The sequence below is a fragment of the Spea bombifrons genome, chromosome 1, assembly GCF_027358695.1.
Source record: "Spea bombifrons isolate aSpeBom1 chromosome 1, aSpeBom1.2.pri, whole genome shotgun sequence".
NCBI lineage: Eukaryota > Metazoa > Chordata > Amphibia > Anura > Pelobatidae > Spea > Spea bombifrons.
This window is the reverse complement of record NC_071087.1, coordinates 81,024,753-81,096,841: the sequence shown is the minus strand read 5'-3', so window position 1 is coordinate 81,096,841 and position 72,089 is coordinate 81,024,753. Positions and strand designations below refer to the sequence as shown.

The window sequence follows — 72,089 nt, the reverse complement described above, 5'->3', positions numbered from 1 at the left end:
GAGGATGTTCGGCACTATTGCCTGGTGGTAAAGATAGTGATGATTCCAATGCATATGTACTTCCTTATCAAGATTTTATCTATAGATGTTTTTGATTGCTTCATTTAACAAGGCAGTAGGCACGGAGCTCGACCAAGAGATAACAGAGAGTAGCCTCTGTTGCCTTCTTGTCAGCGGAGTGCTGGCAATATTTAGCCCATGTGGCAAGTCCAGCTGAGTGGCCTAACGACTAAGCAGCCCAAAACACATTTGGTAGACATCAAAGCACAAGGCACACTATCCAGTCCTGTCCAACACACATTTATTGCTTAACATCCTAGATTCCTTAACTTAAAAAATGAATAATTTTTATCTCATTCTTTTAAGTGCAGTGGTTATCTATATTCTGCTCCAACTTTAATTTTAGACAAACCATGCATTTCAAAAAACTGCAACTTGTAACGATCCCCATAGGGGAAATAATGGTAAAACAAATATGGAGGCTCCCTGTAGGGATTGACACTTTTTCCTCCACCTTTTTATGTGGTCGATGGTAGAAAGTGCCACCAACCGATGGATCATTGAATCAAGGCCAATCTGTTCATATATTATCTTGTGTATTTAAAGAGATTTGCTTTCTAAATGTCTTACTCTGTAACATAAATAAGTAGGTCAAAAAGTTGTGGTCTAGCTCTACCCCCTAGTTATTTCTATAACCACACCCCTCTTCAATAACTGATTTCTCTGATAACTGTCCTCCAAATGTTTTTTTAGGTGCCACTACATTACTAGACTGGGCTTGTCATATGGACCAAAAGTTACCAATTTTCAGAAACATTATTACATTTTCTGTTTTAAAACAGCTCTAGTTTTTAGATAATATATTTTCAGACAGTTGCCTATTACCCATGTGCCCTGGTTTAGTTATGTTAGCACAATATACTAAACAAACCCTCTGATTCTCTATCATACTATATTGTGGCAAACGATAATCACTAATCAGCTCAGTGTAGTATTTGAGCAGTGAAAGTCCCCCCAAAATATCACATGATGCCCTACAAAAGTAGCCACCGGGTATGTAGATAAAGGAAGTTTATTGAAACACAATGAAATCATACCAAGCTTTCTTTAATGTACTATTGTATACAGTATTGTATTTAAGACTCAAAATTCCCTTGACTGTTCCCCTTTAAGAACAACACTTATTCAGCTTTGTGTGACGTATCTACAGGGTGCAGGTAGGGTTGCCACCTTTCTTGCCAAAAAATACCGGCCATGTTAATTTGCATAATTATATATGCGTGACATCACAGAAACATAATGTGCACCTACCTTGCCTCCCCGCCAATATTTCCTGTCACAGAAACATGATGTGTACCTACCTTAGCTTACTTTTATCAGTACAGACAGGACATAAGGCTTTTTCCTCCGAGTCCACAGGCAGCGAGCTTGCACAGGCCAGCCGGTCTGCAGATGCTGCCATGAAATTAAACATCACTTCCCCCCAGCGCTCAGCCTCCGCCAATCACGCCACCGCGGCACGTAGAGCTGCGCTAAAGACAGAGCAGCAGGAGGGGGGAGCACTCTAATAATACCGTCAGGGTGCTCTAAATACCGGCTGTGCCGGTGAAATACCAGCCAGGTGCCAACCCTGTGTGCAGGTTTGTCCTCTTTGTACGTTTTCTTGCGCTGACTGGCCTGAAATTTATCACATTTTTCTTTGTGTGTGTGTATTTATATATGCAAAGAAGAAAGTACACCTTCTTTGAATTCTACATACCAGGACATAACAATCACCTGTTCCTTACCAGGTCTAAAGATTAGGTGAATAAAGCCTCAGATGAACAACAACACATTACATATACCATGTTATGATTTAATCAAGAAAAAGAAAGTCAAAATGGAGAAGCCATGTGTGAAAAACTAAGTACACCTTATGATTTAATCATTTTCTGTATGACTTTTTCAGTCTCTCACATCGCTGTGGAGAATTTGGTCCCACTCTTCTTTACAACCTTGCTTCAGTTCATTGATACGTAAAACCATAGAATGCATTGAATACAGTTTTGACACAACTGTACATACATACATACACATATTCTGGGCCAATGTGCTACATTAGATAACCATAGAAACCAAGTGACAGAGCCAAGTGTGTTGTTATGAATCCTATGATGGTCTCAAGTTCTGTATCTTAAGAGTACATCAGCTTAGCTACCTAAATAGGTGCTTCTAATGCCCATTTAAAATGAAATGCATCGCCTCTATAGGCCTACAGGATAAAATATTTTGGAATATAGACCTATGTCTATATTTATCTAAAATTTCAGTTTCATAAACTGAGGTGACAAATATATGAAGCATTTAGGATCCAGGAGCAAACATTTTAAACTGAGATTATTGGGAGCCAAAAAAGGGTGTATCCGTGTGCACCAGGAATAAAGTTTTAAGAGCCATGGTTACGTGGATCGTATGATTTGCCCAGCCCTAACCGCAAGCTTCATCGATTGTGTCTATTCTTATCACGACACAGTCTATACTGTACTGATTCAGATATCTAAGGTCAGAAGCAAAACTCACCATAAGTTTTAAGTAAGTGGTATAAAATCAGAGAATCTTGCAGTGACAACAAAGTAGAAAAAGTGAAAGGAAGTATATTATATCTTCCTTTGATGCACACAGTGATGCAATAAAGAAGTAGATTTAATGCACTGAATATTAGTATTGATTATATTATTGATCTTTTCCATATTTTTCAAATGGAAATAAACCCACAAAAGCATAAGGATGTTGAAGATTTGACATTGTCTAAGAGTCTTAAATTGTAACCAAGCTTAAGAAACCCTTTAAACTTGATTACAGTAGACTCAAATCAGCTATAGCATTTTTTACTTAATTAATTAAAACAACCGTGCCTGTCTCCATCCTTTATGTTATCTCTCATATCTACCTTCATTCTTCACTCTCCACTTATGCAGTTTCCTCTCCCATTTCAGTTCACACTCTTGCATCCTCCGTTACAGCCCCCAACACCCTACCACACAGCCTTCTTACCGTGCAACCTATTTTTAGTGTTATGGTTCTCACTTCTGCATTTTTACTGATGTTTTGGAGCTGCCATTTTAGTTCCATTCAGAGCTGGTACAAGGATTTTTGCCACCTTAAGCAAAACCTTCGCCCTTTGTATCCTGCCCCTAAGTGTCCAGACCTCCTCTGTTATAAAATGGAGGAGCTGGAGCCACGAGCCTGGAGGACTTATATATATATATATATATATATATATATATATATATATATATATATATATATATATATATATATATATATATATATATATATAAAGCAGCCACACTAGCCGAGCCCTGCTTCTCTCTTTCATGGTGACAGAAGGCTTTCTAGGCACTCGTTGATTCAAAGAGGCACCTTTCTCTCCGTTTTTTAAAACAGCAGCCGTCAGGGTGCGGCTGTAGCCGAGAGCAACATGTATCACTAAGGTGACGACATTTCCTAACTGCCATTCAGGGACACTTACTTTCATGAGTGCATTGTAACAGTCGGTGGTACAGCATGACTCCTATCATCATGTAGACAGCGGTACAGTATAACTCTTATCATTATATAGTGATCTAGATACAGACGATGGTGCAGCTTGACTCATATCATTATATAGTAATCCAGACCCAAATGGTTGTACAGCATGACTCCTATCACTATATACTGAGCCAGACATTGAAAGTGATCCAGCAACACTCCCGTCACCATATTACAATCCAGACATTAGGATGTTCAATACCCAGGTCTTGAAGGGGTTAAAAATGTTGTATGACACAGATGTTTGATATGGTTTAAATGTTAACTAAAATTTAAAAAAATAGTATAAAAATCATTCAAATTCAGTAATAAAAACTGTAAAACTTTTTTTTAAAATAAAATAGTCCTAAATAAGTGAACATAAGAAGACACAGGCTTCACATCATTCCTGTAAATGCTATCTTTAATTTTACTATTTTTTACTAAGTAATGCCTGTATCCACCTTAACTGTTAACTTTATTTTTGTGTTCTTTTACTATGATTCAATACCAACGCAAAAATAAAAACATATTTCTCACACTCTCTCACACTTTCTCACTCTCTGTCTCTCTCTCTTTCAATGTCAGCAGGGGGTGTTGTTGTAAAAGATCTACTAAAACATTTAATGTAGGCAAAAGGCACACTCTCACCTAGTATCTGTTCAATTGTGGATCTGACAGTCAATGTTATTCCACAGGTGAAATTAGAGGTCTGTGCAGTTATATCATTTAGAAAATAAAACCGATCTGCCAATACAATAGCAGTGGAAGGCATAAGTGCCAGCATCAAAGGATCTACTTGTCCATTAAGAAAAAAAGGGGGTTCTTAGAAGAGGCCTACATCCCTTCCTTGGATCTAGGAACGGTCTAAGATCCAGATACTCTGCAGCGCTGCAGGGGACCTGGATCCTCCTCCCTGGCAGCCGGTGGACCTCTGTTCGATGCACACAGACAACCTCCGCTGCTGCCGGCACTTCTATGACAGAGTCATCGGTCATTAAGGGGTTAAAAAAAATGATGTGCACTTTTTTCTGTCTTGTCTGTCTCCTTCTTTCTAATATCTCCCTCTCTTCCCTTCTTTCTTCTGTCTTTTGTCTCCCTGTCTATATCCTCTCTCACTCTTTTGCCCCTTTCCTTTCTTCTCTCCATCCCACTCTTTCTTTTCTCTAGAGATCACATAGCTCATAAGGCTGTCACTGGAGATGTAGAAATCACCAAGGACGAGAGAGGGCTATTAGTGTCAGAAAGTGGTAAAGCCATGCTGAGCATGTAACAGCAATGAGTAACAGTAAGGGATTTATTAGCCAGATAGAATTAGCCTCAAATGGAAAGGAAAGTGAAGGAGTAAGGAATACATGGAAATGAGTATGTTGTGGAAAGTATTAACCCCATGGGTCTCAGGGTTTTTTGGTCCCTGAGCAATTTTGCCATGTCGGCAACTGTGAATAGTGTACCCAAATAAACGATATGGCAGTGTTGGACATGGCAATCTGGGTGAGGTAAATGGCCCTCTTTTTTGTTCCACATCTGCAGACACTTATACCCCCTATTTGCCACTCTGCCTCCTTGATATGGCACTGCCACCCAGATATGCCTTATACCCCATATATGCCACTCTGCCCCTTGATATACCACTCTGCCCCCCCAGACTTACCAATGCATCCCCAGACTTAGTGCCTTTCTCTCTCCTCCGCATCAATCACGGCTGCACAAAAAAAGACAGCGTTTCAATTGGGGGGACACAGCATGATGTAGGGGGGCACGGCCCCCTCTGCCCCCCCCTGCTTAAACCACTGAACCCACATGGCCCCCTCTGCCTCACACCCATATTGGTACCTAGAACCACGGAAGAAAATCACAAGCAATGGCAAAACCGAAAGAAAAACAAGAACAGCAGCCTACAAAAGCCACATCCACAGAAGTGCAGAATCCAATGACAAAGCCTTGAGGCACACTTGGCCACTGTTTGATGCCAGGTTATTGGAGATTCAGGAAACTATGGAAACACTGTGCCTCAGATAGCAACCAATTTCCCACGGATTACAGAATTAGAAGATCAACTGAAAGATACTGTTTCTATTCTAAAATATGATCTTACTAAACAATCTACAACAGTGCAGGTGCTCCTGGACAAATTGTAAGACCAGGAAAACAAGAGTTGTCGAAATGATTTAAAAATCTTGAACTTTCTGGAAAATGTTAAATCACACCAACTTTTAAAAACGCACCGAAATTGGATGCTATCAGCCCCAAATCTGCTTTATACAGACGAGAACCCACTTACATGTTAGACATGCCAGAAGAAGCTCAACCCAAGCTAAACAAACTCAGCGTTTGCGATGGGTAGAGGCCATCTTAGAGGCCTAAATTTTTAAGAATAATATGTTATTTCTTCTCAAAATGTTGTGTTATGTTCTAAGGGTGTTAGCCATACCTGAGTGTGTCAGTTATGATATGTCCTCACCCTCATCTAAAATACTGGAGGGCCCTTGGAGCTGGTACAGTGGACCCTCAATAAAATAAAAATATTATCTGTGATATTGCCTGGTGAAGCGATAAATATGTTGGCCACTTTGGGTAATACCAATAGAAACAACATAACTCCCTCAGGTAAACTTAAACTTTTGTTGGGATGTGAAAGGCTTGTATACCACAGTCAAGAGATGCAAAATTCTAAACAGTTTACAACTGTTAAATCCACCTATAGTTCTTCTACAGGAGAAGCACTGGTTGGCTTATGACATGGGTACCTAGAAAGACAGGTGGATATATAAATGTATATCCGTCTCTTATAAATCAAATTCAAAGTGAGTGTCAAACATATTTAATTTCTCTACAATATGAGAGTAAATACTCAGTAACAGATCCAGACGGACATTATATTTTATTGGAGGTAATAATGGGAGGCAAACTATATAATTGTTATATTTACACCTAATATTCTATTGTAAAATGTTGGAGTTAATGTCTGATTTTTTATCTTGTAGAGTGATATTGGGAGGTGACTTCAATACAATACAGGACTCAACTTTGGACAGACAGGGACAGCAGATGCTAACACAGGTCAGACCACATGAAGGCATCACACACATGTTGTTTCTCCATTCGCCTCCAGAGAGATTTGGGAGATAGTTTTTTCCCAATGTACTAAGCAAACAATCCAGACTCTAAATTGTTTCTGGAAACTCAGGGGGGGAAATTCATGGATATCATAAGATAGTGATCAGGAGACATAATATTGCATATGTGTTGCAAAAACGGAGAATTGCTCAACAAATTCAACTTCCTTAATGAGCAGGTATCAAAGGTGTTTCTGAGGCACAGATCAAAATAGGAACGTACTTTCCCAGAGTAAACAATTACTATAGTCCTTATTACTAGAACGAGCCCAACACTAATTGGAACATACTAAAAATAAAGCATGTAAGCTTCTGAGTATCATAGCAAGAAGACTCGACAAGACACGTCAGTCATGTTAGGGCCTTGGAGTGTATGCTTGTGAGTCGTCCCTCGGAACTTGTAAATTGTTTAATACTTATAATCAACAGCTGTGTAAAACTGATCCTGATGATAAAACATAAGGTATAGAGCTATTACAGCTGACCAAGCTTACAAATGAGCAGAGGGAAATCTTAAATGCTTCAATACAGCGAAAAGAAGTGGCATAGGACATTAAAAAATGTAAACATGGCAAATCCCCGGGCCCTAATGGATACACAAGTGATTTCTACAAAATCTGACACCCACACTTGATAGGTACTAGCACATTTGATTAGCTAACTGAGAATTATACTACTTCTCAAACCCAACAAACCAGCAGACAGTGTAACTGCTTTTCAACCAGTCATATTAAAAATCAAGACGTTAAATTAATGGCGAAAATATTGGCACACAGATTACACTAAATTCTTCCTCAGTTTTTTCACAGATTTGTGAGGTATTGATTGTAGGAATATAAAACGCAATAGCCGCCGTTTCAATGGCTTCAAACCATAAATATAAATATTGCTCAGCCTTGGTAAGCCATGGGACATTTTGTGGAGCTTTTAAAAAAACAAAAGAGGGAAAATTACCACTTTACCATTTTATACATTACACAATTTTTAAACTACAAGCTGTTTCTAAGGTTGTCAGCTCCAAAATTTAAAGGGTGCACTCAGCTTTCATACACATTACAGTGTCATGATGGTTTGAGTGTCCCTTTAAGAATTGTTATGTCGATATGGACAGTTTTGACTCCTAAAGGGTCATCTCTTCCTCTGTTCTTGTTATCTATTACTATTTCCTGGCTACATTAACCGATAATATTCATGTCTTGCAATTTATCTATAAACCAAATTTCTACACATGCACAGCTAATCTTGAGTACATTCTGTGGTACAGATAAGTGAAAAATTTCTTTCTTTCTTAACCCTTCACTGAGAAATCTGTACTACATTTTTTGCATACTTCATCTTCAAAACCATTACATTAAAGTGTTTCATGTTTTGTAAACTCTACCATTGTTTAATGCGGTTATAACACTCTCCAAATACTATATCTTTCTCATTAAATTTGCAATAAATGTTACTCAATGTAATTATTACTTTATTCCCTACAAATTAAAAAAATATATATTTATGTAACAAAGCTTTGGAAGATCTAACAAAAAGATCTTCTATACGTCTCCTAAACATGTCTTCCTAGACGATATTATCAAGCATTGGTTAACCATGAAGGTAATTTTAGTGCCCTCCCTGAAACAGCTTACCTGTGCCACCTCCCTCCCTGAAATAGCCTACCTATGCCACTTCTGCCCCTAAAAAGTTATACAGTCATTCACTCACTTACTTATTCATTCACCCATTCTCACTCCCGCATTCTTTTACCTCATCTGCAGATTTCACTGGTCAGGGTGCCGGCCGTTGATGTCTTTGCAGTGTTAGGGGAAGCAGGAACCTATGCAGGACCTCATTAGGCTGCCGTCGGGCCACATAGACATCTGTGTGGGCCCGGTGCGCTGACCCACCAGGAAATCTCCCGGTATCCCGGTAGGCAAGTCCGGCCCTAAGCTGCATCTGCAGAGAACAGAGATACCCTAAATGCATGGGTTTTGCATGTTACATTTTCAGATTGTTCTTCTGGGCCCATGTCCCATTTTGGGGAGTTTAGCACCCCCATTCCAATGACCCACATAGTAGCATCTGTTTAGGAATAGTAGATGAGCCAGGGTAATCAACTAAAGTAATACTTTTCATGCATATTTTATTTATTTATTTCCCAAAATTTGTGGCAGTATTTTCTAAGAAGCAGTCAAATCAGTGTATTTTTTCAGATATTTTTAAGGTGACTGGGGAGTGTTTTAAAAGGGTGGGAAGGGGATTTTAAAAAAAATATGGGGTACTACAAAAAATTTTTTGGTATTTTGGGGACTCACCTGACGGATGTTTTCAATTCCATCCTGGAGGGGGATTCTTTCCACCCTCATACCCTGGCCACCACGATTTTGGTTATTCCCAAGAAGGGGAGGGACGCGGAGCTTTGTGGTAGTTATAGGCCTATTTCACTACTAAACGTGGACTTAAAGTTGTTTTCAAAGATTCTTGCATTACGTATAGGTAGTTTCCTTCTGAATCTGGTCCATCAGGAGCAATTGGGTTTTGTACCGGGTCAGGAATGTAGGGATGGGACTATCCGGGCAGTCAATTTCATTCACTTGATTAAGCACTCTGGATCTAGGGCCGTCTTCCTCTGACGCTGAGAAGGCATTTGACCTGGACATTTACGCTCGCGGTACTTTGGAGTCTGGGATTTGGCCCTCATTTGCACTAGTCAGGGATGCCCCTTGTCTCCCATGCTTTTTGTTCTCTCGTTGGAGCCCTTTTTAGAAGCTGAATCCATATATTACGGGTTTGATGAGTGGAGATGTCCATCATAAAACGGTGGCATTTGCAGACGACATGTTGTTCACGCTTACGAATCCCTGAGTGTTGTTACCAGTGCTGTTACACGAATTTCAGAGGTATGGTCATTTGTCGAACTTAAAGATGAATTTGTCGAAGTCCGAGATATTGAATATCTCTCCCCCAGGTAGAAGTGGAATCTTTGGCTTCCTCGTTCCAGGTGGTGTACAAAGAGGTTGAGGCATCTTGGTGTATGGTTTACTGCTGATGTCACACTCATCCCTGTATGTTTCGTGGTTTGGTAGGGTTAATGCTATCTAAATTAATGTGCTTCCTCGGGTCCTATACCCGCTCCAAGCCTTACCTATCCTCATACCACATACTTTTTTTCCCCTCGCTACGAGCAATGTTTCTTTCGTTCATCTGGACACGGAGGCCTCCAAGACGGGCGATCTCTTTGTTACAAAAGCCTAAGGCTGCGGGGGGCCTTGGTTTGCCGTGTATGCGTACCTACTATCTGGCCTGCCACCTGTTGAGGAAGCTAGAGTGGAGCTGCTGCCCGCCCCATAAATTGGGGGTTGCCTTGGAGGCAGACGCAGCCTCTGTTCCGATACAGGTCCTCCCCTGGCTAGATCCAAGTGTTGCTCGGAGGGAGGCCGGAGGTAACCCTTTTGTTTTGGCTACCCTTCTTTGCATAATGCGTATCACAGGCATCGCCTGACGACATACCCCTCGCCCCTAACTCCCCTTCAGAACGACCCCGGGCATGAACAGGGGGGGCTTTACTATTGCCAGGGTCTGGGGATTTCCCAACGTTGCGGTCTTACATGCTTGGCCCTAAGATCCGACCTTTTGCTAATCTTTTTCGAGATATAGTCCTAACCACTTTACACGCCCTTCAGTATTTACACCTGAGGAATTACATTGTGTCTATCCCAGAAAAGCGTAATCTTCTATGAGAGCTTAAGCCTTTGAATTGTTACATACGAGGGATACTTCCCCATCACACGACATTTCTGTTTTATATAAGGTACTTATTCAGGTGGAGGATGATCCCTTCCCACTTTTGTGGGGCAGTGGGAACAAGAGCTTGACATATCGTTGTCTAAGTCAGAGTGGGAATTTTTTTTTCGGTTGTCACATGGGTGTTCCATCAGCACTAAAGATGAGGAGCTTTCATACAAACTTCTCACGCGGTGGTATCGTACGCTGTTGTTCCCCAATCATCCTGATGTGTGTTGGAGGTGTGGGTTGCCGGTGGGTTCTGCATATTTGGTGGGAATTTCCCCTTATTGTTCCATTCTGGAGAGAGATTCATGGTACCCTTCATTACTTTACTGACTCACTGCCTCCTTTCCACCCGCTCAACTGTTTGCTACATCATACCTCCTTACCGGTGGCTGTGTATAAAAGATCAGTGGTCAGGCATTTATTAACTGTGGCTAGGGCCCTAATCCCCCTACATTTGGGCAAGCCCTCACCGCCTTCCTTTAGGGAATGGGTTGCGAGGGTAGAGAACGTGTAGGTTCTTGAAGAACTAGCGGCTAGAGCCACGGGACATGAGGCAAGACATGGGAGAACATGGTTTTATTGGTCCCGTTATGTGGCTGATCTCTCGACATGGGTCCTTTTAGCTTAACTTCATCAGTAATTTGGTTATGTCAAGACTTCATATTTATTATCATTATTTTTATTTTATCTTTTATTTATATAGCGCCAACAGTTTACGCAGCGCTTAATAATATACATAAATTCAAGGGGTATGACAAGACAAGAATTGACAGACTAAAAAAAACGATACATTAGGTGGAGAGAGCCCTGCTCGCAAGCTTACAATCTTGAGGGAATGGGGATTATGCTTCACCATGATGTAATTATATGTGTTTTCTTTTCTTTTGATTGATTTTTCTGTACTTTGCATTGTCCTGCTGTGTTAGGGCCTTGATGTGTGCTATTTTTTTTTTCTTATGTGGTAACTGTTACGGCCCCCCCCCACCTTTTATTTGTGTATTTCTTCCTTTTCTCCCCTTCATTTATCCCAATAAAATCAATAACATTTTGATTTACAAAAAAAAAAAAAATATATATATATATATATATATTTCATCCCATCCTCTCTGGTAACAACAGAGGGCTGGAGAGCAAACCAATAATAGAAAACAATCAAATGCAAAAATGGATGGTGGATGTGTTCCCTGCTAAAGAAACCTCAACCGTCAATTATAATTATTAAAATACACTGTGCGCACACATACTATTTAATAATTCTGAAAATGCTATGATTCGGCCCATGAAGGGGCTTCCCATAGGGCAGAGCAAGAAAAAAAATTACCTTCTACCTTCTGTGGGACGTTTATACTGGTTGTGGTCTAAATAGTGTAAATTATAGCACATTAGAAAAAAATGGTGTGGTTACGTTCGCCCCTGTAAATAAAAAGAAAAAACTAAAACCAACTAGAAAAGTGAACAACCAAGGCCTCACAAGCGTCATTTACCATTTTTCATGCAGTCTAAGCTCATCCAAAATATGCCGAATAAATAAAGCTGTATATGGTCAGATTTATCTAATTTTGCAGCACCAGTATATTAAGTTCAGTGGTACTCTCTGTTTCATAATTAACATAGAATGCTGAGTTCTACAGGATGGACATTACGCATTACTGTTTTGTATTGTTCTGAGTACCAGTTTGCATAGATCAGATGTAATCTGCTTGTCTTGCTTTCCATTTACTTTATGACACTGTGTAACTTTCCTTTGTTAAACTAAAGATTACAAAAAATTCTGAGTTTTGTTCTTTGAACACTTTCCTCTTTGGTTTTAATTACAAAAATGTGCACCAATAAAAAGTGGTGTTTTTTGTCTTTTTGTTTCCGAAATCAGCATTTTACATAAAATAACAGTCAAGAAATATCTTTTACAAACAGAATACAGCTTGATATGAGGTATTGACAGTTAGTTATTCATGTCACTGGGTGTTAGTAAAAGGACCACTAAGCTTTTTACAGGCAGTAGCGAAGAACCAATCCTTTAAATTAGAACACTTTAGGCCTAGGGTTACCTTCATTCTATTAAAGTCTATTCAAGTTTTGTTGAGTTAACATTTGAGTTGCTCAGGCCTACTCAACTGAACTATCTGATAATGAGGAACAGTTTCCCAATAAAGTCAGTTCTATTGCCAAATTGACTATAAACCATAGCAAGTTACTATGAAAAGCACCTATTGACAGAAATCAAAGCTGGCAGTTGAATTTTGAGTCAAATTGAAAAAGAGCTTTGTCTCTATAAAATGAGTTCCTCTGGAATTGATACAGAAAATTAAACTCAAAAAGATCTGTCCAACTCAGCACTCTACTTGACCATGCTTATAACTGACTGATTTGATTCAATTGATTGACAGGACAGCAACTGGATCCAAGAATTGCAATTCAACTTGCCATTTTGTTGGATATGTTGTTTTTTTCAGATGTTGCAATCAATCAAGTGCTGTCTAGTGGTTTTTAATTAAGTCAGTTTAGTTATCTCAATAACTTAACTGACAACTGAAACATTTGAGAAACAACCCATAATCAACATTCTTTTGTGTGGAAATTTCACTTTTTAAGATTTAAAGATAAAAGATAAATTTATCGTTTTGTTCAGACGTAAGTACAGTTTATCTATCAAGCTCCATCATTCATATAAGAAGGGATGTGAGAAAAAGGAATATTTTACACATTAATAACTCATGACTTGCGATTAAGCTCTATATTGGTATAAGGGGAAAATAGACATTCAAGTGTTCCAAAAAACAATGGTTTTATGACAGCAGGGGAGGGGTTAAGTAAGAGAAGTAACATTGCAATGGCAATTCAAAATGGATCCTAATGTGCATATATTGGTGAAATGGAGCTGAGTAGTTTTCGAAATTAGCATCACGCATTAGGAAGATTTAACTAATTAAAGGCAGTTTTCTCAGAATGTCTTAACACATCCACAGGGACACACATCCAGTGACTCCCTAAATGCTGAAAAACCCTATCTGCCATTCATATGTTCATATTTTTTAATGTAAGGATGTGAGTATTATTTCACCAGCTTGCAGCATTTACCGTATTTGCTCGATTATAAGACAACCCTGATTATAAGATGACCCCCCCAAAATCTGAATATTAATTTAGGAAAAAAAGAAAAACCCTGATTATAAGACGACCCGATAGGAAAAAAAGTATTACTTGTAAATATTAATTCATTTAAACATTTTTTTTTATTTCCCTTTATATGCCAACCTGCCCCCAGTTATGCACATCTGCCCCCAGGCTTGCCACTCTGCACCAGAAATGCCTTATATCCCCTATATGCTACTCTGCCTCCCTGATATGCCTTTTACCCTCTTGTATGCCACTCTGCCACATGTTATGCCTTTTAACCCCCTATATGCCACTCTGCCTCCAGAAATGCCTTATACCGCTAAATGCCACTCTGGCATATAGGGAGTTCAAAGGTATATCATGGGACAGAGTGGCATATAGGGGGGCACTAACATACCCAGACACTAACATACCCACTCTGACACTTACCTACCCACTCAGACCTCCCACGAGATTACGCAATGATACTGCGTGACCCCGCCTCCTCCAGAAAATTAAAGAGGTAAGTCTACCAGATCCACTTTGGGACGGCACAGTGCCGCCGGGGTCCCAGTCTTGCTTCTGGAGAGCCACCTGTCACAGAGAGCTCAGTGATCTCCCCAACCGGCTCTGCTTCCTTGGCAGTGGGCGGGCTATCCCTGCAGTGGGAAGGTACACGCATATGCAACCTCAGCTGCTGCCCGCACTTTCGCCGACTCTCCGTGAAAGACGCCCGGTGGAAGTGCCGGCAGCAGCTGAGGTTACTAGACAGGAAGATCCAGGTCCCCTGCAGACAGGAAGATCTTAGTCTCATAGTCAGACCTCTATTTGAGGTCTGATTGGAAGACAACCTTGATTATAAGATGAGGGCTATTTGCTCTGTAAAAAACCTTGTCTTATAATCAAGCAAATATGGTAATTAATTATGGGGCACATTTATCTACTATCAGTTTCCAATCATACACTCACTGGCCACTTTATTAGGTACACCTTGGTAGTATCAGGTTTGACCCCCTTTTGTCTTCAGAACTGCCTTAATTTTTCATGGCATACTTTCTACAAGGTGCTGGAAACATTCATCAGAAATTTTGGTCCATATGGACATGATGGCATCACGCAGTTGCTGCAGATTTGTCGGTTGCACATCCCATTCCACCTCATCCCAAAGGTGCTCTGTTGGATTGAGATTTGGTGACTGTGCAGGCCATTGGAGTACAGTGAACTCATTTTCATGTTCAAGAAACTAGCTTAAGATGATGTGTGCTTTGTGGCATGGAGCATTACCCTGCTGGAAGTAGCCATCAGAAGATGGGTACACTGTGGTCATAAGGGATGGACATGGTCAGCAACAATACTCACATAGGTTGTCACATTTTAATGATGCTCAATTGGTACTAAGGGGCCCAAAGTTTGCCACAAAAATGACCCCCACACCATTACACCACTAGCCTGAACCGTTGATACAAGGCAGGATGGATTCATGATTTCATGTGGTTTATGCCAAAGTCTGACCCTGCCATCTGAATGTCGTAGCTGGAATGTCGCAGCTGGAATGTCGCAGCTGGAAGCGAGACTCATCAGACCTGGCAACGTTCGTCCAGTCTTCCATTGTCCAATTTTGGTGAGCCTGTGCGAATTGTAGCCTCAGTTTCCTGTTCTTAGCTCACAGGTGTAGCACCCGGTGTGGTCTTCTGCTACTGTAGCCCATCTGCTTTAATGTTCGACGTGTTGTGCGTTCAGAGATGGTATTTTGCATACCTTGGTTGTAACAAGTGGTTATTTGAGTTACTGTTGCCTTTCTGTCATCTCAAACCACTCTGCCCATTCTCCTCTGACATAAATGAGGCATTTTCATCCGCACACCTGCCACTCACAGGATATTTTCTCTTTTTCGGACCATTCTCTGTAAGCCCTAGAGATGGCTGTGCATGAAAATCCCAGTAGATCAGCAGTTTCTGAAATATTCAGACCAGCCCATCTGGGACCAACAACCCATTCATCATTCAAAGTCACTTAAATCCCCTTCCTTATCCATTCTGATGCTTGGTTTGAACTTCAGCAAGTTGTCTTGACCTAAATGCATTGAGTTGCTGCCATGCGATTGGCTGATTAGCTATTTGTGTTAACAAGCAGTTGAACAGGTGTAAATAATAAAGTGGCCAGTGAGTGTAGCTTCACACAATTATTCAGTAGCAATGTTCATTGGTTTTCATTGTGGGGAAAACATAAATAATAATAGCAAAGTCTCAGACTTGTAAGGTTTGCCTTTATGCTAATTAAGAACATTATGTCCCAATAATCACATGCTTTAGATAACATCTGCCTATTCAACCAAGAGAGAGGCTACATGGGAAGTGGCTAGAGGAAAGGCAAGGACTTTGAAGAGAGATACAAAGAAATATAAGTAGGTTGGGGAACGGTCATTGGAGATAGTACATTATGAAGCAACATCATTTTTTTGTCCTGCTCCTCCTGCCACAATTTACATATGCAGGTTAGTAAGGTTTATTACATTAGTGTTCATTTATATCTATGTTTGTTGAATATTCATACTGTATGTAAACAAGGAAAATAGCCATATTGATTCCAGAGTTTATTTCCTTAGGTGAAACCTTTTTTTTGTGGTCTATATAAGATAAATATGAAAATTTTAAATAAGCTTTCAGGAGACAGAGGTCTTCTCCTTTTTGTCCAAGATGTACTTACTTTTGTATCTCATGCAATGTGTGGAATACATTTTGTTAAGTGACTTGTTTAGTCATTTCACTGCATATTGACTTATTGTGCCCTCTGTACTATGTATGTATGTATGTATGTATGTATGCGGTATACACCTGTTGATTCAAACTATTTTTTTAAGTAAAAGAAAGCATGGTTCCTTGAACAATCACAGTGTGTTACCCTGATCATGCCTCTTTCAAGTTTCTCTTTTCTCCTCTTTGTTTTTGGCCATGTTTTCTCCAGTCAGTTTAGCCACGCTTCTTTTCCCTAATAACCTACAGCCTATAACAAAAAAAATTATAATTTTAATCTCACTCATCCTCTATAATTCCCCAGAGCCCCGGAGTATCGTTTATTTCATGTCTTTGCCCCATTGTCATTTCCATTCAAACCCAAAGGTAAAAATGAAGGTTGAAAAGGACAGAGGGAAGGCTGTATGTTTGCCTGGAATGGCTAGAAAAATGACTGTGGTGAACTGGAAACAAAGGGATAGGAGACAAAAAGGTACAGAGGGGTCTGCAATCACAATAAGAAGCTCACCACATCTCAATCTGGGCCATCTGTCAACACTGTATAAGTGCAGTGCTAGCCATAACATTTCTAGTGCCATAGGTAAACTATGTCACCAGCACCACCTCCTACATGCACCACCACCAGCTACGAATCTTGGAGATTTTTTTAGCAATGCATTATACAGGGCCAGCCAAGCTCTTACAACAGCAGAAGCTCACTGTGGTAAACTCTTATAATCTGATAATAATTAGTAAAGTGAAAGTTAGAACTACAATGCTCTCTTTAGAGAATAGACCCCAGAGTATTAATATCTGGGTGGGGAAATGGCATTTGGTCACACTTAGTTTGCTGTCCAGGTTATACCCAGCCACTGGTCCTTTTATGGCATTGAACACCATTCTGATGTTTGGCTAACCATGCCTCTTGCTATATCTCATAAGGAGCAGGAGAGAGAGAGCTGCTGGGGCCAATATATGGAGGTTTCCAAGAGTCCTTTGTGGCTCACATCACTGTCTTACTATAATAGTTCTATGTATGCTGTATCTGTATGTTGCTATTGTTAATATTGGTATGTGTAGGTGACATTTATTTATTAAATATGTGTATTTTGTTGACTGAGCCTCACAATCTTCTTATATGCACATAAAAGATCAGTCCAGTGATGTAAAAAACTTAATTCCTACTTCCCATGGCCAGCTTGGACCTTTTTGCTGGACAAACTTGCTTCTGATGGCCCTTCAGAATGAATAACAAAGGGAGAAAGTCAACTATCCTGACAATTGTGCTTGTGAGGGGTACACAACTGTGCTTCCTTCTGCCGAGACACCAGCGGTTAACCTCTTCAGCGCCAATGCATTGGGGGTTCTGCTGCACCAGAGCTACATTGGTGCTGTAGATAGCCGTAGCTTAGCGTATTCAGCCGATGTACTGTCCTGAAAAGGACAGTGAGTTATTATAGTAACCTACCCCAAACATCAGGGTATTAGACACACATACAGGTATTTATACACAGCAAATGCAATTAACATACAATGGAAGAAAAAAACACACAAAGTCCTGCTTCAGGTCCACCAACGGCAATACATGAACAAACAATACATTGGGATCATAGGATTATCGCCCTGGCTCCCGACTCTGGGATCACCTGTGGAGACATAGTCTGGGGAACATAGAACATGCCACTCAGGGTCCAAGGGAGATCGCTCAAAACCAGGGTGTTGTTTGACAGCTCAGGGTCTCCACTATCTCTAGTCCAAACATGTCTTTAAACCCCTTGATGACCATTGACGGTCCGGGCACATCATGCACTAACATCCAGTTTGCGACAATTGACGTGCCAGGACCGTCATGGCTTTAAACAGGTGCAGAAAGTGATCTATGTTCACTTTCTGCAATAAAACCGTGTTGCTGTAATGTGTCGATGTCAAGGCATTCAGCAACACCAAGATCGTCATCTTGTCTGGCCCCTCCCTGGCCTGTTTTAAAAAAGTTTAAGAGGCGATCGTTGGTGTCGCTGAAATGCCTCGATAGCGAGGCATTCAGTGACACTGAACACCCACCGCAGGAGAGTGGTCACAACCACCACTGAGGGATTTTGTCACTCACAAGATGGCAGAGCCTCCTTTCAAAAAATAAAGGCGTTGAAAACATTTCCAAGAGGGTCTCTCCAGACCTTCCTGAGAACTCTGGCTCCCCTTGCAGGTTGAATACAGATACTGCATTCAACCATGCAAGTCAATGGAGCACAGCTTTCGAATCACAATGTGATTAGTAAAATACATGTAAAAAATAATAATAAAAATAGTAACATGTAAAAATCATTTCCCACTGATGTCACCATCAAGGGAACCTTCCAGTTCCAGAAAAAGACCAATATATATATATATATATATATATATATATATATATATATGTATATATATATATATATATATATATATATATATATGTATATATATATATACCGTATTTATCGGCGTATAACACGCACTGGTGTATAACACGCACCCCCATTTTAACAAGGAAATTTGAGTAAGAAAAAATATTTTTTTTTTTTTTTTTTTTTTTTTTTCTTTTGGGAAGCCCGAGGTGCGTGCTCCTTGGTGCTGCATTCTGTGCACAAGGCAGCAGAAGCCAGACTACGATACCGAGTTCCCTCACGGAGAACTCGGACAAATTCCAACCCCCCCCATGGGAGGGTCGGATCTTGAGTCTCACCCCGAAGAGTGAGACTCCTTGCTGGCCTTCTTGAAGAGAGGAAAGGGCCAGAAGGCTCCAATCCTCCTCCAGCAAAGTCCAGGCTTCACTGCCTCTTAAAAAGAAAACAGTGTCCAAAAACGCAGTGACAAAATCGTGTGCCAAAGAATAGTGATGGCCAAGCCGTGAATTTCAAAAGCCGTGAATTCAAAGGGGGGCAAATTAATAGGCACTCGTGATAAACGATGTGATTAAATAAATAAGGAAAAATAATTTAAGGACAGGCCATTTCTGGCCTGCCAGATTCAAAAATAAATCTCATCCCCAAGACCTGATGGTACATGGGGGCGAGTAGTGCTGGAAGGCCGCCAGTGAGAACGTGCGCTCACCATGTGTAGTGGCGTGCAATACCACACACGGTGACTCCGACAATTTAAACTTGGAAGCTATGAACTTAATGTTGGAATAATGTTTATAACATTATAACATTTATTATAATGTAATAAAAGAAATAAAGAATAAAGAAAAAGCACAAAAAAAACTTCATCAGAATCACTGCTATCTGGGAAACCACACACACTGAGACACACACACACTGAGACACACACACACTAAGACACACACACACACACACACTAAGACACACACACACTCAGACACACACACACTAAGCCACACACACTCAGACACACATGCAGCCAGACACACACTTAGACACACACACAAACACACTCAGAGACACACACTCAGAGACACACAAACACACTCAGACACACACACACTCAGACACACACACATTAAACTTATATATTACTCCCTACCGTTTGGGAGATCTGGTATGGGTCCTCTTTATCTTCCAGCATTTTACTTTTTGTGCTGATGCCGGGGCCGGAGTGACGTCATCACCCGGCTCCCGGCATCAGAGAGGGCGCGCGAGAGAGCTGTGCAGGGGAAGATTGTGCAGCTCTAGGATTTATCGGCGTATAACACGCAGGTAGGGTTTCAACTTCATATTTTAGTTTAAAAAAGTGCGTGTTATACGCCGATAAATAAGGTATATAAATATTTTTATGGGAAAGTCCTAAAATTAGCTCTTTATCTTTATTCTTGCATGGAAAGAGTTTAAATAGTGGTATGTTAAATGCCCATGGGGTGTCTACTGTTAAAAAATTGTATGATTTGATGGGGTAAAATGAATTGGCCGAGTTCAACAATGTCCCAATTAACACAGGGGGAAGGATGACCACGTGTCTAATTTCCAATTTGAAAAATGCACACGTCCCAAATTTTAGCCCCCAAACAACCCGACAAACCCATGCATGTGGGGTTTCACTGTACTCACGAGATGCAGAACACATATTGGGGTGTTGTTTGACAGTGACATATACCAGAAGTACAATGTGTGTGGAAAAATACACACAAAAACACAAACTTTGACAAAGGCTGGTGATAAAATGTGTGCATGGAAAGAGCTAAAATACCAGCATTTGAAATACCCTGGGGTTGTCTAGTTTAAAAAAATATATGGTTTCATAGGGAACATTGAATTAGCCAGGCTCAAAGATGCACTAAATAGTAGACTTGTGCATTGGTCTTCAGGCGAACATGAAAACGAACACGAAGAGTGCTTTTTTTGTGTTCGTTCCGAAGACATGGAGAAGATAGCGGCGGTAAAACATAGATCTTCATGATCGTCTTCGTCTACTAATCTCCCTGGTCCCTTCCCCATCTAGCCTACCTTATCTTCGCGGCATCGCAGGAGGTGACGGAAGCGGAAATCCGTTGGTTCGCCATCAGGGGTTACAGGGCAGTGCGAGTGAGCCTATTGGTCGCCTGCAGGGACCAATAGGCTCACTCGCACTGCCTTTTTAACTCCTGACAGCGAACCTACGGATTTCCGCTCCGTAGAAATCCGTAGATTAAAGGGTCGTGCAACGACCAATAGGCTCACTCGCACGGCCCCTTAACTTCTTAAGGCGCAACCTGACCACTGGCTTCCCTGCTGCAACAGTTAAAAGTCCATATGAACGACCAATAAAGTCGCTTGTACGGGCATTTAACTGATAGAGCAGGGAGACGAGTGGTCTCTGCCGGACAAGTTGCTGCATTAGAATTTTAAAAGTCTGTACGAGCGACTCTATTGGTCTAAAGGGTGCAACCTATAATCGGGTGGGGCCTATAATCGAGCCTATACAGTATATACTCTATTTAGTCTGCAGAGACAGGAAGCATCCCTCTCCCTTCGATTGGAGGAAAAGGGGAAATGATGGCTTGTCCAAATTGTTTGCGAAAAAAGTATTTAATGTATTTTATTAAAAAATATACCTTTTAAATGTAATATTTCATTTTATTGTTATGATTATTATGTAATTGCTAAAGTCCACTAAATTAAATGTTGTTGAGGGTTACTTTCTCTTAGCTTATAAGTCACAAAAAAACAGGTCATTTGGCAGGTATACTCAAAGTATAATTTGATCCCAAAGACAGGCAATATTTGTCAAATAGCTTCTCAGTACCATATTTGTCCGCAAACACATTGTCATTTGCCAGTGCCATTGTTGTATACAAACAGCTTATCAGTGCCATATTTACATCCACACAGGTAAACAGTGCCATCTTTATATCCAAACGGTTTTGGTCCAGAATTTTCATTTCGGTGCATCCCTAGTGTCGGTGTGGCAGAGCCTGTCCTGGTGTGTGTGTGTTTGGGTGTCGGTGTGGCAGAGTCTGTCCTGGTGTGTGTGTGTTTGGGTGTTAGTGTGGCAGAGCCTGTCCTGGTATGTGGCTGTCAGTGTGCCAGAGCCTCTCCTGGTGTGTGTGTTTGGATGTCGATGTAGCAGAGCCTGTCCTGGTGTGTGTGTTTGTGTGGCAGAGCCTGTCCTGGTATGTGTGTGTGGATGTTGGTGTGGCAGAGCCTGTCCTGCTGTGTGTGTGTGTGTGTGTGTGTGTGTTTGGGTGTCGGTGTGGCAGAGCCTGTCCTGGTGTGTGTGTTTGGGTGTCAGTGTGGCAGAGCCCATCCCGGTGTGCGTGTGTGTTTGGGTGTTGGTGTGGCAGAGCCTGTCCTGGTTTGTGTTTTTGGTCATCTGTTTTCTGGCACTTTACTTACTGTAGGAATAAATTGAACTACCGTATTTGCTCAATTATAAGACAAAGTTTTTTCAGAGCAAATGCTCTCAGAATACCCCTCATCTTATAATCGGAGTCGTCTTCTAATCAGACCTCAAACAGAGACTAAGATCCAGATCCCCTGCACCGCTGCAGGGGACCTGGATCCTCCTGTATGATAACCTCGGATACTGCCGGCACTTCCACCGGTGTCTATCACCAAGCGCCGGCGAAAGTGTGGACAGCAGCGGAGGTTGCATATGTGCGTACCTTCTCACTGCCGGGATAGCCCGCCCACTGCCGGGGAAGCAGAGACGGTCGGAGAGATCAGAAGAAAGACCGGGACCCCGGCGGCACTGTATCGTCCCAAAGTCATCGGCGGATCCGGTAATTTTCTGGAGGAGGTGGGGCCTAGCGGGGTCACACAGCGTCAGAGAGGCATATAGGGGTATAAGGCATTTCTGGAGGCAGAGTGGCAGCAATTTCACTTGCCCTGTAACACAGAGTGACAGCAATTTCACTTGCCCTGTAACACACACAAAGTACCTGTGTTCAGGTTTTTTTCTTCATGGATACACCTTCCAGCATCCCCAGGCTTCTGCACTCACTGAATCCTCAACCAAATCAACTTCCATAGCTGATTGCCTATCTTTCATTATATAGGCACCACCAGTGGCGACTCTAGGAACAATATATAGAGGGGGCACATAAGATACCACAGTCAAAACAGTGGGGCACTAATAAGTTCCACCACTAAAACATGCCACTGAAAAAAAAACTAAATAAATAAATCTAAATAAGATGTCAAAATACCTGAGTATTGCAGGATGCAATTATACCTTTTCTATTGGATTAACATAATGCTTAAAAGACAAGCTTTCAAAAGTTTTCCTATCTCCCTCAGGTATTGAAATATACGTGCAGAGACAGAACGACAGGCTCTCGGTCTGCCTGGTTGTTGTGAGCAGAAAATTCTGCCCCCCCCCATTTTTTTACAGTGGTTATTTTATTTACACTGCCCTTACACGCACCTGCCTATAAACACACATATACTCATACACTGCTCTTACACACACCTGCCCATACACACTGCCTTAACACATATTTGCCCAAAAACACACATGTACACATACACTGCCCTTACACACACCTGCCCATACACACCGCCTTAACACATATTTGCCCATAAACACACATGTACACATACACTGCCCTTACACGCTGCCTTTACACATACCTGCACATAAACACACATATAGAAATATACTGCCCTTACCACGACTGCCCCATCCCTAACCTTTCTCATCTTCCATTCTGTGATGGGAGCCCAAGGTCTGTCATTTCACACCTCTGCTTTAGTGCTCCCTAATAATTACGCGGCGGCTATTGAGTGCAGGAATAAGACGTCATATCCCAGTGCTCAGCATCAATCGCCGTCACGTAGTGTTTAGGGAGCACGGAAGCCAAGGTCTGAAGTGACAGACCTTGCACTCCCTAATGTTGGGCCGGTTAGAGGATGCGTGTGATCTCCCCAAACAGCCCTGCTCATCAGGCGCCTCCTACCCAGACCAGCGCTCAGCGCTAAATACCTCTCTTTTAGGACCTTACCTCTTCCCAGTTCACCATATATGTATTCTACATGAAATTTGGCTTTCATTTAATAATGGCATCTATTTCAGGGAACATCCATCACGGAATTATTGGGGGTCGAGAGGCAAAACCCCATTCCAGACCCTATATGGTGTATCTAAAAGTTGGAAAGGTGAATTGTGGAGGTTCCCTTATTACTCCCAGTTGGGTGTTAACTGCCGCCCACTGTTATGGGTAAGCACATGTCAGAAATATGTATTGTATGACAATTAATTCTAGTAAGCAGACAGAGGTTTGATTGTATGTAAAGATTAGTATTTTACAAAGTACCAGAGACCACATGAGGCATCAACTACAGATAATTTTTGAATAATTATAAAATGATAATAGTAGGTACATAATTGACCGTGATAATCAACATCTTGTGAGGAGGGTAAACAGTAATGACATACAGTGAAGGAAAAAATTATTTGATCGCCTGCTGATTTTGTACGTTTGCCCACTGACAAAGACATGATCAGTCTATAATTTTAATGGTAGGTTTATTTGAACAGTGAACAACAGCATAACAACAAAAAATCCAGAATTGCGCATTTCAAATAAGTTATAAATTTATTTGCATTTTACTGAGGCTGATGTTTGGAAACTCGAACCTTCAGCTACCTCCACAGATTTTCTATGGTATTAAGGTCTGGTCGGGATTATACAAGTTTAATGCAATATTTGCACTTTTAACTCATAGCCACAGATATGTTCAATCTAACAAATAAACATAAAATGGTAACAGGTTGGCAAGGTAAAGTGGACAATAGTATCATGTGAAAGGAGAAATTCGGCATTGGTGAGAAAAACCTTGCCTTTTTTATTATTGGTGGATTGATCATGTATGAAAAAATAAGTTTCAATTAACTTAATAAATGCCTGCCCAGGGATATCACCGCCATACTTGGAGCCCATAATGTGAGTGATCAAGAAGTCTCTCAGCAGGCCATTGGAATCAAAAGCTATCACGTGCACCCTGAGTATTATGATAAACAGCACATACCATTTAATGATATCATGCTTTTGAAGGTAAGTACATTTTGGGGAGAATGCAAACGAGTCCTGGAAGCTCTAGAAGGGATACTTTTTGATTATTAAATGTTGTCCTTCTTTGGGACCAAACCCTCTTTCGACCCCAAACATCTCTTTTTCAAGAGGGGACCAAGTCACAATCAATGCTGCAGATTGTGTCCTGCCCCAGCAGGTCCCTTCCCCTTCTGGTCAGTGAGTGTCAGAGAGAGAGAGGGGTCATCCAAGTCATATTGGAAAAAACACACACATTATTAATATTTTTTAATGTTTTATAATTATTTTTACATTGATATTACATAACTGATTACTATCTGATTAGTTACATTTTAGGTCACTGAATATTAATTGGATTCACAGATCCACGTCAATTGCCTAAGCTTCTTAGTTTTATTTTACAATATTTATTTTCTTTTTTACATTTTTTAACCTAGTAAATAGTTATCTGATCAATGACTTTAGGTCTCACTCATCATTAGCCATTGACCTAATCGTATTATACACAGGTGTGTAAAGTTATTCCTGCCATAGGTAAACAAGATTTATTAAGGGCTAACCTTTTTTAATCCATTCATTCTTTCGCAAATGTTAGCGCCTTTTTTTCCAGAGTTCTATAGAAAAAACAATGGAATGTTAGCATTTTGCGTACAAATATTGTCCATTATCTCATAATTTATAAGTATGTTGTGAGCTCAGTAGTGTGTTTGCAAACTATAAATAAAATTCAACAATTTTTCATGTTCTATCCTCACTAGCTTTCAACCAAAGCTACCATAAACCGTGTAGTGCAGACAATTCGCCTCCCACGCAGAAGGATGGATGTTCCCACAAATACCCGTTGCAATGTAGCAGGATGGGGGTTTATTGAAAATGGAATGACCACTGACAACTTATTTGAGACCAATGTCACTGTTGTGAGTCGCAAGAGTTGTCGACATTACGTTCCCCAGCTTGATGATGGAATGATTTGTGCAGGAAATGTCAGTGAGGAAAGTGATGCCAGTCAGGTACAGTATATGTTGGCTGCACATTTCCACCAATAAGCAGTTCCTCTCATTAAGATCACTCCCTCATGCACATATGAATACCAACAATTTAAATAAGCATAAGCACAATGGGATGCACAAGCACAAGGAGATGAGTATTGCAATACAATTCACTTACCTACTATTAGGACGCAGAGGGGGGTCTAGGGATATAAGTGGGAGTCCAGTATACAGATGGGTGGCAATGGTAGGCAAAAATCCTATCACACTCCTATCATGCCAAGTCAGCCAGTACATGCTGGAATCTGGGTATGCCTGGGCATGATGGGAGTGTTATTGCTGTTAACAATCATAAATATATATATATTGTTATTGACTTTTTGTCCAATTTTAGTGTGTTACTTATTTTTAATAAAAGTGTGGGGGGGGGTTGGGGGGGTCATTTTCGGTTTCGGCAAAGTGAATGCTAAATTTTTGGTTTCGGTCCAGAATTTTCATTTCAGTGCTGTATACGTTTGCTTTCTGGCTTATCAGAAAGTATTTTTATCTTTGGCATGTTTTAATATATATATATTGGGTGTATATCTAAAATATACAGTCTTTTGAAAAATAAAGTACCCCCCTTTGACTTCTATGGTTTCTTAGCAGATCTAAAAATTGTGTAAATACATCCTCAGATGAACAACATTCGTGTCATGATATATTCAACAATAGTAAAGCCAAGGTAGAGAAGCCATGTGTGAAAAACTAAGTACACGTTATGATTCAATAGCTTGTGAAATCTATGTAGATCTTGTAAAATTTAGCAGCAATAACATGAATTAATCATGTTTTGTATGCTTCAGTCTCTCATATTTTTATGAAGGAATTTTAGCCCACTCTTCTTTACAACGTTGCTTCAGCTCATTGAGGTTTGTGGGCATTTGCTTATGTACAGCTATCTTAAGGTCCTGCCACAGCATTTCAATTGGCTGTGCCACGTTTCCACATCTCCACTTTGGTTTCATCTGTCCAAAAGGACCTTGTTCCAGAAGTCTTGTGGTTTGTTCAGATGCACTTTGTAAACCTAAGCCGTGCTGCTGTGTTCTTCTTAGACAAAAGAGGCTTTCTCCTGGCAACCCTTCCAAAGACACCATACTTGTTCAGTCTTTTTTTTAATTCTACTGTCATATACTTTAACATGCTGGCTGAGGTCTGTAGAGTCTGAGACTCTTGATTTATTCTGCAGTTTCTCCGAGCATTGCACAGTCTGACCTTGGGGTGAATTTGCTGGGACGTCCACGCCTGGAAAGATTGGCAACTGGCTTGAATATTTTCCACTTTTGAATAATCCTTCTCACTGTAGAATGATAGACTTTAAGTTGTTTGGAAATGGCCTTATAAATCTTCCCAGATTGCTGATGTCTTTCCTCCTTGGCAGTGTGTTAACACACACACCTGAATGCTCCAGGCCATCAAAATGCTAAAACTTAAGCTTTTATGGCTTCCTCATCTTGGCTTTTATTTTTGTTCAATAAGTCATGACACAGTGTAACATGTCATGTGTTGTTGTTCATCGGAGGTTGCATTTATCTAATTTTTAGACCTGCTAAGGAACAGATGATGTTATTATGTCCTGTTATATAAAACCATAGAATTCAAAGAGGGTATACTTTCTTTTTCACACGACTGTATGTACGTATGTATATATACTAGACTTGTGCATTCATATTCGGGCTAACATGAAAATGAACACGAAGGGTGCGTTTTCGTTGTTCAGCCGAATACTGAACATACGAACATGGCGGTGACAAAACGTAGACAAAGACACACAACACGAAGACTCTTCGTGTTTTTTTTCGTCTACTAATCTCCCTGGTCCCTTCCCCATCTAGCTTATCTACTCAGCATCGCAGGGGTTAACGGAAGCAGAATTCCGTAGGTTCGCCATCAGGAGTTAAAGGGCCGTGGGAACGACTCTATTGGTCGACTGCAGGGGGCTCCTCTGGCATCAACCTGCAGGCGACCAACAGGCTCACTCGTACGGCCCCTTTAACTCCTGACAGCGAACCTACGGATTTACGCTTCCGTTAACCCCTGCGATGCTGCGTAGATAAGGTAGGCTAGATGGGGAAGGGAGATTAGTATATGAAAAAACACAAAGATTCTTGGTGTTGTGTGTCTTTGTCTACGTTTTGCAACCGCCATGTTCGTAGCGGAAATCTTTAGGTTCACCGTCAGGAGTTTAACTTGGAGCAGGCCACGTTCCCCGTCAGGAGTTAATGGGCTGTGCAAGCGACTCTATTGGTCCAATAGGCTCATTCGCACAGCCCTTTAACTCCTGACGGCGCAACTTGCTCCAAGAGTTAAAAGTCCGTACAAGCGACTTTATTGGTCATTCATAACTCTTGGAGCGGGGAGACCAGTGGTCTCTCCCAGCCAAGTTGCGTCACCAGGATTTTAAAAGTCTGTACGAGCGACTCTATTGGTCATCAGCAGGAGGCTCATCTGGCATAAAACCATTGGTTGATGTCAGAGGAGGCCCCTGCAGGCGACCAATAGGCTCCTGATGGCGCAAATTGGCCTGGGGCCTGCTCCAAGAGTTAAAGGTCCGTACAAGCGACTTTATTGGTATAGGTGGCGTCCAAGATGGCTGTCTCACCATTCACTGCTCCTAATCTTCCCCAAAACATTCTAACTTTCCTTTCACCCTGGCTTCAAAATCTCTGCACTATCCATGGACTCTTCATCTTCTGGACTGGCTGCACCTATGGACACCCTCACTTTTAACAGATTGCAATGTAACTCAGAGATACAAAGTGGATTGAATTTGCATCCCTGAGTCCCAAAAGCCCCTCATAGAAGCTGAACAGACAAGCTACAAGCAAGGAACTGTGAAATCCTGACAATCTTCATAAAAACCCAACTTTTAATCGTCCAGAGATTCCATCCTGTTTACCTATTAACAGAGCCCCAGTATTACCTATGAATTTAATTCAAACATTCCACTATACACAGGGGATATACATTGGATTTATACAGATTCCTCAGAGAATTACAACATCCTACAGAAGGCATGTTATATTGGTAAACTTTTAGTTTCAGTTCTACAGCCACCATTTGTCTGCTATCTGCATTTGCATTAAAATCTTCAAAGCCCTTTCACAACTCCTGCTGCTTTGATTTAACATATATCCTGGATTCCAATGCATGCAACTAACAACCCCCCAAAGACTGATCTCTAGAACATTAACCCCCTCGTTGCCATGATATCCTACTCACCAAACCTTCTGCATTCACTCTGCCCTTCACAACCTGCAAAGATCCATTGTATCCTACATACCTGGCTTAAATCACTTGGCATCCTTTGGAAAACTATCAGGGGTTGTTGTGGAGGTGCTAAATTTCACAGACTTTAATATTCCCCCACAAATGGCCCATCAACCAAGGACCTGCCTTTACACAGGGAGACCTACCCAATTGTAGTGGTCCAGAGTAGGAAACAGCAGGTGCAAAAAAAAAGGTGGCTGGGCGAAAATGCATGCCCCATCTTGGAAGCAGCAGTCCCAAGCAATTATTCAGTGCATCACTGTGCTAGACTGTAGGGTGGAGGAGTGGCAAGCTGCATCAAATCCTCTTTAAATCCTAGGCCACTCTCAGTTAATACAACAAAGCATTTAGAATGCATAGCTGCCAGCATCTCTACTGTGAAAGGGTTCATAGAGGAATCTTGTGACAGGGCTATTCATGGAACACCCAAGATGGCTAATCTTGGGGGACTTCAATGCCTGGATTGGTGACACAGGATCTCCTAAACATGATGAGTAGTCTTGGCTTCACACAAACTGTCACGTCTGCCACTCATAAAAGAGACCACGTACTCGACCTGGTGTTCCAACTTGAACTTAAAATCCCTGCTGTAAAAGTAAACCCAGTATTATGTACAGATCATCACTGCCTAAACTTCTCCATCTCCTCAGAGCTAACCAAACTTCCCCCTCCAAGGCTAGCCAAACATCGCTCATTAAAGGGTTTGACTTCACCAATCTTTTTATCAAACCTCAACCTAACAAAATAACTGGGCACCTACAAAGACCCAGATTTATTAGTTAACAGTATAATAAGAGGGTGAGCGATACATTGAACAGCCTTGCTCCGCATTGAACCTATAAAAACTATCCGCCATGCTCCATGGTTTGACAACACCATTAGAAGGCTAAAGAAAAAAGGCCGTAAGCCTGAAAGAAGGTGGCGTAAAAAAACACAACCAGGATGATAAGCGTTCCTTAACCAAGCACATTACCGACTACCAACTCACAATAACTAAGAAAAATTCTACATTCCTTTCTCGTGAAATCAGCCTTGCACACAACAGACCGGCCCAGCTCTTCCACACCGTAGAAAGGCTCTGCAAGCCATCTTGCCTGCATTCCTCCACATATCTCACACAGTCCAAATATGAAGATTTTGCAGCCTACTTTTCAGATACCTTCTATCCGGACCTGTACTGCAGAAGGACAGCCAAAGGCATTACAGAGGTACAGAAACGGGGGTTCAAATTCCCCCACCCTGTGGACAAGTTTTAACATTCATTTAGATCCTGCACCTACATATCTCCTCCCTGCATGCTCAGAAACAGTAGGCTCAGTTTTTACAAAAATAGTCCAATGTTCTCTGGACTCCAGAGTTTTTTCCAGACCTACTGAAAGAAGCAATCGTGAAACCTCTTCTAAAAAAAAGGCTTCCTTAGACCCAGAATGCTTAACGAACTATAGGCCCTCTCCAACCTCCTTTTTCTGGGGAAAAATGTGTGTTAATGCAACTAGAGGCCCATCTGTCAAGTAATAATATCTTTGATTCTTTCCAATCAGGCTTCAGAAAACGTCATAGCACTAAACTGCCCTGCTTCGCGTTCTTAATGACCTCCTGATGGCAAGAGACAAGGGTGATCATTTAATCGTAATTCTTCTAGATCTGTCAGCAGCATTTGACACTGCTGGCTCGCCTGCTATCAACCAATGAAGTACAGGTGTACTTCATTGGTTGATGGCAGAGGAGGCCCCTGCAGGTGACCAATAGAGTTGCTTGTACGGACATTTAAAATCCTGGTGCCAAAGCTGCTGCGTAGTTCGTACCACGTTAACCCTGTATTAACCCCTTCTACAAAAAACGAAGAAAAAAAACAAACAAGAAGAATGTACATGAATATTCGCAGTATACAAAGATCCCCCCACGAAGACGAACACGAAGATTTGGCTGGCGCCCAAGTCTAATATATACAACATATTGGCCTGAATAAAGGCCTCACTTTTTCTCCCACATTAGGTCTTTAAAGTGGGGGTGCGGCCTATATTCGGGGTTTAGCGCAGGGATGCTCAGTTCATATCGCCTCCACAGCCCTCCACAACACCGAGAGGCTCTTTCAACATCTCTGTCGAATTCTGTGAGACATTTGCTGCCCCATCTTGTGAGACACTAAATCATTTTTGTGTACTCTTATGTACTTTATTCATATCTACCTCTCTTCACAGGGTGATTCTGGGGGTCCGTTGGTCTGTAATGGTTATGTGGAAGGTATTGTATCTTTTGGATTAGACCATCCACCGGGAATCTATGTGAGGGTCAGCAAGTACTTGAACTGGATTGAAAATACCATCTATAGCAATGAAGACTAGACATACAGAGAGCAGCTGCGTGGGGTTACTCTTATTATGCATGCACAGACATAACATACTTCTTCTCTGTACCCATATCTCTATAATAATGTGTACAGATATTTGTCTAACAGGGAAATAATTATAATATTTTTATGAATGCATCATGGTAAGAATTTGACCCCAATTTCAAAATGTTCAATGGATGAAAATAAAGGATAAATTGGATTCTGTGTGCATGTGTAGCTTCCTTCACCGTACTATGGGCTCTGTTTAATTCCTTATCTAAAATCCATACTTTCACTGAAAATTAAAATCTCATTCTAGATAATTACTAGTATAATGTGCTTTGATTATGGGATGTGTTCACTAAACACATTTCACATTTATTCTGTCAATCACAGCACATATCTTGTATTGATTCCATGTGTAAACCACTTGACACCTGACAGTATCAAAGGAGAATATCTAACTATTGTTTATGCTTGTTGTTGCCATAGCGGAAGCTCATTACAGACAAATTGGAACAATCACTAGTGTGGGTACTTGCTTTTATGCTTAGTGATCATAACTGAAGCTCTTGGAAGGTCAAGCTAAGAAAAAAAAAAGAACACAGAAGTACCTATTAAACCCTTGATGACAATTGACGTGCCTGGCACGTCATGACTTTAAATGGGTGTAGAAAGCGATCTGTGATTTTGATCTGTGTTCAATAGGAAACTTCAAGCATCCATCCACAGCTGCCCCTTTAACAGGTGATTGTCTTTAAATGACCTGGCAGATCCCCATATGCATACCAGGGAATTCTCTGCATTTGGAGAGGATTCCCTGGTATTCTCTGCATTTGGAGTCTCCCAGCCAAGCACTGATTAATTGGATTAAGGACACTTAAAGCTGTACTAAGACATTTTTTAAAGACATTACTATTAGTGCAGTAAGTTATATGTCTTATTTTAATTTTAAACAAAAATGTTGCAATTAAATATTTATTTATTAAATTATTATAAGGACACATAAATATACTGTATGTATATATATATATATATATATATATATATATATATATATATTATCTTTGCATTTAGGTATCTGTAATATAATTCAATGACATTTGGATGTAATGCCTGTTCATGATGAATTGGGCATGGGTTTGTATAGACTGTCCAATTGTATGAAATATGAATTCAGCACACAAAGCTAAAGCTAAATCCAAAAAAAAAACATTTTAATTTACTGGAATTAGTTAAATGAGAGTCATTTCATGTGTAAGTAGTTAAGATATGAATCTGGGAAAACTTCAGTTAAATTTTTGTTTGTTTTAAATTAACCTATAATGATGTTTTAGAAATAAATGGATAACTGGTGTCCCATACAGTCCCTTTAGGTGAACCAGTGTCAAGATACAATTGACTGCATAACAATGTGAATGTGCCTAGCACAGTACAGACTTCTACACTAGGCCAAGATCTTCTAGATATGTCCTGAGAACATGCTCCTTGATATCGTTGAACACTGTGCGTATATTGTTGGTGTCAGTGGCACAGGTTAAGTGATGATAAAGTCTGGTCTTTGCCTCCTTCTTATGCTTTTTTACATATGGCGGTTGTGCTTCATTGAAAATGTTTTTGTAGGTTTCAAGAATAAACTCTTTAGCAGCCTCAGCATCATTCCTGGGACCTAAATCAAGAAAAATACAATTTTTAAAATCAGTGAGCTTTGTTCCCAAAAATGTTGGGTGGTCTAGGGTACAAGTAACTATCATTGTAAGCATAAAAGGTATTGGTAATATAATCACAACCTATGCATTTATGTCATGAAACAGCTGCCAAATGCCACAGTTCAAAGCTTTGATGTAAAATGTGGGTTTTGGTTTTATTTTGAATGCAACCCTGAACAATAAGCCAAAGCGGGAACCATTAAAGGTGCTTTTCCACCGACATTGTTATTATTATTATTTATTGTTTTATATAGCGCCATCAAATTCCGTAGCGCTGTACAATGGGTAGACAGGACATAACAAGTAGTATGTAACATAACAAATTGACTTACAGAGACAACAGGTAAGGAGGGCCCTGCTCAAACGAGTTCACAGTCTACAGGGATTTAGGGTGTATTTACACAATAGGTAAAAGGTAAAAGTGCCATTGTAAGGGATGGACCAGCCACACTAGTGTAAGTATTGCATTAGAGCGACTAGGAGAGGTGAGCTAAGGGAATATGGGGTATTAATCTGCAATATTATAAGCGTCCTTATTTTTTTTGAAGGGGAAGAGATGGATAGACTGGATGAGGGCATTCCAGAGGATAGGGGCAGCCCTGGAGTAATCTTGTAAGCATACATGAGAGCTGGAAATCAGAGGAGAGGATAGAAGGAGATCATTGGATGAGCGGAGAGTGTATTTAGAGATGAGTGAGGAGATGTAGGGAGGGGAACCGCTGTGAAGGGCTTTGAAAGTAAGAGTGAGGATTTTTAAATGAATCCTGAAGCACAAAGGCAGCCAGTGAAGACTGACAAAGGGGAGAGACGTTAGTAAAGTGTTGGGAGAGGAAGATAAGTCTGGCAGCAGCATTCATGGTGGATCGTAGAGGTGAGACGGTTGAGAGGGAGACCAACTAAAACAGAGTTACAGTAATCAAGACGGGAGATAATCAGGGCATGGACAAAAGCCTTAGTGGCATGCTGTGTTAGGAAGGGACGGATGCGTGCAATGTTTTTAAGATGGAGATGACAGTTTTTAGAGACAGACGGAATGTAGGGGGTGAACGAAAGGTCGGAATCAAGAGTGACACCAAGACAGCGTGCATGAGTAGACGGGGAGATGATGACACCATTAACAATGAGGGAAATTGATGGGGGAATCTTAACGTTGGGGGGAGGGAAGATGAGAAGTTTTGGAGAGGTTAAGTTTCAAGAAACATGCAGACATCCAGGTAGAGACAGAAGCAAGGCAGTTAGTTACACGATCTAAGACAGAGGGAGATAGATCAGGGGAGGATAGATAGTCGAATTTAGTTTTACTTTTAGTTTACTTTTGATAAAGTAAGCACATAATTAAAAGCATAATTTCCTAGTAGTATTAAATTTCCTAAGAAATAATTCTTTAATTCACAATTTTACGATTATAATATAATATGGTGTTTGAAAATCTGCTTTCCTGTCTTTACTGACCTTTGTATTCTGGGAAATATGTGGTCAGATCAGACATGCCAATTTTCTCAGCCAGCAGATCAGTCTTGTTGAGGAAAAGAATAATTGGTGTTTCCATAAACCAAGGTAACTTTAGGATAGTATGAAATAAGGCCATGCTTTCTACCATGCGGTTCTGTGTAAGACAGGGAGAAGCAAAAGTGAACCAGTGTATTCATGCAATCAGTAAACTGAATTTTACTTATGATTTCCTACAAAGGGTAGGTCCCACTGATAAAAAGACACAAATTGTGTTCAGTAAGTCAGCATTATCTCCCAAGCAAAGGTTTATCTCACTCAGGGCCGGCCTTTGGGGTGTGCGACCTGTGCGACAGCACAGGGCGCCACACTCCAGGGGACGCCGCCGCGGGGTCCGCCGCCGCCGCAGCGCGGTCCAACGCCACTGCCGCCGCGGGGTCCGCCGCAGCGCGGTCCGACGCCCCTGCCGCCGCGGGGTCCGCTGCCGCCAGTATGGGGGCACCCGGCACCCCTCCAGAGACGGACAGTAATGTCCGCCGCTGGAGGAGCAGGCTCGCAAGGGAGCAGTATCGGAGGTCTTTAACAGACCTCCGATACCGCTCCCTTGTGATCCCCGCGGCAACAGCTGCTGTGCGCCGGGGTTTGCTGTCAGATCCCGGCGCACAGCACTGAAGCCGCGCCCACCGGTCTCCGTGCCCTCTGACCCGGAAGAAGAGAAGACAGAAGAACTAAGAAGAAGAGCGAAGAGGAGGCAAAGAAACGAAAGAGGAAAGGTAGGAAAGCATAGAGTGACAGTGAGAGTGGATTGGTGTATATGTGTGGATTAGTATATATGTGTGGTTTGGTATATATGTGTGGTTTGGTATATATGTGTGGTTTGGTATATGTGTGGATTAGTATATATGTGTGGATTGGTGTATATGTGTGGATTGGTGTATATGTGTGGATTGGTGTATATGTGTGGATTGGTATATATGTGTGGATTGGTGTATATGTGTGGATTGGTGTATATGTGTGGATTGGTATGCGTGTGGATTGGTATATATGTGGATTGGTGTATATGTGTGGATTGGTGTATACGTGTGTGGATTGGTATGCGTGTGGATTGGTATGCGTGTGGATTGGTGTATATGTGTGGATTGGTATATATGTGTGGATTGGTGTATATGTGTGGATTGGTGTATGTGTGGATTGGTGTGTATGTGTGGATTGGTATGTGTGTGTGGATTGGTGTATATATGTGGATTGGTGTATATGTGTGGAGTGGATTGGTGTATATGTGTGGAGTGGATTGGTGTATATGTGTGGATTGGTGTATATGTGTGGAGTGGATTGGTGTATATGTGTGGATTGGTGTATATGTGTGGAGTGGATTGGTGTATATGTGTGGATTGGTGTATATGTGTGGAGTGGATTGGTATATATGTGTGGATTGGTGTATATGTGTGGATTGGTGTATATGTGTGGAGTGGATTGGTGTATATGTGTGGATTGGTGTATATGTGTGGAGTGGATTGGTGTATATGTGTGGATTGGTGTATGTGTGTGGATTGGTGTATATGTGTGGAGTGGATTGGTGTATATGTGTGGATTGGTGTATATGTGTGGATTGGTGTATGTGTGTGGATTGGTAAGGGTGTGAGAGTGATGGGTGTTATGCTGTACCATTTCCAATGTATTTTTCATTATATAATTATGCTCTAAAGTACATCATAACTCCCATCACTCTATACTGTTCCATACAGTGGCAGAGCTGGGAGGCAGAGGCCTTGCACCCTCACCGCAGGACTTCTGAAAGGTAAGTGAACTTCAAAGAGGGAGAGGGTAGATAGTTAGGAGGGGGTAGATAGGGAGAATGGAGTGAGACGGGGTACATAGGGCAATCATACTCCTATCATGCCAAGTAGTCTACGAGTACATCCTGGAATCTGCGGGCATGATAAGAATGTGATTGCTGTTAATCATATATATATATATATATATATATAAATATTGTTATTTAATTGTTTTGTTATGTGTTATGGTGTGGGGGGGGGTCATATTCGGGTTCGGCCAGGTAAATGCTGCACTTTTGGTTTCAGTCCAGAATTCGTTTCGGTGCATCCCTACTACTAAGCCAGACAATGAAGTGGTAGGCCTACACCACATCAATGTTTGGCGTAGTATATAGTGATTGGGGTTTTGTTACAAGTTTTGATTCCTTTCTTTTTTTGGGATGGGGGGGCGCCAGACGAGTAGTCCGCACAGGGCGCCAGAACACCTAAGGCCGGCTCTGATCTCACTCAGGTTTCAATGTTTTCCTTACGTAATACACTATTTTTAAAGAATGTATCAAAATGTATAATTTGTTTTGACCATATGTATAGTATTTATCTGTGTTGCTATACATAAAGTACAATAATAAAATAGACACATCAAAACATTTCTCTATTACAGGTGAGGAGAGAGAACTTTTTATTTTTGAACGTTATTAATTTGAATTGAAAAGCATATATTTTTTTAATTCTCCATCAACCAGGGATATTATTCCTATTTTTTCTTTGGGTTTTTTTTGGTTATCTTCCAAGTAGGGATATTTTGGTTTCTTCATAGACTTGCAGGAGTCATTTTAGCTGCAGTTAATTTATGGGTTAAGAGATAGTTATCCGTTTTGCTCATCTTTGACCATCCTAGATGTAGTAAGGCCATTAGTTGAGATTAATATGTTGGATTATCAATTATGAATAATCTCCTTTATATGGGAAACATAATTTCCCATATAATCTTAATATTGATACAGTCCCACCAAATATGTGTTCCCTCCTGTATATTACATCTCCAGCATACTGTTGACTTCTGGGTACATTTTACAAATTCCCCTTGGAACTAAATACAATCTATATAATATCTCAGACTCCATTTCTAATACATTTAAACAATGTACAGATTTTTTATTCTTTGGGATGATGTTTGAACAATGTTTATAAGAGATTTCGATGTTAAGATTTTTTCCTCATTTCTTAAAGACACCAGTAAAATCACTCTCGTCGATTGCACCAGCCTCTTTAAATAGACCGCTCTGTAAATTTTATACTAATATCTCAGATAAAAGTGAGTTTTTCTTTTATTAATTCATCCAGATGTTTAAGAGGATATATTTTTATCCTTAATGTCACGTACCTGCCGCCACGAAAAAGGGAGAGACCCCCCTTCCTCATCCTACTTGCAACGGAGAGTGTGGAGACCCCTTCCATTCCGCTTTATGCCTACACTCCGCTTTGAGGAAGAAGGAGACCCCCTGCCACTTTCAGTCTTGTGTGTTTTCTATTTCTGTACCTTCCCGTGAAGTATCATGCATTGTGGGGTACAGGCAGAGCCCCAGGTATCCCTGTAACTGGGCTCCTACCTGACCTGCTTACCCAAGTCCTGACACTGGAATTACCTTTCCTGGTTTCCCTATCTAGTTGGTTGAATGTGGGACAAAAACTCAAAATAAGCTTAGACTTATAGGGTTAATGCAAGGTTAAGGATAGTAGTAGTTCACCGGTTTGGTTAAATATCTATATTATCTAATTTTAAATTTAATGGGTGTTATTAAAAAAATAAGGGGTTAATTTCTTATATTTATTTTACTATATTATTACAGTTATTTTATTATATTTGTTTTCTTTTACCTAAATTTGCATACTTACCGAAGTTGACGGGACAGGATGCAAAAAATGTCAGGAAATACGGGACTGTTGGAAGGTATTTGTTTCACCCCCAGGGCGAAGTGTCCAAACACTGTCAGTCCATAACGCTTGGGAGCGGACTTTCAGAGCTGAAACACTAGGCCCTAGCGTAAGCTGGCTACTCCGGCGGAGATAGCAGGCATTGCCACACCGCAAACAGCCGCATCCACGGGAGAGAAACTACCTTTACCATTAGGGCTATTTTAAGAATGACATTTAGCCAGGAAGGGAACTGGCAGGCAAAATACACTGGCACCACCACCAACAAAAGCAGCATTGGAAACGGAAAAGGTGAATGAGTGGACAATTGACGACCCGCTCACCTGTTTCACCCCAAGGGTGAAGCGTCCAAACACTGTCAGTCCATGACGTTTGGGAGTGGACTTTCAGAGCTGATACACTAGGCCCTAGCGTAAAGTGGCTATTCAAGCTGAGGTAGCAGGCCGCAAACAGACGCAGCCAGGGGGGAATAAACCACCTTTACCTTTTAGGGAAATTAACTTTCCAAGCTAAGAGATGGGTACCCCAACTTGGGCAGATTGAATTTAAGAAAGGCAATCTGCTCCATCAGATGAGGTGCCATGCATGAGCATATTTCCAGTCATAGAAAACACGCACGCACTTTGAACAGTGGTTGGCAGACATGATAGCAGCTGCTGCGCAACCCATAAGAAAGTAGGCCACACACTCTTCTTTTCACCTTAGCTACTAAGAACATTCAATTTGATTGCTAGCTTTCCCTTAATACTTGGATCGCAAAGGCACGCTAGCATAATTTTGTGACTGACCATGGCTGCTACGTCAGGATGTAGAGTGCCACCTTGAACAGCATCGCGGTTTTAAAGCAACACATCCATCTTGCTGCCTAGATGGGAGAACACTGGGATTACCTGGCCCCGACTGGCAGTGTTTGAGCTTAAATTTTCTGTGGCATCCCTAAATGATTTAAGGACTGTCACTACCTGGGCGATCACTGTCCAATCCTCCCTATTCAATGGACATGTAATCCCAATATTGTGCTCTGATGCAAGATTATGGATTGTCCTCTGCTGCTCCAAAATCCTCTCCAGCATATCTAAAGTGGAGTTCCACCGCGTACTCACATCTGGTCGTAGACAGTGTATGGGAAGACCTGCCCTTGCTCTTCCCTCAAAAGTTGGCTAGCCTTAACACTGTGGTGGAAGTGCCCAGCAATCTTCTTACAGTGTGACAGAACTACTGCTGCTAAATTACTTCCTTCTGCCATTGCTGCCTTGAGTATAAGATGGATGATGTACGCTGCACAGCTCACACCAACAATATGACCATCTTGCAGTGCTTTCACCATCTTTGCACCTCCGTCAGTTACCACAAGGAATGAAAGGCATGCTGCCAGCACTCCTCAAAGCTGTTGTGAAATGTACACACTGACCATCAGCCTTGGAAAGCTCCTCTTTCACTGCTGAAACACAGGACCGATACAGTGAGGTGACAATATTCCTACTGAAAGTGGAACGTGGGGGAACTGTGTAGTGTGGCCACTCTACCTCCAGAAATCCCTTATACACCCCATATGCCACTCTTACCCACCACTGACTTACCAGTGCATCCCTAGACTTGTCCCCCGTGATTCAGATTCCCTGGTGTCTAGTGCGACGCGATGCGCCCTGACAACCTCAGGAGAGGAGGCTGTCTGTGCTGATCCCAAAAACGTTCAGTGGCTGCCAGAGAGGAGTATCCAGGTCTCCTGCAGCTCTGCGGGAGATCCTGCTCTCTGGCAGGCGCTGAACGTCTGTGTGTATGCGCACAGACAACCTCCGCTGCTGCCGGCATTTCCGCCGGGGCTTCTATGGTGGAGCACCGAAAGGTCATAGATGTGATGCCGGCGTTCCGTCATAGAAGTTTCAGAGGAAGTGCTGGCTGCCAGAGAGGAGGATTCAGGTCCCCTGCAGCGCTTATATAAATTATAGCAATTTAAGCAGCGCTTAATACAATACATATATTCAAGGGGTATGACAAGACTAGAATTGACTGACTCAATTATATTATAATCATTAGACTTGGACACCAGGGGGCTCTTCGTGTTCGTCTTCGTGCTCGTCTTCGGCAAAAAAAAAAACTTCGTATTCTGCGAATATTCGCCTGGTCCTGTCTTCTCTTCGGGTGAATATTCGTGGACATTCTTCGTGTTCGGGTTTTCTTCGTTTTCCCCGGTTAAGGGGATAAAACGGGGTTAAAGCCGCTCTGACGCCAGGAGTTTAAATGTCCGTATGAGCAACTCTATTGGTCGTCAGCAGGGGGCTCGTCTGCCATTGGTTGATGGCAGACGAGCCCCCTGCTGGCGTCCAATAGGGTCGCTCGTACAGACTGTTATACTCCTGGTGCCGTAATTGTTCGGCAGATCCCGCTGGTCTCCCTGTTCTATCATTTATTAACTGATAGAACAGGGAGACCAGTGGGATCTGCCGGGTAAGTTGCAGCATTGGGATTTTAAAAGTCTGTACGAGCGACTCTGTTGGTCGCTCGTATAGACTTTTAGGCTCCTGATGCTGTAACTAACCCGGCACATCCCACTGGTCTCCCTGTTCTATCAGTTAAATGTCCGTACGAGCGACCAATAGAGTCGTTCGTACGGACATTTGACTGATAGAACAGGGAGACCAGTGGGATGTGCTGGGTAAGTTGCAGCATTGGGGTTTTAAAAGTCTGCACGAGCGACTCTGTTGGTCGCTCGTGCAGACTTTTAAAACCCCAATGCTACAACTTACCCTGCACATCCCACTGGTCTCCCTCCCTGTTCAATTAATTAAATGTCCGTACGAGCGAACAATAAAGTCGCTCATATGGACATGTAACTAATTGAACAGGGAGGGAGACCAGTGGCATCGGCAGGGTAAGTTGCAGCATTGAGGTTTTAAAACCCCAATGCTGCAACTTGCCCTGCCGATGCCACTGGTCTTTAACTAATTGAACAGGGAGGGAGACCGATGCCACTGGTCTCCCTCCCTGTTCAATTAGTTAGTCTGTGCCGGGTTAAATGTCCGTACGAGCGACCAATAAAGTCGCTCGTACGGACATTTAACTAATTGAACAGGGAGGGAGACCAGTGGCATCCCTCCCTGTTCAATTAGTTAGGGGTTAACTTTTTTTTAAAGGGTTAAGGGGCCGTGCAAGTGAGCCTATTGGTCGCTTGCACGGCCCTTTAACCTATGGATTTCCCCTCCCGTTAACCCCTTCGATGCTGTGTTAGATAACGCAGCATCGAAGGGGTTAACGGGAGCGGAAATCCATAGGTTCGCTGTCAGGGGTTACAAAGACCGTGCGAGTGAGCCTATTGGTCACCTGCAGGGTCTTCCTCTGGCATCAACCAATTGGTTGATGCCAGAGGAGGTCCCTGTAGGCGACCAATAGGCTCATTCGCACTGCCCTGTAACCCGTGACGGCGAACTTCCGGGAACTGCCGCGATGCCGCGAAGACAAGGTAAGTTAGAAGAGGGGGGGAAGAATGGTAGACGAAGACGAAGACAATCACGAAGATCTTCGTGGTGTGTGTCTTCGTCTTCGCCTACGTTTTACCGCCGCCGTCTTCTCTTCGGCGTATCTTCGGAACGAACACGAAAACGCACTCTTCGTGTTCGTTTCCATGTTCGCCCGAAGACGAATGCACAAGTCTAATAATCATGTGGTTTCTATGCAGTTGTTTAAACTTTTTGTGGCTATACTAGCACCACCTACACTCATGGCAATATGGTGATCTCACCAAATTTTGAGCTCTGGAGATGGAAAGAGGTTGATAAGCTTTCTCTATCTGCTTCTTATTTCGACCTGCTATGTGATTTTTTCCCTTTTATTACTGACAACCAAAAAGAGAGATAATGTTTGTGCAAAACAGTTGAGCTCACAAAGGTGACATTAACTTAAGTTAGGGCTGTTGTGTTAATGTCAGGTGAAGAGGCAAATAGTACCGTATTTGCTCGATTATAAGACGACCCTGATTATAAGACGACCCCCCAAAATATAAATATTAATTTAGGAAAAAAACAAAAAGCCTGAATATAAGACTACCCTATAGTTATATATATAACTGCTAACAGCAATCACACTCCTATCAAGCCAAGGCAGCCAGTACATGCTGGAACCTGGGGATGATAGGAGTGTGAGTACAGCCTCCCTATGCCATGCTACCACCACCACCCCTCTTAAACATCCATGCTATCACACACACACACTCATTCACAAACATTTAAATACTCATTCATTCCATTAATCACACATACTTGCTCAAAAACCCTCCCCCACCCCCTTACCGGAACTGCAGATCTCTCACTCGAAGACTTCTGCAGGGGCCCAGGCTCTGCGAGCAACTTCTCTGGCCCCGCCCCCAGAGGAAGGAGGGGGGAGGCAGAGTTATGTGACACTCTGCTAGCTTCCTGTTCTCCTGCTGCTATTAGAAGAGACGCTGCTCGCGACCAAAGCACCGGTAAGCAGCCTGGCCCCAGCGGACATTTTTTTGAGGTCTGATTAGAAGACGACCTCGATTATAAAAAAAACCTTGTCTTATAATCGAGCAAATACAGTATATAGGAAACGAGGATGTCTATTGCCCACAGCTTCAGTTTGGGGAACACTGGGAGTTTCAACAGTACCCAACCAGGCCCCTCCCAAGTGTGATAGTTTTCATTCAAATACCAATAGCCTCTTACAGCATTTTTGCTCTCCTCCAGTTGTTGATCATATTCACTCAGTGAAGCCAAATATATAATTGCATACACATTCTGAAAAGAGTGAATCCATTTTGTGCGCTCCCCTCTCTGCCCTCCAACATCCACTATCCTGTAGCGAAAAAAAGAAGTTAAAGGATGATTGAGGGTTGAGTTTCAGAGAGAGCAATTATAATCAAAGGAAAGCTTAACTAAATTAGTGATGACACAAAAACGCATGGTGATCAAGTTTCCTTCATACCTTAGGTTGCATTTGTCCACAATGAAGCAATATTCTCTAATTCCTGTGGTTGGCATTCGGATCCTGACAATGTCTTCATCAGTAGGAAGATACCCATCAGATGTGAGACGTTCCAGATTGGACATAAAACTGTGTTTAAAAAAATGGGCGAGTCAGATTCAATGTTAAAACTGCTTATTCCTCATTAATTAAGACATATTAAATTTTTGGAGCAGTGCTGAGCTCAGACTCCACGACACACATGAGTAATCCTAACACAGCTGTATCTCCCTCATTCTGTGTATTGCCATTCCTGTTATGTTACTACTTTCATGGTTGTATTACCCTGGGGACATCCGAGTTTCATACACTTTAAGCAGTTTCCACTCATCATCTCCTGGTCAACACTAATAACATGTTTATTATGTAAATTGTTTAATATGTCCGTTTAGGGTACCGTACCCAGCATTGGGAAACTACTTGTTCTGCTTCTGCATACCTGACATGGCATCCTGCAGTACCTGCCTTAGCAGCATCTACCTGCAACATTACCTACACAGGCAGCTCCTGCAGTGCTTTGCTACTCATACTCAGTTCCTATTTATATCTGCTATTACCTTGCCCTTTTTTTGATTCAGAAATTACATTCATTACATTTCATGATTTGGGGGCGTTCCCAAAGGGGAGGTCCCTGACACCTTCTTGATTCACCTTTCACCAACTGCTGCAACAGCCGCAGAGCCTCCCCTGGCCGCTGGCCCCTAATGAATTAAAAGGGTTGGGACAAAGAGCTGAGGCACGGCCACTGGGCATCACGGTGTGTGTACGCCGGCCCCTTTAATTTCATGAACGCCAGCCTCCATGCGCTGCCCCCACCAGACACCAGGGAGTCAGAAGCAGTGTTAAGTCCGGGGGGGGTGTTATATGGGGGGCATAAGGCTTTTCTGGAGGCAGAGTGACCCATGAAATTCCTTTTAACCCCCTTTATGCTACTCTGCCTCTAGAAATGCCTTTTAACCCCCTATTTGCCACTCTGTCCCATAATATGCCTTTTAACCCCCTATATGCCAGAGTGGCACATAGGGGGGGTATAAGGCATTCCTGGAGGAGTGGCCTCCTATATGGAACTTTTTCATCTTAAAATGTTTGCAGTAGTAAATGTTTTGATTCCATTATGTCTAATGTATTTAATTTATTAGGGCCTTTTAACACTTTTGATTTCTGGCATTTTAATACAAATAATGTGATTAAAAGAATGTTTTATAGTTATTTGTATGGAAAATGGTGTAATTTGGGTTTGTATAAGGGGTGAGTGCTGGTACAAGAGCTCGACCGTGAGATAAAAGATATGGGGCTGGTCTCCAAATGTTTCCAAGGCTGCTTTTTATTCCCAGTCTGGCCCTGGCACCATCCCAAGCTTTGGGAAGTGTTTTGCACTGCAGGACCACCAGGAACAGCAGCTGCACCACTGCACATCCAGCAGCATGCTATAGGACTGAATTTCGAAAAAAAAATTAGACCATTTTGATTAATTGATCTCTCAGATTAAGGAAGGTGATAATGCAGCTGCAGCAGTAGTAGTAGCAGGACACTAGAAGTGAGTAGACACTGCCACATATCCAGCCCCACAATACAGGACACTGTTAAAAAAATTTGAAACGCTGTAACTCAGTATAAATAACTTAAAACAAATATAAGTGTACTTACCGTATTGGCTCGGATATAGGCCGCCCCCGTATATAGGCCGCACCCTAAAAGTTTGGTGCTTTTTTAAAGAAAAAGTTTTTTTTCTTTAAAAAAGCACCAAAAAAAACATGCTGCCACTCTGTCCCCCCCCCCGAGATACGCTGCCACTGTCCTCCCTCCCCGAGATATGCTGCCGCTGTCCTCCCTCCCCGAGATACGCTGCCGCTGTCCTCCCTCCCCGAGATACGCTGCCGCTGTCCTCCCTGCCCGCGATACGCTTCTGCTGTCCTCCCTGCCCGCGATACGCTGCCGCTGTCCTCCCTCCCCGCGATACGCTGCCGCTGTCCTCCCTCTCCGCGATACGCTGCCGCTGTCCTCCCTCTCCGCGATACGCTGCCGCTGTCCTCCCTCCCCGCGATACGCTGCCGCTGTCCTCCTCTGCCCCCCCCTCCTCGACTTACCGGAGCAGACTCCCGGGTGTCTTGCGGGGCCGGCGAGGGACATCTACGCAATACGCGTATGCAACTTCCGTTACCGGTACCGGAAGTTGCATGCGCGTATTGCGTAGATGTCTCCCGCCGGCCCCGCAAGACACCCGGGAGTCTGCTCCGGTAAGTCGGGGGTGGGCAGAGGTAAAACGCTTAGATAACCTCCCGTGCCGGCACCCCCCACCCGTGGGAAGTGCTGGCAGGGGAGGCTGTCTGAGCGTATCGGGGAGAAGGATGCAGGTCCCCTGCACCGCTGCGGGGGATCTGTATCCTAACCCCGCTGCCTGCCCGGCGCCCGGGACTGCATGTCCCGGGCGTCGGGCGCTAGACCCCGAATATAGGCCGCACCCCCACTTAAAACTTAAAGTGGGGGAAAAAAGTGCGGCCTATATTCGAGCCAATACGGTATTTCAATGAGTAAAATGCAAATCAATTTATAATTTATTTTAAATGCGTTATTCTGGATTCTTTTGTTATTCTGCTGTTCAAATAAACCTACCAATGTTATGATAATTACCTACCTAAAATAATAGACTGATCATGTCTTTGTTAGTGGGCAAACATACAAAATCAGCAGAGGCTGAAATATTTTTTTCCTTCACTGTATCAGGGAGGCAAAGTGGTGTATGGGGGGGGCAGAGTGGCAAGCCTGGGGCAGATGTGCATAACTGTGGGCAGACGTGCATAACCGGGGGGAGGTTGGCAAATAAAAGGAAATAAAAACAAAAAAAAAGAATTTTTCTCAGTCATAGTTTTTATTAAATATGAAAAATGTTTTACATGTGAATTAATATTTACTAGTAAAACATTTTTCCTATAAGGTAGTCTTATCTTCAGGCTTTTTTTGTTTTCTAAATTAATATTCAAATTTTGGCGGGTCGTCTTATAATCAGGGTCATCTTATAATCAAGCAAATATGGTAATTAACGCTATATTATAAATTCTCATGGTCCTCTTTTCCTTATGTATTGGCTTTATATATGTTCACATTATAGACATTTAAAAACACTTCCAGTTTTCCCAAATCCTACATTTTAAAGTTGTATATACTAAATAGCCCCATGTTACTGTGTTTACAGATTCAGGCAGAGTTTGTAAGAAGAGAGAAAACTTTAGGGAATGAAATTTATCAGATAATCCTAGCCCTGCCACTCTGAGTCTTAAATCCATTTTCCAAAACTGTGCAGTAAACATTTCCAGAACAATTACAATCGTTGCCTCCCAGCAGATATGGCAATGGTTAATATGGTGAGGAGATTTAACCCCTAATGACAAAGGCATTTTTATACTTGTAGATTAAATTTTCAACATTTCTGCTTTGTCCTTGTTTAACCATAATTGCCCCTTTTCTCATTTAGCGCATCCACACAAATGTTATATTGTTTTTTCTGACAAGAAGCGGCTCTCTTATTAAACCATATTAATCTTTATAATCCAGCATTCAGTATAAAAACATATAAAAACAGCTGGTATAAAACATATTTTACAGCTGGTGACTTTGAGAAATAGGTACCCAAAATATATTCATTGTTTTTCATTTTCTTACAGTTATAAGGGAAATATTACAAGGAGTGCATATTTTTTTTCAAAATTGTAATATTTTCAAAGTTGGTATTCCGAGTCCCTAACTTGATGAATGAAGCTCTCAGATCTCAAAACACTACATAAAACTATATGTTTCTGAAAAGTGGACAACCCAGGGTATTGCACTATGGCCATTTTGACATATTTTGTCTGGCATTGATACCAGGGTAGCTCCAACTGCAGAAACAAATATTAATTTCCGTTCTGCGACGTTCGTCGAGAACAGTGAGGAATTATTCTTGAAATCAATATAAATCATAAAAAATAAAATATAAATATTTTTAAAAAAAATAATATTAACAAGCTGATATACTGAGATTTTAGCATATTTTAATATTTTGTCTAAAAAGCTACACATTAGTTAATTAACTTCTTTTAGTTGTGATTTCTACTAGCTATTCTGCATTTTGCAAACTCACTATTTAGCCGAGTCGAGTAGATGGTACTCCCTTCGCCTGTCATAGCATTGCTTAATCCCAGGATCGGCCCATATTTTCTTAATAGCAGTAGCATGTTCTTTACTAAGTGTATTAACTTTATATGCATTCAATTCTTGGATTAGATTTCCATTCACCTATATGAGGAGAAAACACCCAGTTAGACAGAAAAGAGATGTAATAAATTCTGCCTGTCAGAAGAAACAATGAGAAATTGCCATTGATCTAAGCAAGTTGTTTAGAAATAAATCTAACACGGAGTTACTTGGCTTTTAACATAGCCCTCTCTGTGTTGGGACAGCATGACCAGAAACGTTTTCCTAACCCACATAGGGGATGGAAACAGAAGAACCTAGGTCTGTGCTAACTGTGAGCTAGTTTAAAACTCATGAATCATACACATTTGTCTGTATTATGGAAAGGGACTAGTATTTTTTCCTTATGTCTCAACAAGGAAAAGGTAATTACCAAGCTATTGAAAAAAATAACTCTTCCTCATTTGAAGGTGAATCATTTAGATTTTATACAATCTACTGTATTATGTCTACAGCTTTTATAAATAATATACCTGACAGCAATATGAGAACACAGCTGATAATGTTCAAATCTCATTAATCTACTAGTTGTCATAAACATCTTGAATGAATAAGCTATACCTAGGTGTGGTGATTTCACAAGGAACAAGGGAGAGGCCAAGAAACAAAGACACAGACAAACTCTGTCTCAACATGCAAGCATTAACGATCAATTAAATGTTTAACAATTCTACATTGCTCATGCTATAACAGGTAAATAAGTAATGTAACAATATATTTGCAGAGCACAAAAACTATATTTATTTATATATCACACAAATGGGCAAACTAGGTTGGGCAGAATTCCCCTTAGCCACCATCAAATTATATGTTCCTATGGTTGGATGATATCAGAGATCCCCCTTTTACAGTGATCCAGGTTTCAGCTATTAAAATACTAAAATTGAGCTCACAACAGCTCAGGGCCAACATAGGGGAGTTCTAGTTGTCATTAAACAATCCAATCTTACAGGCTTGTGACTTAATTGTGTTTTCCCAACCACAAGATGACACAGTGAGTGGAGCTTGGCATCACTGTCCATCCTTCTCTCCAAATGTTCCCACCTTATTCTCTTGCCTGGTGTAGGGTATCTGCAAATGTTCCATGGCTCCCACCAATGACTGTGCGCACGTTACAATGTTTTGGTGCACAAGTCGGGCATACATCTTGCGGTCTTCCTCTGAGAACCCAGCTCCATGGATGATCCGCATCTGCTTGATAAATGTGCTCTTCCCACTCTCTCCTGCTCCTTTTATAAATTAAGAATGACAGCAGTTAAACTTTTTATGATTATTGTAGCAAATAGTGAAGCACCGCTAATAAACAGAATCCTAATATAGCCTTCACTAAACAATGGAATGCAAACTCTGGTCTGATCACCAAGTCACCAAAAAGTTGATACCTGTATTACTATAAATTAGTTTACCTTACTAATATAAAATCATATGTGCATTCAATGTGTATATACTTACAATGGGTATATACATTATATAAATATTTATATACATGATGATATTGTATATATATATATATATATATATATACACAAAAACTTGTGAACAATAAAGTATCTCCTCTTTGAATTCTATGGTTTTACATATCAAGACATAATAACAATCATCTGTTCTTTAGCAAGTCTAAAAATTAGGTAAATACAACCTCATATGAACAACAACATATGATATGTTTCATATTACACTGTGTCAATCAAGGTGTTGCAATTGCCTATTTAAAGTCCAGATCTCAACATGATTGAAATGCTGAAATGCTTAAGAGCTGTGCATAAACAATTGTGCGTAAACCTCAATTAACTGAAGCAAAATTGTAAAGAAGAGGGGGCCAAAATTCCTCCACAATGATGAGAGAGACTGAAAAAGTCATACAGGAATCAATTACTTCAAGTTATTGCTGTTAAAGGTGGTTTTACAAGCTAGTGAATCATAAGGTGTCACACATGGCTTCTCTATTTTGGCTTTATTTTTTGTAGAAGAAATCATGACATGGTGTAATATGTCATGCATTGGGTGGGTGTACTTTCTTTTTCACACAGTTATATATAAATCACTGTAATGATGTACAATATCTGAAACAAAACTGATGTGAGATGTCACCTATGGTGACCTTACACTGCTATCCATATGGTAAAAAATATTCACCAATTAGGCCCCACAATAAATCACTTTCAGAATAAGTGATTTTCCCATTATAAAAAAGGGATAGGTTCCAACCTGCTCTAACTGCGGTTGGGCTGGAGCCTTAATGTGTCGCTGCAGTTTATATTACAACCTTTGTGCCCATGTGTTTTGCACTTTATCTGCCGATACTTCCTATATATTGTGCTTCCCTCTGCCGTCCAGGTTGTTTATATTATTTGCCTTCTGTGGTGGATTCTCCTCTGCCATTCTTGTATATGTTTTGATTGGCTCTTACTACTGATATGTACCTTGTATATCTCCTGTGATGATACTACATGCGTACTGTATTTGTATCTTGTATTTTGATTTGTCCTCCTTTCCTTTTTATGTACTTTGCTTGTACAATTTCCTCTTTGAATAAATTGTTTAAAAAAAAAAGGGGGATAGAAAAGGTCGAATAGGATAGATAGACTGAGGCTTGGATCTTGAGGCTTGTTGCTGTAATTAGGAATTGCATTGAAAACTTTGTGTTCCTCAAAACTAGCATCTACACTGCAAGCATATGTGACAACCATGAATATGGTATCGGCCAATTAAAGAACATCCAAAAACAGTATAAATTACTTGATCAATTATATTTTAATAATGCATTGATTAATACTGTATAGTACAAGGTGCCTGAAGCTGAGAGGTGATGGGGATTTAGAATAATTATAGTTACGATGTGCCCATAGAACTTTATCTGAATGTACCACTCTATGACAGGTAAGACCTTGCAGTACTTAAGCTGGAAAGAGACTATTGCAACGTTTAAAGGACTGTATGAAAATTAAGGAGCTATAGTACAAGAAGGATTTGGTACAAGAGGACCATTTATCTAAATGGCCTCCGTAGTAAGGGCAATAGCGACAGCACATCAGTATGGAAATAGGTGAACTGGTCCATGTGTGACATCAAGTGTGCCATGGACTTGCCACAGAAGGACTCTTACCTGGACCAAAATGTTGATGGAGAGGACATTTTGGAATTTATCTTGGTGAGGTTGAGCCATGAGTTGGAGCTGCAAATTACTAAATATTCTAAAAGGCAGAGTATGAAAATACCTGGGAACTTCCCATGGCTAGTTTCACAAAAACCTTGCTTCCTGTTTCCTTAAAACAGGAAGAGGGTGTATCCCAGGTTAAGGAGACAGATCTAGCCACTGTCACAGAAGCCTCCGTTCCATGGGCTCCTGGAGGGGACTGAGTGCCAGCCTCCTTCCTACAGACTATGGGCCCTGGTAAGGAGTGCCACGTTATCCAAATCATAAGAGACTTTAAAGACTGTGGCGCTCGGAAACAGATTTGGGGTTATCCATTGACATGAAGCCCTTTTGTGTGTTATTAATAAAATGTATTTTATTAATAAGGTCTGGGAGATAATCTAATCAAGACAATGTATATTCCTTATCTTAGTGGTGTCCTTTTGTATCTGGGATGCAGATTAAGGGGCCGGTTTGTATCCCAGTATTTTGTTTTATGTTAATGTGTGTTTTGCTGGATATATCCAGCCGTCTGTCTCTAGAATAAATCAGTTCTCTTGTTGTACCTAAAGACTAGTCTTGCCTGGTTATTTGGGTACTGCATAGCGATATCCCTTTACTTTGCTTGGGGATATTGCCGACGGATTGCTGGGAATTATTGTCCTGAAGGGAAAAGTCGTCTCTTGGTGGAGAGGGACAACCTGAGGTCCCCGGTCGGTCCGTCACAGCCACATACAGAGGTATTATTATTAAAGACTAAAAGGGAAGTTGGTGAGGCCTAATGCTCTTGAAACACACTTGAAATCTTGTATTCTAGTTGAATATCACTGTTCAGCTAGCATGTATGTGTTGATTTCCAATAAAAAATGTTGAACATAAATGTTCTCATTCAGATTCCAGAGGAACTTGCCATCAGATTCTACAGTATATGTACACTCACTGGCCACTTTATTGGGTACACCTAATGCTTGTACCAGGTTGGACCCGCTTTTGCCCTCAGAACTGCCTTCATTCTTGGTGGCATACTTTCTACAAGGTGCTGTCCATATGGACATGATGGCATCACGCAGTTGCTGCAGATTTGTCGGCTGCACATCCATGATGTGAATCTCCGCCACATCCCAAAGGTGCTCTATTGGATTGAGATCTGGTGAGTGTGGAGGCCATTGGCGTACAGTGAACCCATTGTCATCAGAAGATGGGTACACTGTGGTCATAAAGTGATGGACACGGTTAGCAACAATACTCAGGCTGTCGTGTTTAAATGATGCTCAATTGGTACTAAGGGGGCCAAAGTGTGCCAAGAAAATGTCCCCCACACCATTACACCACCAGCCTAAACCGTTGATATAAGGCAAGATACTTTCATGTTGTTTACGCTAAAGTCTGACCCTGCCATCTGAATGTCGTAGCTCGAATCGAGACTCATCACACCAGGCAACGTTCTTCCAGTCTTCCTTTGTCCAATTTTGGTGAGCCTGTGTGAATTGTAGCTTCAGTTTCTTGTTCTTAGCTGACAGGAGTGGCACCCGGTGTGGTCTTCTACTGCTGTAGCCTATCTGCTTCAAGGTCCGATGTGTTGTGCATTCAGAGATGGTATTCTGCATACAGTGGTTCTGTCATCTCAAACCAGTCTGCTCATTCTCCTCTGACCTCCGACTTCAACAAGGCAATTTTTGTCCACACAGCTGCCACTCGCTGGATATTTTCTCTTTTTCAGATAATTCTCTGTAAATGAGCTGCTACCATGTGATTGGCTGTTTTTTAGCTATTTGTGTAAACAAGCAATTGAACAGGTGTACCTAATAAAGTGGCCAGTGAGTGTGTATATAAAAAGTCTACACACCCCTGTTAAAATGCCAGGTTCGTGTGATTTTAAAGAATGAGACAAAGATAAATCAGAACTCTTTCCACCTTTAATGTGACCTATAACGTTAACAATTCAATTGCAAAACAAGCTGAAATCTTTGAGGGAGGAATTTAAAAAAAAAAAAACTCACAATAACCTGGTTGCATAAGTGTTAGGATTTACCTGACATTGCTCAGTTGCATCTTAGAGCAAAAGCCATGGTCAACCGTATTTGCTCGATTATAAGATGACCCCCCAAAATTTGAATATTAATTTAGAAAAAAAGAAAACGCCTATAAGAAAAAAAGTTTTATAAGTAAATGGTAATTTACATGTAAGCTATTTTTTCATCTTTAATAAAAATTAGGATTGAGAAAAATGCAATTTTTGTTTTTATTTCCTTTTATTTGCCAACCTGCCCCCCAGTTATGCAAATCTGACCGACCGCTTGCTACTCTGCCCCTCTGATATGCCTTATACCACATAAATGCCACTCTGCCCCCAGATATGCTTATACCCCCTATTTACCACTCTGATCCCAAGATATGCCTTATTCCCCCCCTATTTACTAATCTGCCCCCTGATATGCCTTATACCCCCCCTATATGTCCCCCCGACTTAGATGCATCCCTAGACTTGTCCCCCATGCTCCAGACTCCCTGATGTCAAGTGGGGGCAGCCGGTGGACGTCTGCACGATGTGCACAGACAACCTCCACTGCTAACCGCCGATGCTTCTATGACTGAGCACTGGAAGGTCACGTCACGCCAGTGCTCCGTCATAGAAGCCCCGGCGGAAGTGCCGGCAGCAGCGGAGGTTGTCTGTGTGCATCACACAGAAGTCCATCGGCTGCCAGAAAGGAGGATCCAGGTCCCGTGTAGCGCTGCGGGGGATCTGGATCTTAGTCTTGTAGCCAGACCTCTATTTGAGGTCTGATTCTAAGACGACCTCGAATATAAGATGAAGGGTAAGACATGGGGTAATCTAGGAGACCACATTAAACCCTTCCGTCCCCTATGGTTGACCGGTACGTCCATAAATTGCATCTCAAGAAACCCCTATGGATGTACCGGTACGTCCTTGCAGGACCTTCTTGCAGCAGCAGGGATGTGTCTCGGCAGGGAGATCAGCCAGGGCTCCCCTCTGTCAGCAGAAGCCAGCATCGCTGGCTTTCTGCTTCTCGATATCCTGTAACAGCTGCTGGCACGAACACCAGAAAACTGTTATAGTTTTAAATGCCCAATTGCACGGGGGGTCCTCTAACCATGCTATTAGAAAAAAATACAAAAAATAAAATAAAAAAACTTACAAAAATTATAAAAAAGATGCGCAAAAAAATCTAAGCAACACAGAAGTGATGGTGACAAAAAAGTGCTAGAAATTATTTCTGTGGCCACCTTCGACAGTGATTGGTTGCCAAATAGCTGCATAAAGAATGAGAAAATGCCCCTAATAAGATTATGGTTGAATTACAGATAATCAATAAAAAAAAAGACCCTTATGGAGATTAAATAAAAATATAATATAATATAATAAAGAACTGCAGAAAATCACTAAACAGTTTTTTGAAGAGAACAAACACAGTGAGACATATTATGCAAACACTTGGTGTGCATATAAATGGGTTTTGAGGACATCTGATCGGTAAGGCTGCATACCTTTAAAAAAAAAAAAAAAAACGCAATCAAAGACTCAGACTTATATATTTATTTAGAAGATCCAACTAGGAAAAATTAGACACGGTTTGATTTGGAATTTAAATCCAAAATTGAACTAACTAAAAAAACAATTAATGAATTACTGATGAATAAAGCCAACAGTATATTAACAAAATTTAAACAAAAACGGTATTTGGGAAATCGGCTGGATCAACTTCTTTCTCAACAACTATCATCAAGAACAGCTAATTTAAGAATACATAAAATTATATATAATAATAAAACTTATATTTCAGAACAAATAGGATAAGCCTTTCGTAAATGTTATGCAGATTTATATAATCTCCCTGATAATAGTCACAAGAGGGAATTAATTAGGAAATACCTGCAATCCACCAACATAAGTCAACTATCGACCCCCAATCAGAAACCTTAGATCTTCCAACAGAAGAACATGAAGTGACTAAAATAATAATGCAACTGAAAAGAGGCAAAACACCGGGTCCTGATGGATATATCGCTGAATATTTTTACACCACAAGACAGGGCTCCACTACGATATATAATCTCATTTGAAACGTTTGCATCTGAAATAAGATATAATACTAACATTTCTGGTAAAAAAAAATTGGACATCTGGAAATGAATGATGTCCTGATTACTTTGGGTAAACCCAAAATTGCGAAATTGAACTATATGGTAGTCTAATTATAAACTAAATATAGGAAAATCACAAGCTATGTGTGTAGAAATGACAGAGGATGATAAAAAAATCACTTAAGCATAGTTTTCAGTTCCTCTGGCCAGAATCTGGTCATCTAGATCTAGATCTAGACTATCTACGAGTAATGATCCCTGCAGAAGGTGTCAAGATTATGGAAAAAAAACTGTCAACTCCTCCTAAAACAGAATATCTTGGATGGACAGAATTAATATTATAAAATCATATATACTACCGGCATGACTATATAGATTTAGAATGATCCCAGACTGCTTATCCGGAAAATGGTTTAATTTAATACAATCAAAATTAATGAATTTTATATGGCGTGACAAACATCCTAGAATTCATACTTTGTTTTTGCCTAAGAATCGAGGCGGTCTGAGTCTTCCAAAATTATTTCATTATTGGCAGTCATCTATGTTATTGCATATATATATATAAAATACAATTAACACAGTCTAAAGAATCTGACTGGTATATAATAGAACAATCCATCCTGGGTCTTAAGGATCTAGAATTAGTCCTCTGGTTGCAGAAAAACGATTTAAAGATATATTTGAAAGATCTAAAAGAGACACCACTTAATTCAATGTTATTGTTCTGGCAGCGATTTAAGAAAAAATATGGGTTTTAATGATTTCATCACTAAAAAGGCCCAGATAAAGCTCTTAAATAAAAAAAAATTCAGGATGCGTGTCTTAATGGTTGGATACATAGCTGGATTAATAGGATAGAGCAGGCATGTCCAAACTTTTTTCGAAGAGTGCCAGATTTGATGAAGTGAACATGTGCGAGGGCCGACCATTTTGCCTGACATTTTCTGAACCATTAAAATGAAATGCAAATTAACTATTTTATGCAAAGTTTATTGAAAACGGCATACCACATCTATCCCTTTCTCACTCTCCTTTTTCAGCAACCGCTCAGCACCCCTTGGGCCCCCCTGACTGGCAGAACTCCAGGGCCCGGTCGCAGTCGCGACCCCGGTAGTTCCGCCACTGCCTACAATTTCTTCATCAGATGCCCTTGTGGCTGTGTGTGCCGGCGCAGGGAGAAGGAAAGCCCAAATCTAGCGACGTCCGAGATCGCAAGATTTGGGCTTTCCTTCTCCCTGCGCCGGCACACACAGCCACAAGGGCATCTGATGAAGAAATTGTGTAGGGGAGGGCAGGGGCGTACCTAGAGTATTTGGCACCCGGGGCGGATCCTGTATGTGGCACCCCCCCCACACACACTTTAAAACTACCTGGCCGAAACTGAATATGACCCCCCACACACACCATAAAAAAAATCTAACACTTTTATTTAAAGTAAGTAACACACCAAAATAGGACAAAACAATTAAATAACAATATATATATATATATATATATATATATATATATATAATTGTTAACAGCAATCACATTCCTATCATGCCCAGGCATACCCAGATTCCAGGAGGCAGTCGCAGACTTGGCATGATAGGAGTATGATTGCCTTATCTACCCCTTCTCGCTCCCTTCTGCCCTATCTACCCCTTCTCACTCCCTTCTCCCTATCTACCCCTCCTAACTATCTACCCTTTCCCTCTTTGAAGTTCACTTACCTTTCAGGAGTCCTGCAGTGGGGGTGCAAGGCCTCTGTCTCCCAGCTCTGCCACTGTATAGAACAGTATAGAGTGATGGGAGTTATGATGTACTTTAGAGCATAATTATATAATGAAAAATACATTGGAAATGGTACAGCATAACACCCATCACTCTCACACATTTACCAATCCACACGCATACCAATCCACACGCATACCAATCCACACGCATACCAATCCACACGCATACCAATCCACACGCATACCAATCCACACATATACCAATCCACACACATACACCAATCCACACACATATACAAATCCACACACATACACCAATCCACACACATACCAATCCACACACATACACCAATCCACACACATACACCAATCCACACGCATACCAATCCACACGCATACCAATCCACACGCATACCAATCCACACGCATACCAATCCACACACACACCAATCCACACATATACTAATCCACACACACATACCAATCCACACACACATACCAATCCACACACACATACACCAATCCACACACATACACCAATCCACACACATACACCAATCCACACACACACACCAATCCACACACATACCAATCCACACATATACCAATCCACACGCATACCAATCCACACGCATACCAATCCACACACATATACCAATCCACACACATACACCAATCCACACACATACACCAATCCACACACATACACCAATCCACACATACCAATCCACACATTCCAATCCACACATTCCAATCCACACACATACACTAATCCACACATATATACCAATCCACACACATACCAATCCACACACATACCAATCCACACACATACCAATCCACACACATACCAATCCACACACATACCAATCCACACATATACACTAATCCACACATATACACCAATCCACACACATACACCAATCCACACACATACACCAATCCACACACATACACCAATCCACACATATACACCAATCCACACACATACACCAATCCACACACACATACACCAATCCACACACACATACCAATCCACACATACACATCCACACATATACCAATCCACACACATACACCAATCCACACACATACACCAATCCACTCTCACTGTATGCTTTCCTACCTTTCCTCTTTTCTCCTTACAGCTCCTTTTCCTGCTCTTCGCTCCTCTTCTTCTTCAGTTCTTCCTTCTTCTTCCGAGGCCACGGGGTTCAGAGGGCACGGACAGCGGTGGGCGCGGCTTCAGTGTTGTGCGCCGGTTTCTGACAACAAACCCCGGCGCACAACAGCTGTTGCCGAGCGGATCGCAAGGGAGCAGTATCGGAGGTCTTTACCGGACATCCGGCTCCCTTGAGTGATTTTAAGCCGGATGTCCGGTAAATACCTCCGATACTGCTCCCTTGCGATCCGCGCAGCAACAGCTGTTGTGCGCCGGGGTTTGTTGTCAGATCCCGGCGCACAACACTGAAGCCGCGCCCACCGCTGTGTGGCTGTGTGTGCCGGCGCAGGGAGAAGGAAAGCCCAGATCTCGCGCTTTCCTTCTCCCTGCGCCGGCTGATGACGCCAAGTCCCGTGGCTCACTTGGGGGCCGCATCAGTCCGGAACGCGGGCCGCAATTGGCCCGCGGGCCGGACTTTGGACATGCCTGGGATAGAGGATGATATGATAGGTAACAAACTCATGGATTTTTCCTTGCTATGCTCTGAATTTGTACGGACCTGATCTTAGAATTAGATGATCTTAAATCTCCAACTGCCTGGAATAAATGGGAGACAGACTTAAATATTGCTACCTCATCTTCATCCACAGAAGAACGATGGATAAGACCTTGGAATCAGGTTATGAAGACTATACACTGCCTAAATTTACAAGAGATCGACTTTAAAATAGTTAATAGGTGGTATATGGTACCACAAAGGCTCCACTAGATAAACCCTCTAAAACAAAATCTCTGTTGGAGATGTGAAGAAGCTGAAGGTACTTGGTTACACACATGGTGGTCTTGTAGTAAAATAGTAGATTGCTGTAAAAAGATTTTTGAGACTCTCTCTTTCACAGTAGAGAAACAGATAGACATGTCACCCTGCAGAGCGTTATTACTCTTAGCTACCCTTCCTTAGCTTTCCTCTTTGGGAACTGTGCAAACTTAGTTTATGAATAATATGTATGCTATAGATGTACTTTACCTACGAAATTGATTTGTAAAAGGATTTTCCCAATTTGTCTGTATTAAATTATATAAATATTGGTCTTATATTTGTGTTTTTTTCTTTATCTCTGCAATGTATTAAACGAAAAATAAAAAAAGAGGAATTATTGTTTAATTGTTTTTTGTAATAATGGTTTGAAATGGCACTGAAATCATAACTCAAACAATGTACTCAATTTGCCCAGACCCAAAAATGAGTACATTGCTTGAGTTAAAATTTCAGAGCCATTTGTGTACAGAAAACATCTGAATGCACAAATCAGACATTTCCTATAAACGAGCAATCTTACCTCCAAACATGTTTATGGAAAATGTGCCAAGAGGAGAGGTTAACAATGTATCAGCCACTGCATAAATTCCATTTTTGCCCCAAAACAGCTTGCCTCTGCTATCTTTTCCCACAAATTGCTATACAGTGCCATAATTTTCCCCAAATAGCTTCATAGCGCCCAACCTTATGGTCAAACAGCTTGCATCTGCATTTTTGTGCCTAAAAAGCTTTCCTCTACCATCTGTGTTCCCAAATAGCTTAACAGTGCTATCCCTGTTTCCAAAGAGCTTCACAGTGCTATCATGTCCACAAACTGCTTAATAGTATCATCTTAGTCTCCAAGCAGCTTGTCTCTGTCATTGTTATACCCAAACAGCTTAACAGCGCTATTGTTGTCCCTAAACAGCTTGTCTCACACAGTGTTGTGCCAAACTGCTTAACAGTGCCACTGTTATCCTGAAATAGCCTGCTATATTTTACCCCAAATAGCTTAACAGTGCCATCTTTGTCCCCAAACGGCTTCCCGGTGCCACCTTCATCTATTAATGGCTTGTCTCTGCCATCTTTGTCCCTTAACAGCTTAATAGTGCCATGTTTGTCCACAAACAACTTAATGCTGTATCTGTGTCCAAACAGCTTGTCTCTACTATCGTTGTCCCCAAACAGCTTGAGAGTACCATTCTCATCCCCAATAGCTTAACAGTGCCATCTTTGTCTCCAAACAGTTTAATTGTGCTACATGTGCCCCGAAACAGCTTCCCGGTGCCAAAACATCTTTGTCCCAAAACAGCTTGTCTCTGTCATCTTCGTCCACCATAATTTTCCATTAACAGTTTGTCTATGCCCTCTTTATCCCCAAACAGCTTGTTTCTGCCATATTTGTCCTAAACAGCTTAACGGTCCCATCATTGTCCCCACACTGCTTAACTGTGCCATATTTGTCTACAGTTTGTCTCGTTATTGTTACCCAAACGGCTTAACAGTACATCTTTGTCCTCAAATAGATTAACAGTGCCATCTCTATCCCCAAGCAGCTTGCCATTGTCATCCTTGTCTCCAACAGCTAAACGGTGCCGTCTTGATACCCAAACAGCTTCCCAGTACTAAATTTATGCCCAAACAGCTTGGTCTCTGTCATCTTCGACCCCAAACAGTGCCATCGTTGTCCTCAAATAGCTTGTCTCTGCCATCTTTGCCCCCAAACAGCTTAACAGTATCACCTTTGTACCTAAACAATTTGATAGTACCACAGTTGCCCCCAAACAGCTTCTCAGTGCCAAATTTGTGTCCAAACAGCTTGCCCCTGTAATTGTTGTCCCCAAACAGATTAAAGGTGTCATCTTTTGTCCTCAAACAGCTCTTCTCTGCCATCTTTGCCCCCAAACAGCCCAACAGTGCACTGTTGTCTCCAAGCAGCTTAACAGTGCCAAATTTATCCCCAAACAGCTTAACAATGTCATCTCTGTCCTCAAGCAGCTTGCCATTATCATCCTTGTCTCCAACATCTTAACAGTGCTATCTTGGTACCCAAACAGCTTCCCAATGCCAAATTTGTCCTAAAACAGCACGTCTCTGCCGAATATGTCCCGAAACAGCTTCACGATGCCATCTTTGTCCCCAAACAGTTTAACAGTGTCATCTTTGTGCCCAAACAACTTGCCTGCTACCTTTGTGCCAAAACAGCTTTTTATGCCACAAACTGCTTCCCGGTGCCATCTGTGCTTACAAACAGCTTGCCAGCTTACCTGGCTGAAGACTTCAGAGTTTCTCTGACTGTGCCTTGTTTCCTCCACATAACAGCAACTTGCTGGTTTTGCGGTGCTAGCGTTAGCAGTGCCCACATAGATTATTGAGCCAGCAGGCTCAGTTCTTTTTCGAGCGGGTGGAGCTGCTTTTTATGCCTTGTAAAGGCCAAGATATAGCACTGGTTGTGACTTCAACTTGATCATCTTTATTGAAGGCTCTGAGACAACAACAACAGGATGGTGTTTTACTTGCCATTCCACATATGGCTAGCTGGTGGCTGTAATAAATATGCATTAATCTGACAGCATACTTTCTGTGCTACTTAAGAGCTCTATATGCATGACCTTCAGAGGTTTAGGTTTTGTATGGGCCAAAGTAGTATGCAAGTTCTAGCACTTGGATAATTTTAGTATATGCTAAGACCGTATATTACTGGGTCACTTTACCCTTGGTCTGAAAGTTACTACACCCTGTACCATTTAGGACTGAATCCTGGCCCAGCCCTTACCTAACAGCCTTTCTTCCACTTATTTCCATTCCTCAATACTGCATCTATTCTTTTTTTTTTCTATCTATAACTATTTAAGTGCCAGATGTCAGGACACATTGAGAGGCCAGAACAATTGCCCTAGTTTTGCCACAGTGATATTTAGAGACAATCTTAGAAACAGTTTAGATTTTATGTAGGGAAACATATTTTTTCCAGAAATCACCAGACACACTTACAAATACACATTTGTGGTCACACATACACACTCAAGCTCACGCACACTTACACATTCATGCTCACACACACATACACATCCATCCATCAAAGGGCTGGTGCAACCTTAATGGGCCTTTGTGAACATTTTTGGACTGGCCAGTTTTTTTTTTTTTGGACTGTCTTTGCGTGCCAGTATGGAGCTCCCTGATGAGTGGGCCCCTAAATATGCTGCTGGTTGGCACTCTAGCCCTTTTTGCTACAAACATAGCTGACACGCTTAAAAACTCACCTGTTCAGATAAGCATACAATTCATCCTCTTAATACTTCAGAAACTGCAGGCCATCTACTTTTCCACATGTTCTTAGCCACAATCAAATCAACCATGCCGAATCCCCTACAATTTTTCCTTCTACACCAATGTGTCTTATGATTTATGTAGTTATAAATTTGCATCCCTCGATTTTACTGTCACAAAAATAAACTGATACTAGAATTGTGTAACCATTCGTGAAACTTACCCAGAAGCAGAAGTTTAAGCTCCTTCTTATTAATTTGCTCCGTTTGTTTCAGCATTCGGTCTATTTGCCGGCTAACGGTTAGACCTGACTTCTCCTCCTCAGACAGACAAGGAGGACAGAAACAACAGCAGCACCACCAAGGCATGTCAAAAGTAAATACCTAGTATAAACGGTTTCCAATCCTAGGCCTCACTCTCATACAAGAGATAACATCACTTCAACTTGAGTATCTGTCAAATCAAATGTTTCCCAATGTTTTGAACAAAAAAGCAAGCTTTAGGCAGGCTCTTCTTAGTGGTGGTCTTCCTACTGGTAAAGATCTTAAATTTTTAATCCACCGATGATTCTATATTCCTTCAGAAAAGGAAGACAGTCTTCATTGAAAAAGATAGTTAGATGACCTCCCAGTGCCAGCAGAAAATCCGTATTCACATGATGATTTACAGCAAAATAAAAATGTTACACAGTACAGTGGCACACTCTTGGGAAGAGGCTGATACTGTGTAACCATGCCCGTCATTACAGGTAGTTTCTTGTAGTATTAAGTTCAGTAAAGTTTTCATGCCTTAGGCAGGTTTTCTGAACAGAATTTTTGATACCTGCACTTTTATAAAAATGCACTGAGCTTCTTTATCCTGTTTCTTGACCTTCTGCCCTTCTTAGACAGCTGTCCACCTGAGCTTATTCCTTAGCTTGCATCTGAGTGATCGCTTATGCCAACAGATTTAAATACTGTGGCTAGACCTAAGCAAAAACTTGATACAAGGAACAAGTTTTTCAAGCTAACAATTATATGACACACCTCTGCTGTGGGTTGCTTTTCCTTGATAGCTGGTAGAACAGGTTAGGAGCTACTCAGAGCTGCCTCCTCCTACAAGTAAAATCCAGACTGTGTTAAAAAAAAGAGGATAGGGCTGTAAGGGGCTTTCAAAAATAGGTCCTTGTCATAGTTCTGTTTTGCACAAAAGTAAAAAAACGTGGCTTCCAAAATATCAATGTGCAGCCATTCTGTTGCAGAGTTTGAAAAGTAGTCTTGCCACCATAGCAATGGAATGGTTCGATTAACAGTATTTAGTTTGGTTGCCATAGTGATAGGACCAAACTTCATCTTTGGAAGTTCACATGAACTCCATTGTGTCTACCACAATACATTTTTTATCACGTGTTTCAGAAGATTAAAACTGTAAACGTCAGAAAGACAAGTGGAATAAGACAAGACATATTCGAAGATGTTAATTATTCTTTACAGATTTATGACTCATTTCCCGATAAAACAAGCAAGCAGATCATTTCAAAATGAGAGCAGAGATTTTTGTCACACCCAAGCTGGTACATTTCTACTTACTGTAATTCTTCAAATACTTTCCTTTGGTGTTGTTGTTCACTTTGTTGCTGTTCTTCCAATTAAATTAGTTCTTCAAGAGACTTCCACATATTTACAAATAAAAGAAATGACCCTAAAAAATGCAAAATGTGGTGTTTTCATGCCAACCAGCGCACATTGTGCATTGATTTATTTTAGGGCTACAGTGTTTTAACAAGGTAAGTTATTTTAACTTTGCCCAAGTTAAGAATTGCATATTAAATATTAAGTACTTTAATATGGTATGGGTGTTTGGGACGGTCCCTTTAGGAGGAGACTCCAGCTATCAAATCCACTCTAGTGCTCCCTCACTTTAGCTCTTTTGCTCTGATGAGTAGGGTTGCCACCTGGCCAGTATTTCTGCGCAAGTTCGCAACTGAGTGGAGGAAAGCCTTATGCCCTGCGCTGTCTGTCTGCTCGGCTGGGCAAGGCCTGGATTGGGGAGAAAACTTGCAAGGTAGGTGACTGTAATACAATCATGTACCTTTAATATTGGCTCATTTAGGGACAGTGGAAGCATGTGCAGTTACCCACAGATACCGTATATATTTTAAAAAATATGTATTTAATAGAAATTTTTCAGAGCATCATAAAGTTCACAAACTGCATTGTATCTATTACATCACATGTGATGTTATGCATATATAATTATGCAAATTAGCATGTCCTACTGATGAGATGTGTTTGACTGGACAAACACATGTGATCTAACAAAACCCCCTGTGCATATGTGCAGAAAACACTCCCACTGATTTCAACAAGAACACTTTCCTAGTTCAAGCAGCCAAAACATAGGGGGGAATAACCGAAAGCAGGGGAGTGGTACACCACAGCTCTTAAACCACAAGTGTAAATGTATTTTTTTTCTTACAGTTAAAGAATGTATATTAAAAACCAAATACACACTCTACGTGAGCGTGTACACCAAAAAGGAAAAATAACTCCCCTAGTAGTTCTGCAGCAATCCCCAAAAGTACTTCCTTAAGTACAGCAAAAGATATATGTGGACCGGATGGGAGCGCAGAACATGTGGGAAACAAAAATAAATAGAAACACAATAGTGTAATATTGAAAGAAATAAAAAGCAGTGGTAAAATATTGCACTCACAAAGCCTCTATGCTAAGTGAGCCCATCAAAATTGTGTAGAAAACATCTTTTAATAATTACTATAAAAACAAAGAGTAAAAGTACATTGTGCAATATCCATATATTGTATAGAATATATGTGGTTAAACCACTTACAGGAAATAAAGGCACTCCAAGTGGTGTGCATAACAGCAATATATATGTATCCAAATGGCTGAAAACATCTTCTAACAGGACTCAGTCCATCAGTGGGACCGCCACTCGTCCAAAAAGTGAAGATTGTTCCTCCAAGTGGTATAAATGAGCTTCCTTAATGTGTTTCATCAGCTATGAGGTAGCGTCCTCTGGAGTACTAAATAAAAATCACTATTCGATATATACCTAAAGTAGTGTATATTAAATAACTTACAAAGTACTTTAAAATGCAGTCTTTAATGGTGAAGCTGTAAGGTGCAATAGACTGTTTCCTTGAGCAGCCCTTATTAGTTTTGCTTTAATACTGCAAAAGTATGCCCCACAGATTACTCATAAAGTTACTATTACTACCATGTTTCTATTTTAAATTGTGTTTTGATATTGTGTACCGTGGTTAACCCCTTCACGATAAAGCCGGGCTCACGGTGCAATCCATTTGTGACAAAGTCTGTACATGTACGGGCTGCTTTCAAATACCTGCAATGGACACGGTCACGGCTTTGCAAGGAAGCCTCGTAAGCGAGGCTAGCCGTGGATCATGGGAGGAAAGCCCCCCCCCAAAAAAAATGGCCACTACCAAACCGATCAACAAAGATGGCGGCTAAAACAGAGCTTAGGAAGCGACAGCAATAGCTTCCTAAGCGAAATCTGTGGTTGTGATTGCTCCGAAGAGCAACCACAAGCGCCATTAGTGAGTGCCATTGCTGCCACTCACAAGATGGCGGCACCAACTGACACACCAATGAGTTCACAGAGGGTCTATTGAGAGCAGTTTGAATATAGGTACTGCATTCAACCATGCAAGTCAATGGAGCCCAGCTCACTAATCAGAATGTGATTAGTAAAATAAAAAATATAAAAAACAAAAAAAACTTGAAAAAAATAAATAAAAATGTGGTAACGGAAAACATATATACAACTAGAAAAAAAGTCAAAATATATATATATATATATATATATATATATATATAAAAGTTTATTTTATGAACAAGTCCTAAAATTAGCGCCATATGTTCACAAAAATTGTCGCATAGAGTTAAAATATTGGCACTTTGAAAAAGTTTATGATTTGATGGGGTAAATCGAATTGGCAGGATGACATATACTAGGATGAGTAGATGTATACCTGAAGTTAAATGTGCGTGAAAAAAAACACGGCAAACTGTAACAAAGGCTTGTGCTAAAATGTGTACATGGAAAAACTCAAAATACCAGCATCTGAAGTTCCCAGGGGTGTATATTGTTCAATAATATATGATTTGATGGATAAATTAAATTGGCTGAGTTCAAAGATATCCCAAATAGGATATGTGGGCAGAATTTTCAACATGTTCAAATATCAATTTGAAAAATGCACACAACCTACCTGTGGCCTTTTAGTCCCTCAAACAACCCAGCAAACCCATGGGGTATCTCTGTACTCAGGAGATGTGGCTGAACGCATATTGAGGTGTTGTTTGACAGTGGCATTTACCAGGAGCTGTAAACTCATACCTGAAGTGCAATGTGTGTGAAAAGAAAAAAAGATTTACTACCATAAATATTGACAAAGGTTGGTGGTAAAATTAGTGCGTGGAAAGAGTTAAAATACTAGCATTTGAAATACCCTGGGGTGTCTAGTTTTCAAAAATATATTGGTTGATGAGGTAAATTGCATTGGCCAGCTTCAAAGATATCCCAAATAGCACATGGGGCAGAATAGCCAGATTTGGAAACAAAAATGGTTTTGAAATAACAAAACACTACTTGTACAGCTGGCAGCCCTGGACGCGTCCCGCAAGGGAAGGCTCTGGGTAGCCGGAGGCCAAAGGTTCCCAGGTATGCCTGCTTGTCCAGAAAAAAACAATATGTAACTTGTGTGGGTACAGTATATTAGAAAGAAGAAAATTACAGCTAAACAGCAACATCAGAAAAATATTAAAAGAGCCTTTGTCCCAAAGTGTGCTGCAAGTAAGAAGCTTAGGTTTCCTAAAATCCTAGAGCCATAAACACTGCCCAGTTATACCCGAACCGGCCATCTGCCCACATGCCTGCTGGTTTGGTACCATTTTGACTGGAACAAGGGTTGTCTGTGTAGCGCAAATGAAATAAAAAACGAAATAAATTATTCATTCATGACAGGAATCTCATAGGAACTAACAAAGCAAAATAATGACAAAACTTTACAATCCACATGTGAAGCGGCATAACACATTTGTTTGTGCACCTTAGTTTGACATATAGCCATAAGTGCCCCCCACTACGTTTTCTTGGCGCTAGGAAGTGAAGTGGTATTAGCTGCACTTCATCAATGACGGATGAAAGACAGGCCGACAGATTTTCTAAGTGATACTATGCAAGGTACTTGGCGCCCTCTTGTGTAGATGGACTTACTTTGCAAGGAAGAAACCAAAACAAAACAGGGCCAAAAATAGTGACTTCTGAGGGTCTTTGAGCCAATTAGGCCCCTGGGCTGGTATTTGTAAAAGCTTTTTGTCTGAATGGTAATGAATACATAATTGGGGTCATGGCCAGCTATATCACCTACATTCCTATTAGGTCTAAATAAACAAGTACTTTTGGGTAAAGGGGAGAAATATTCCACCTCCACTTTGCATGATTCCTTTTTTACGTGTAGAATTGCAGCCCAGTATACTTACAAATCTGTCTGATTCATTACAACACTGTTATTGCCAGTGATAATGTTTATGCAGCCTATTCCGTTTAGGATGGTCACGATAAACAGAAACGCTTAACTGGATATTTTTAGGATATTTAAACACCACTTCAATAAGAGTTGAAAAATATATTGGCCCTAATGTCTGCTTAGGATGAGTGCAGAGAGTTCCCCTATAAAACAACAGTTTTTTGTGTGATCACATGGTCATGTATTGTCTGCCTAAGTACATGAAACGAAATCTATGTACAGTAAAAGAAAACATTATTTTATTTGATGCTAATTTTGCACGTTTGCCCACTGACAAAGACATGATTAGTCTATAATTTTAACGGTAGGTTTATTTGAACAGCGAGAGACAGAACCACAACAAAAAAATCCAGAATTACACATTTCAAATAAGTTATACATTTATTTGAAATAAGTATTTGATCCCCTATCAATCAGCAAGATGCCTGGCTCCCACGTGTCTTTTATACAGGTAAACTGAGATTAGGAGCACTCCCTTTAATCACTTGCACGGCCTTTTTAACTCCTGACAGCGAACTTACGGATTTCCACTACCATTAACCCCTGCAATGCCGCGTTAGGTAACGGGAGCGGAAATACGTAGGTTAAATACCAATAGGCTCACTTGCACGGCCCCTTAACTCCTTAAGGTGCAAGAAAATGTCCCCCACGCCATTACACCACCCCCACCCTGAACCGTTGATACTTATAATTACCTAACACACATATGACATTTGATGCCCAAGATCCTCTCTAAGCAGATTAAATAAGTGTCTATATTTCATTTAAAAAAAATAAATAAATAAATGGTTCAATTTTAACATGTGGTATCAGTTCCTAATACACATTTGTATTATTGTTACATGGGCTTATTTAGTAAAGAGTTTGTAGTATATCTGCTTCCAACAGCCTAAACATAAGGGCCTCCTTTTTCCTGTTGGCCTCTCACATGCTTCCATTTCAACCTACTATTCTTTTACCCCTCCTTTCCACCTTGCATCTCGTATGTATTGTCATTTATTTTTGCCACTCCTTTCCTCAAATGCTTTCATGTACAACATTTTGTGCTATTTTGTTGTGCTAATTTATGAATTTCACTCTTAAAAATATTTCCAACTACAATATTTTTATACTATTTTTTTTAAACCAACTTTTTTGCATAATAATGAAAACAAACTATATTTTAGGCTTGGTATATGGTGGATATACACTTCATGTAGGGAATGGTGTTTACCACTTAATGTCATATACTGGTTTAGTAATTATGGATGGTTGATAACCTTAAATTTTAGGGGGGGAACAGTATCTTAAAGTTACCTGTAAGAGATCGCCCATAGTAATTATGAGAAATGTTTAACAAAAAATAACAATGTATTCCAATTTCAAACAATTTATTTTGGAGGAGCACAATATGAAAACCAACTTCCAGTGTGCAATTAGGTAATAAGGTAGAGAGGTTACAAAATGACAGTGGAATTGATTTGTTTAAAATAACTAAAAAGTTATGCCGGATTATCAGGGAATGGACAAGTGAGAATGGTGACAGATCTGCTTTCCAGAAGTATAAAAGCTTTTTGCAGGCCTTCAAAATTCAAGGAAGTAAAGCTGAGGGTAAACAGAAGTTCTAGAAGAGAATATTAGCTGGCTGAGAAAGACATTAAATCATGATATCTATCATAAACCAGCAGCAGAAAACAGGGATATAAAACAGTATACATGTATACATTAATGAAATAGCCGTGATATTCATTGAATAGCCTTTTTAAAAATAAAAGATAACTAATTTCTTTAGTGTCTAAAGGGAAATGTACACATACATTTGCCATCTCCAATCAGATAATTCTTAGATTTTGTCTCTGCTTGCACAGCATTGTACACATATTGATGTCAAATTCCAGTAAAATAAATATAAGTGAGGAAACGGTTATTGGTCATCAGCATGGTTGTAACAATATCACAAAAAACAGTTCCAAATCTGTCAGACTTAATGATAAAGGTTTAAACTGCTTTCTATTAAGATGGAAATAAGACTCAAAATGACTAACCTTAAACTGTATGCTTAATGGTTACACAAAGAAGGGTTTTGTACATTTTAATCCTCCAGTAACCACTTCCTCCTGCTAAAAAAATAACTGTTTAACCCTGGGCTGATACAGCACCCTACCAATGAAACCGATACTAGATAGAAGGGGGTGAGGATGAGAGATAAAAGGATGGGAAGTTATGTGAAAACATACAAGATTTTTGAAAAACAACAGGAGGTAAACCTTGCGATTACCACCACTTTGGCACTTGTTCTATAAACCAAGATACAACAGCAGGCTGGTACCCAAGTCAAGGAAAATCAGGGGAGAACAACTTCCTACTTCAGTAAGTAGGAAGAAGGGTTTTAAACTGTGGTTCAGTAACGATATAAAAAGCAGCATCGTTGAAATAACTCTCCACTGTTCTCAATAAGTAGAATACAGGAAAGATTAAAAAGGCAGGAATAAAATTGTATTTAATTTTTTTTACACAGTGCAATATAAAAACGACATTGTGGGAAGATGGATGCCTTACACAAAATCACAGAAGCATATTTAAAAATATATTTATATAATATTGATAATATACATCATATAAACATGAGGGGGGCACACAAATTAACAAAAGAAAATGCATTGGTAAAAAAGTATGATTTCCTTCAAAGCCACATAGAGCAGAATAGATTCTTAATAAGCTTCGGTACACAGGGGATCACAAAGAGAGACGTGGCAAACGGTTTACCAGGATGAAGAGCAACCATTCCATTGTGCTCCGCCTCCTCTGAGACCCCTGAACATTTACGGTTAAATCATATCTTGCCTTGAGTGGCAAATTGGTACTGAAAGTGGTTTTGGCAACAGTAAGGACATTGGGAAAAGCAACACTAACCAGGGGATGAACAGGTGCTGCCTATGACCTAATAGACCATATGAAGAGAAATGTCCCAGATTGTTTGTTTGGTATACATTATATATTAATCCTACAATAAGCTCATTCTACATACCAGCTGTATCACCAAATGAAGAGGACTAGTTTTCACATACAACACGTATTTAAACCATTACCTTTATTGGAAAATAATGGTTTGGGAAAACTGAAAAATATGGGCAAGAAAAACATTTGAAAAACCTACAACCTCACTTATCTGGCAAATACACAAAAAAAAACACATTCGAACATTGGGTAAGAGTATGTAATGTATTTAATAACAAAAATGCACCACCACCCATGACTAGTTTGTTAAGACAATGAAATTAGTCCCCAGTTTGAGACTAAAATGTTTGGTGTTTATGTTAAACAAGCTATGATCTTTCAGGTACACATTGAAGGCTGGGGGATGTAACTCTTATAAGCCCTAATTTCTTCATCATCAGGGGCAACATTCTATGAATTTGTGGATGCAAAAAAAAATTAGAATTTTTATTCCCACATATCTAGGCAAAATGTCAGGATTTTGGAACTAAAGTGCTACAATGAAGCATCAGCACAAACATCTGTAGTGTGACTCCATTAAGAGTTTTTTTGTGGTATAGCTTGATAAACATGATCCATAGTGGATTGACAGATGTGCCTTAAAGTGGCAGGAGTCTCATGAACACTTTGGTGACTTTGATGACTATGTGCAACAGTGAGGAGTAGGGGACACAAACTATAATAATCATTTTCTGGTGCACATTTACAAATACTGGGCAGAAACACTGTAGGTTATAAACACTTAAGTTTCAGCAGAACGATCCCTACAGCGCTTAGTGAACATCCATCCAACAAATGACATGGTGGGATCTTTCATTTAAAGGGGTGCATTCACTAAACATGCAGGGTAGTCAGATTTAAACTTGCCAACCTCACTATGCTGGTCATATTTTCATGTTAAATGCATGTTGGGGTCTGTTTTACATAAACTGCAGTGCATTTTACTGTATTCAATGAGTATGCGTCTGTTACGATAGAAGTTGAATTCTCTAGTACTAACACCTAAAGAATACATGCACAGATTTGTATGTAGCAAGACTCACAGGAGTCTCTGCAAAATGGATTCCAATATGGATTTGAAAAAATCGGGGGCCAGACTTTTCATTTAAAGAGCCAACCCAAGTGACCTCCTATAAGACGGCCTGAGTAGGCCCTATATAAAACATGGTTAAATCGGTAAATATGTAACTACACATTATGCAGGGCCAGCTCAGCACTGGGACACTAGCTTGGATTGGGCTTTATATAGTTACATGAAGGACTTTGTTCAATCTGGCAAATTCCACATATTCACAGGTAAGCGAATGTATCAATTTAAATGTCAGGAATTTTTCCATACCAGAAGTAACAATGTATTGCTAGAAGTTTCAAACCGAATTAGGTAACCCAGCAGAAATAAATACATCAGTATCCATCTGTGACTTGAGAGGCAGTAACTTTTGGTATTGCAAAGCAAAATTAATTACAATTAATTAGATGCTGGAGTTCTTTAAATAACAGAACACAATGTGCAATGTAATTGGGAGACCAGAAGCATTATACCAAGCTACAGCCTATTTGCCGAGATTTCAACAGTAGTGTACACTTACTCTAGTGTCATGTTACAACTTTACTATGGGGCAGTCCTACATGAACAAGACCAATAAAAAAGTTAAAAGTCCAAGCATTGTAGGATTCCATATATAACATAAGTAACACCAGTTACAAGATGATGTTTATAAAAAAAACTGCTGGCTTTGCAATGCGAACAATACTGACATTACGCTTCCAAACATCAGATGAAAAAGGAAAAGAGAACAGGTTCATAACACAGTTTGAATCACATTTGCTGTTAAGTGGTTAGATAACCATGTCAAGGTTTTCCTAGAGAGAAGGAGGAATTCACCTTGTCATTAATGACATCATGCAAAAAAAAAAAAAAAAAAAAAAAA

At 40.8% G+C, this 72,089-nt stretch overlaps 2 protein-coding genes across 4 annotated transcripts; one reads left to right on the top strand and one right to left on the bottom strand.

Annotated features, from left to right (window-relative positions):
* Nucleotides 1-15,904: 15,904 nt before the first annotated feature.
* Nucleotides 15,905-31,769, top strand: LOC128492820 (mast cell protease 1A-like). Its single transcript, XM_053465525.1, has 5 exons — nucleotides 15,905-16,032; nucleotides 23,753-23,897; nucleotides 24,593-24,734; nucleotides 25,490-25,741; nucleotides 31,231-31,769. The coding sequence occupies exons 1-5, from the start codon at nucleotides 15,978-15,980 to the stop codon at nucleotides 31,372-31,374; spliced, it is 738 nt and encodes a 245-aa protein (XP_053321500.1). The 5' UTR covers nucleotides 15,905-15,977; the 3' UTR covers nucleotides 31,375-31,769.
* Nucleotides 31,770-32,639: 870 nt separating this feature from the next.
* Nucleotides 32,640-62,591, bottom strand: LOC128492742 (guanine nucleotide-binding protein subunit alpha-11-like). Of its 3 annotated transcripts, none has more exons than XM_053465428.1 (7): nucleotides 62,451-62,591; nucleotides 48,484-48,668; nucleotides 47,327-47,481; nucleotides 43,171-43,299; nucleotides 42,912-43,041; nucleotides 34,523-34,676; nucleotides 32,640-33,030 (listed from the first exon to the last, which is right to left on the bottom strand). In XM_053465428.1, exons 2-7 carry the CDS (start codon nucleotides 48,628-48,630, stop codon nucleotides 32,804-32,806), a joined length of 942 nt encoding a protein of 313 aa, XP_053321403.1. In that variant the 5' UTR covers nucleotides 48,631-48,668; nucleotides 62,451-62,591; the 3' UTR covers nucleotides 32,640-32,803. The 3 variants fall into 3 exon arrangements, with proteins under 3 accessions (XP_053321403.1, XP_053321395.1, XP_053321412.1); XM_053465420.1 differs by lacking the exon at nucleotides 62,451-62,591 and adding an exon at nucleotides 61,852-62,122; XM_053465437.1 differs by lacking the exon at nucleotides 62,451-62,591 and adding an exon at nucleotides 60,626-60,930.
* Nucleotides 62,592-72,089: the final 9,498 nt, after the last annotated feature.

Coding starts and splice junctions, on each gene's coding strand:
- LOC128492820 (XM_053465525.1), top strand. CDS start 15,978: ATGAAGCAACATCATTTTTTTGTCCTGCTCCTCCTGCCACAATTTACA. Junction 16,033..23,752: donor GCCACAATTTACATATGCAG/GTTAGTAAGGTT, acceptor CATCTATTTCAG/GGAACATCCATCACGGAATT. Junction 24,735..25,489: donor ATGATATCATGCTTTTGAAG/GTAAGTACATTT, acceptor TATCCTCACTAG/CTTTCAACCAAAGCTACCAT.
- LOC128492742 (XM_053465420.1), bottom strand. CDS start 61,996: ATGCCTTGGTGGTGCTGCTGTTGTTTCTGTCCTCCTTGTCTGTCTGAG. Junction 34,677..42,911: donor TGGAGGAGAGCAAAAATGCT/GTAAGAGGCTAT, acceptor TGTCTTACACAG/AACCGCATGGTAGAAAGCAT. Junction 33,031..34,522: donor ATATTTCCCAGAATACAAAG/GTCAGTAAAGAC, acceptor TTCTTGATTTAG/GTCCCAGGAATGATGCTGAG.